At 37.2% G+C, this 65,999-nt stretch overlaps 3 protein-coding genes across 5 annotated transcripts in view; 1 reads left to right on the forward strand and 2 right to left on the reverse strand.

The window, feature by feature from the left end:
* Positions 1 to 1,271, reverse strand: part of LOC109234799 — a 2,384-nt gene extending 1,113 nt beyond the window's left edge. Inside the window, exons 1-3 of the mRNA XM_019400854.1 lie at positions 800 to 1,271; positions 546 to 755; positions 232 to 474 (exon numbers count right to left, since the gene is read on the reverse strand). Of these exons, the coding sequence (XP_019256399.1) occupies positions 232 to 474; positions 546 to 755; positions 800 to 1,271 (925 nt within the window). The remainder of the gene's footprint in view (positions 1 to 231; positions 475 to 545; positions 756 to 799) is intronic.
* Positions 29,685 to 35,860, forward strand: LOC109234317. The gene is made up of 11 exons (XM_019400243.1): positions 29,685 to 29,949; positions 30,871 to 31,408; positions 31,770 to 31,868; positions 32,989 to 33,089; positions 33,180 to 33,251; positions 33,374 to 33,464; positions 33,941 to 34,021; positions 34,709 to 34,771; positions 34,865 to 34,987; positions 35,101 to 35,139; positions 35,231 to 35,860. Exons 2-11 carry the CDS (start codon positions 31,025 to 31,027, stop codon positions 35,357 to 35,359), a joined length of 1,182 nt encoding a protein of 393 aa, XP_019255788.1. The 5' UTR covers positions 29,685 to 29,949; positions 30,871 to 31,024; the 3' UTR covers positions 35,360 to 35,860.
* Positions 53,053 to 58,837, reverse strand: LOC109234318 (putative late blight resistance protein homolog R1A-10). 3 transcript variants are annotated; one of them, XM_019400244.1, is made up of 5 exons: positions 57,990 to 58,837; positions 57,714 to 57,813; positions 56,338 to 56,393; positions 53,602 to 56,263; positions 53,053 to 53,349 (listed from the first exon to the last, which is right to left on the reverse strand). In XM_019400244.1, exons 4-5 carry the CDS (start codon positions 56,244 to 56,246, stop codon positions 53,340 to 53,342), a joined length of 2,655 nt encoding a protein of 884 aa, XP_019255789.1. In that variant the 5' UTR covers positions 56,247 to 56,263; positions 56,338 to 56,393; positions 57,714 to 57,813; positions 57,990 to 58,837; the 3' UTR covers positions 53,053 to 53,339. The 3 variants fall into 3 exon arrangements, with proteins under 3 accessions (XP_019255789.1, XP_019255792.1, XP_019255791.1); XM_019400247.1 differs by having other exon boundaries at positions 53,602 to 54,273; positions 54,421 to 56,263; positions 57,714 to 58,837; XM_019400246.1 differs by lacking the exons at positions 57,714 to 57,813; positions 57,990 to 58,837 and having other exon boundaries at positions 56,338 to 57,009.

Consider the following 65,999-nt stretch of genomic DNA (forward strand, 5'->3'; position numbering starts at 1 on the left):
AACACCCAAGTCCATCTGGTAAAATCATAAACCAATGTAAGAAAGTATTTAATGCCATTGTGAGTAGCAATCTTATAAGGTCCCCCCACACAATCATATGGATGAAATCAAAAGCATGTAAACTTCTACTAGTACTAGTTGGAAAAGGTTCTCTAGTTTGTCTAGCTAGAGGACAAATTTCACATTTAGACAGTGCGTCATTATTTATTCTACCACCATAATGTTGTATACTAGGAATTCTTCTGAGAACTTGAACTGGAACATGTCCTGTTCTTCTGTGCCATATTTCCATGCCTCCTTTACTAGTAGCTGCAAAAACTCTATTCACTGTCTTCCCTAATGCTGTTGATAATATGTACAGACCTTCTTCTTTTCTACCAATCTCCTTCACCCTCCCAGATAAGAGGTCCTGGAACATACAACATTTAGGGGAAAAAGTAACACTGCGTTTGAGATCTTCTGTCACTTTAGAGACTGACATGAGATTGAACTTAAAAGCTGGTACACAAACACATCTTTTAGTACATCACCTCCAGTGAGTTAACACTCCCTCATATGTGAGATTGATGCTGAATCTCCAGTAGGTAACTGCACTTGTCCTGAATTTCCTACTGAAGTTTCATTTTTCAGTAAACTCTTATCACCAATCATGTGGTTAGTAGCACCAGTATCAACTATCCATTTGCAAAGTTCTAAGTTCTCACATAAGGCTACATTACCACAAAAGCACTTACCTGCCATGTTTGCACTAGTTCCTGCAGTAGAACCTCTGTTCAGCAACTGCAACAACTGGTTATACTGTTCTTTAGTGAAAATTGAGCTGGTTCAACATTACTGCTTGGCTGATATATTCTTGTAGTTGGTGAAGCTATCATTCCTTGTTGTCCAGCTCCATCTATCATGACTGCATTTGCTTTGTTCTTCTGCTTGAAATCATATGGATATCCAATAATCTTGTAACAGTTCTCCTTCAAGTGCCCAGTCTTATTACAAAATTCACACCTCATCAATTTGTAACATTCATTTCTAGTATGGCCTTTCAAATGACAAAAATCACATTCTAAGCTATAGTTTATCCTTGGCTTAGATATAGATTGAGCAGTAAACAACGCAGTAGGATCATTATGCCCAGTTTGCCCATAGGTACCACCAGTAAATGATTTCCTTCTTTCTTCCTGAACTACCATAGCATAAGCCTTATCTATAGATGGCAAGCTTGGCATTAATAGAATCTGACACCTTGCTTGCTCAAAGTTATCATTCAATCCCATCAAAAATTGTAGCAGTCGTTGATACTCCAATTGACTCCTTGCATTACTATTGATTTCAAAATTGAACTAAAACTAATTATGCTATGCTATTATTCTGAAACAACTTAACAAATACAGAGTTTAAAAATCTGAAATAGTCCAAATTAATAGTCCAACTGTATCTATTACTCATACGACTCAAAACTACTAACTAACATCAATCACATTTATTCAACTAATCATCTATTGGATTGTAAACGACAAACAGCCTTCAAATGAGCCTAGATTTAGCAGTATTTTCATTTCAACTTCACTTCACGGCTACATCAAGGTGAGTTCATAAACGTGTACCTGGGATTTGAATTGAAATAGAAAAAGGAGAAGTTAGCAGCAGTAATAACTTCAGCAGCAACTCAGAAACCAATTTAAAACCCCAACAACAATCAATGAACGAGTAATAACAGCCCAGCGCAGATTCAGTAGTTCAGAAATGAGTTGAAAAACCAAGCAAACTCAATAAATCAGCCCACAACAACACCAGATAGCCAGAAATACCCAGGGAATCAATATACACAACGAATAACCCTCAATTGACCCTAATTAACTAACCAACAGTGCTCAAATGACTCCAAATACTTTCAGATTTCAAACGTCGAACAGAAACAGAGAATTCGAACTATTTTTGGTTTTGAAATGAACTAGAAGACTGAATTAAGGCTGGAATTTGGAAAATAACCTAAGGAAGGCAATGAAACAGTGTTGTTTTTGGATTTTTTTATTGTATTTTTCTGTTTTTTTTTTTTTGAATGCTGAATTTCAAAACTAGATCTGAGAACTAGGGAGAGCTTTTTGGGGGAAAATTTTTGAGCTCCCCAAAAACTTCTTCTTCAAGGCACTATTCATGCCTTTTTATAGGCCAAAGGAGGGGCAGCCCTCTCATTTTCTGTTTTCCCTATTAGTCCCTGTTTATTTTTCATTTAGTCCTTTGTTTTCTAACTTGTTACTCAAGTTACTGAAATCTAAACTAAAGCCCCTCCCTAGAAGGTTCTAGGTGACTCTAGTATTACCCACAACATTCTTATGCAACTCTAAATACCCAAACTACCCCTAAACTTCCCTGAAATTATTGACTAGCCTAACTGAGGTTCAACCTCTATTATTCCTGAAATTGGTTAACCTTACTAACTGTTTTTAACCCTTCTAATTGGCCATGGTTAATTAACTACCAACCCAGAACCCAATCAGCTATATCCAAACAAGTTTAACAACTTTAAAATATCAATATTACCAAACCATCGATCAAACAAGATTAACCAGTCAACCACTAAACTAACAACTAACACAAAATCAATTATTAGAACCTCAACTAATCCCAAACAAATTACAACCAAACGAGCTGATTATTATCATCAGAAGAAAGCAAATACACCGGCATTAACAGGAAATCTAATTAAACTAACAATTGATTGCTTGAACTAATTAGACTGACATTTAACATTTAAACTAACAGAACAAAACAACAATCAAACCAAAATTAAACTAAACTAAACGAAAATCAAATCAGTACTGAAATTAAACAAAAGCAACACTAATCAGAAAATTAAGAGAGGTATTCATTGTCTCAGTCAGAAGAAGAAGAAGGAACATGAAAAGACGAAAACGAAGACTCACGGCTTGACTCGAACATTCATACCGCTTCTTTGATTCAAAATTTGAGCGGTCTTGGTGATATTTGAAACTTGCCAAGGGTAGATTCTTCACAAGGAGGATGGGGAGACTGTGTACTACCAATTTGGTAAATTCTAGAGAAATTAGGGTTTTCGGCCAACCTTTGATTAATTATTTGAGACATTCTGGGCAGATTTGAGGGAAATTAGCCAGGGATTTGGATAGGGGAAGGGGAGAGGGACCTAGGGTGTTAATTTTGGCTAGTTTGGGAAAAGTGTTGTCCTGGCCGGAAAACTTAGATTGAAGATTCGAACCTTATGACCGGGATTTGAATAAAACTACGTTGGGGGTTGGAAAGAGGAGGGTGAGGGGTTCTATGGTGTATTTTTGGGTGGGAAAGGAGCATTGCCGCCGGCGGAGGCGATTTCCGGCCGGCGGCTCAAGGTGGCGTTACACAGGGTCTGGATTTGGGGGAAATGGAGACGGATGGATACCGGGGGGGGGGGGGAGGCTCTGACCGTTTAATATCAAACGATCCTAGGCTTCCTGGCCGTTGGATCAACTTAACCTAGACGGCTAGGATCTACTAGGATTCAATACGGGGTCGTTTCATTACAGCGAAGGGCAGGCCGGGTTTGGTGAGATGGATTTGGGCCAGGGATGATTTTTGGGCTGGGTAATTCAATTAAATGGCCCAAATTTGGTTTATTATTAAGACCACCTATTTTAATGGCTTTCTCCTTCTTTTTTATTTATTTTTGTTTTCATTTTGGTATTTTTGGATTTTTTTGATTTTATAAAAATGCAAAATAATTAAAGTAAAGACCTAATATATTTTCAAAGTTAAGCTAATTAATTTCTAAAATTGTTTAAAATCCATTTCGTGACAAATTCAACAATTAACAATTAAAGATGCAAAAGTAGACTGTTTTTGTTATTTTCTTCATATTTTGTTCTAAAACCACTTAACCACTAATTGATCCTAAAATATGAAATTAGATCCTAAATGCAAATGTCAAGCTTATTTTTATATTTTCATATGAATAAAAATGCACAAATAAAATGCAAATAATTATTAGAAAATAACACAAAAATTGTAAAAATAAAGAAAAAAAATCCTTTTGTTTGAATTTTTGGGAATAATTCACTTAGGGCAAAAATCACGTGCTCACAGCTGCCCCTCTTTTCCCGGAAACACGAAGAGTTTTCGTGCAAAGATAAGTGAGCGGAAACGAGCGATTTTTGCCCGTTCGAATATTCCGTGTGAAGCATTTTTGAAAGATTTGACCGCACCCTGCTTCTGAGGTTGCCTACATATCCTTGGCTAAAAAGGAATCAGGTCAGTATAGTTCGGGAAGGTTTCGTAGCTGGGACTACCAGGAACTGTGATTTCACTGCTGTTGCTGCTGCTACTGCTCACTGACCTCCTTATTACACCGTGTCAAAATAAAAAGAAGCTAGCCTAAGCTATGATCTATGAATTACAAGAAGGTCCTATCTATGTCTTCAAACTTGCTCTTGTGTTGCCTTGAACTTGTATTCTTCCGATGGAATCCTTGCGTTGTTGCCTTGAATTGTGATCGGAGATGTTTGAAATATATGCCTCTATTCTCCAGGCGGGCTCCTGATTGCTGACGCTTGGAAAGTATTCCCTTGTTCTCCAGGTGGGCTCCTGACTGCAACAGAACAAACAAAGAAAATTTTCTGCCCCAGTTTGGTGGCTGGGTACAGCATGTTATCAAATATTAAAACATGAAAGATAAAATTTGCATTGTACTTCCCTTGTTCTCTAGGTGGGCGCCTGACTTCTGAACTTGAAACGTATTCCCTTGTTCTCCAGGTGGGCGCCTGACTGCTGAGCTTTGAAAAGTATTCCCTTGTTGTCCAGGTGGGCGCCTGACTTCTGAACTTTGAAATGTATTCCCTTGTTCTCCAGGTGGGCGCTTGACTTCAACAAAATACACATAAAACAAAGAAAATTTTCTTCCCCAGTTTGCACTAGGAAGATTTGTGAGTTGTTAGCAAAATATAGATCACCTAAGCTATTGATGCAATGATAAAAGTAAAACTAAAGACTTGATTGGAATGTATGTCTCATGTGAGTAAAACCAAAGACATTTGACTAGCAAATTCATCAGACTAGGTCTTCTATCTTAGGAGAAAGATTCATCAGACTAAGATTTTAGATCCTAGGAGAAAATTCATCAGACTAGGTTGTCTATCTTAGGAGAACAATTCATTAGACTAAGATTTTCTATCTTAGGAGAAAGATTCATCAGACTAAGATTTAGATCCTAGGAGAAAATTCATCAGACTAGGTTGTCTATCTTAGGAGAACAATTCATCAGACTAAGATTTTCTATCTTAGGAGAAAGATTCATCAGACTAAGATTTTGATCCTAGGAGAAGATTCATCAGACTAGGTCTTCTATCTTGGGAGACAGATTCATCAGACTAAGATTTAGATCCCAGGAGAAGGTTCGTCAGACTAGATCTCTTATCTTAGGAGAGCAATGCATCAGAACAAGAATTTGATCCTAGAAGAAAATTCATCAGACTAGGTTATCTATCTTAGGAGAATAATTCATCAGACTAAGATTTTGATCCTAGGAGAAAGTTCATCAGACTAGGTTATCTATCTTAGGAGAACAATTCATCAGACTAAGATTTAGATCCTAGGAGAAAATTCATCAGACTAGGTCCCTTTTTGTTATCTTAGGAGGAAAGTTCATCAGACTAAGATTTCTATTTGGAGAAAAAAATCCATCAGACTAGGACGTTTTATCCTAGGAGGAAAAAATGTGAAAAGCAATGGCAGCATTTTATGCACGCTAACAAGACGGGCAATGGCGAAGATTTGAGAAACTTCCCTTTTGTCGGCTCTCCTCTTCTTCCTTTTCTTTTCTTTCTTTTTCTTTTTTCTTATTGTTGAACCACCTTTCTTGCACTGCGTTATTCCTGTTTCAAACAAAGAAAACTTGTGAGTTTAAAATGTGGTGGTTAGTTTGTGGCCTTGAACTTTGAGGGCGGCTGCTTCTGCATTTGCCAAGATGACTGATTTCCACCCAAAGACCTTGCTTGTTCCCAATATCCTTTACTTGTTTCATTGCATGACTTGGCATTCTCCCAACCCTTATGTCTCATATGAATCCCAGAGCACGTCTATTGCTCCTACTTCGTGTACATGATGTTCTTTCTTGATTTAACCACTGGCCTCGGCCTTGAAGTTTATTGTTCCTTCACCCGCCTTGATAACTGATTCTCACTTGGAGACCTTGCTAACCACTTTCTTTGTTACCCTTGACGCAGAAAATACCTCTGATCCGTTCACCAAACACCCTCCATCTGATATGTACCAAACCTTTCATTTTTTTCGAAAATACCTTTGATCCGTTCACCCTAAACCCTTTCATTTGTTGCGTTGTTTCATGAATTGACAAATACCAAGCCCTTGCATTTCACAAGGATCCAAAATCATGTAGATTGTTGCCAACTCAGTGTGCCTGCTGTTTTTCCTGACTTATGACGATTTGATATGCTGGCCAGATACCGTTTTGTTCAATTGGAAAGCTGGTGGCAGATTTTGAAGTCATTTCTCACTTGTTATGACCAAACAGACTCAGGAAGAGGGAGTAAATAAGACAAAAGAACAGAGTAACGGATAATGGAAAGAGATAACTCGTAACAAGAAAACTACAACGTAGAAGCCTATCAGATGTGGATACCGACTCTGATGACCTTGACATGTACCTGCAGCCTATTCTGTTAAGCAAATCTGATGTTCAGCTCTTGTTGTACCTTTTCGCCGTGAACTGGGCTTCAATGCTCCGCTTATCCGATTTGAATCACAATCCTTTTTCGACTTGTAGTGCCCGAAGGGTTTTCACCATCAAGCCTCTCTCATTTTGGGTCTTTCTCTCATCTCACCTTCGTTTTATGATGCCCGTGAAGGTTTTCACCAATAAGACTCTCTCATTTTTTATTTCTCTCAGCTTTCATCGCCTTGTGGTACCCGTGAGGGCATTTATCATCAAGACTTTCTCATTCTTCAATTTCCTTGTTTGGACCGGAGTGTTGCCCATAATATGGTCCACCTCTACTCTCTTGACTCGGCATCTCTCGAAGATTGATCAGAAGGTCTTTCTTTGGACCGTAATGCAGGCTTTTGGATAGGGTTAGGAAGAAAAGGTATCAAAGGCTCAAAACAATTCAACATGGGCTCAAAATTACAACTTTCGGAATCAGATTTCTCACAACAACCACAACTTCTGCCCCAGTTTCTTTCTTGGGGACTTTTGGATTTTTATTTGGTGTGACTGAACCTCAAAGAGAGGCTGCCTACGTATCCTTTCGGAATCAAGTCAAAAGTAGTTCATGACATTACTTCGTTGTTGCGGTCCTTCCTTTTCTTCCACTTTTCTTTTCTTTCTTTTCATTTCTTTCCTTTTCCTTCTCTTTTCTTTTCTTTTCTTTTTCTTTTCTCTTCCTTTTTTCTTTTCTTTTCTTTTCTCTTCTTTTTTCTTTTCTTTTCTTTTCTTTTCTCTTCCTTTTTCTTTTTCACTGTTTTCTCTTGTTTCTCCACTTACTTTCCCCGCTAAGGCTTAAGAGTTTTATTATTGATTCCGAAAGAGGGGTATGCAAGAAAATAACCAAGGCTCAAAGGGGTAACAAAGGATAAAGTGTTTGGATAGCAGAACAAAATGCCTTCGTCATTCTAATCTCCAAAACATGCCAAGTACAAACTACACAATTAAACAAACATGAGGAAAAGATACGTAACATCTTTTGATTGCACCAGGATTACTAACCATATCCACACATTTGTCAATTACCCAGCACCATTGGACAACAATCTCGGTACCACGAACGGCCCCTGTAGACTTGGGGGCAAACTTGCCTTTGGTTTCAAACCGATGTGGCATGATGCATTTCAACAGTATTTCTTTATGTTCCGTCTGCCCCAGTTTCACACAATTTGGGCTCGAAGTGATCTCAAAATGCCCTTAATTATTTCCCTCGAATGTCCTTACATCTTCAACATTGTTTCATTGCTTCATTACGAAACTGACTTTTAAAAACTAGGCTGAGAATTATGCGTGCATGTCATGTCACCAGAACTAGCATGAAAAGAATTATAAAAGGAGAAGAAAACTAAACAAAATGACTAGAAATGGCAGGAAACAAAGAATTGCATTAGACTGACGGTGAAAGGGTTTAAACAACAGAACAAACAGACAAACCTAGACAGCACTAAACAAGTTATTACGGCAAAATGAAAAGATAGAAGGCTTTGAGTCACAAGACAATATCCGGATTACAACCCTGAAAATAACCCAGACAACAGAAATGACAACAAAATAAACCACCAAAACTCCACTCTAGCTAACCAAGAGTTGGAGCGTCTTTCCAATCACCAAACTCGACACCTTAGCCACTGGATTGCTCATCAAAATTGCTGGGACCGTCACCAATTTCAATATCATTGACTTCATTCAATGAGTTTCCGAGAGGATTCTCATACCCCCTGTCGTCATGGATCTTCCCCACAAAATGTGCATCATTATGTGCAGGCAAAGGATTCTGTGCAATGTTCTGAGTGGCACTGTCCTAGACCGCAATTATTCCTTCCTGAATCATTCTTTCTATCTCTCTTTTCAAATCCCGGCAACTTTCGACATCGTGCCCCTGGGCATTGGACTGGTATCCACACCTTTTAGAAGGGTCAAGCTCCTTGCACGCTTGTCCACATGATTCGAAGGAATGGGTGCTATCAGGTTATATTGCTTTAACTTCTCAAACAAGTCTGCATATGACTCTCCCAAGGGGGTGAAAGTTTCCTGCTTCTGTGCCCTCTCTTGCTTGAAATTTTGGCTGGCCCGAAAACCTGCTCTAGGGCAATTGTTGTAGGCTCTTGGGGGTGGGTAGGTGTTTTCAGTTGGGTAAGCATTTGGTGGGGTGGGTGCGCGCCATTGCGCATGGGTAGGATGTTGGGGGTATGTTTGGGCATGGTGAACAGAGAAGTGGGGATAGTGTTGTGGTGGGCTATATGGAGTGTGATGGGGTCGAGGTTGGTTGTAATATGGTGATGGGCCCCTGGACCAAGCTCTTGATTCAACTACTGCCACATCTTCTTTCTTTTTCTTTCCCACTACCCCTCCAGTGCCGCTCTGGATAGCCTGGGTAGTTGCCTTGATTGCAGAATAGCTCATGATTTTGTTGGATTTAAGCCCCTCCTCCACCATACTTCCCATTTTTACTACCTCGTTGAAAGATTTTCCTACTGCTGACACCAAGTGACCATAGTAGGTGGGCTCCAAAGCCTGTAAGAAGTAATCAACCATCTCGCTTTCTTTCATTGGAGGATCGACTTTTGCCGCCTGTTCTCTCCACCGGAAACCGTACTCTCTGAAGCTTTCCCCGGGCTTCTTCTCAATTTTGGTCAGTGACAGACGGTCCGGGACAATTTCGAGATTATATTGAAAGTGGCCTGCAAACGCTTGGGCCAAATCATCCCACGTGTACCATCGGGCATGATCCTGTCGCGTGTACCATTCCAAGGCCGCACCACTGAGACTTTAACTAAAGTACGCCATCAATAATTCATCCCTTCCCCCAGCTCCTCTCATTTTGCTGCAGAAGCCCCTTAGATGTGCCACCGGATCACCATGTCCATCATATAAGTCAAACTTGGGTAGCTTGAATCCTGCTGGCAACTGGACATCGGGAAACAAGCACAAATCCTTATAGGCCACACTGACTTGGCCACCCAATCCTTGCATGTTCCTGAAGGATTGCTCCAGGCTTTTTACTTTTCGAAACATCTCTTCCTGTTCCGGATTCTTAAGCGGCTTGTCAGTTTCCACCGGGAGCTCAAAGTGAGGGGTGTAGGAATATGGCTCAGTAGCTTTGAAGGTAGGCTCAGGAGGGTAGTACTGGCTGTCGTGAGTTAGAAACAATGGCTCACTGGAAGATCTTTGCAATGTGGTAGGTGGAGGCACCACAAAGACAGGGGTGATTGGTGGAGGAAGGTTTTGTTTGGGTAGTGGAGCTTGGGAAGGATAGGAGGTGGTGCCATAACTCTGTTGGTAGAAAGGGAATGTTGGCGAGGAATTCACAGTAGGAGGCTCCTGGGACTGAGCCAAAGGTGGGATATATGCTGGATTGGCGGGATACACGGGCGCCGGCTGACCCTTAGCCCAGGCCTGATGCATCTCGGCCATCTGCTGCCTCAACTTATACATCTCTTCCCTCATTGCTTTGACATCCACCACGTCTACCTCTTTTGACGGGTCCATGATACTGGTATCTGATTCTTGGCCTGTCATGTTCAGTTTGTTTTTTGACCGGGTGTTGTAGGAGTGGGTTGCCAGGATGCCAACCAACTAAACCACCTGCCTGGGCTCATCATCAACAACAACTTTGTTAGCAGTTAGAACGTTAACATATAGATAACCACACATTTGGGGAATGAATGCACCTAAGCAGTTAACCATTTCTATTATGACTTCGCTTGGTTGCATGCGTCATCCCGGCTTTCATTTTTCTTTATTTGTCATGCCTTTCCTCTCATTCTTCCCTCGTGTTTTCCATTGTTTGTTTCTTGCTTTTCCCTCTTTTCTCTTGCTTTTCTCTCTTATTTTTCCCTCTTTTCTTCTTTTTTTCTTTTGCCTTGGTTTTTCCTTGTTCCTATTCGCTCCTTTCCTCAAAATTGTTTTTTCGCTCTTTTCTTTCCTTTGCTCCCTTTTTATTTTCTCTTGTTTGCTTTTGTTTGGTTTCTTATTTTCTTTTTGTTTTTCTTTCCCTCTTTTGTTTTTCTTTCCTTTCTTGTTTTTCACCTCTTTCCTTTCATTCTTTTCTCATTTTTCCTTTTTTTTCATTTAGTTACGGTCGAATCCTATGGAGATTGCCTACGTATCACGACCCCGCGTGAATCAGACCGAGCGTAGTTCTTGCAAATTGAATGCGAAACTAATGAAACAATTTTGGGGAATTTTTTCTCAGTTTTTCATTAATAACAACTGCGATTACAAAAGCTACCAGACTATTTGTTTTTCTTTTCCTCAAAAGGGGAGTTACAAAAACAGACTCAAAAACAAAAATACAGACTCGATTAACTAGTAATACATCAAAGCTTCAAACCCTGGGGCCCGCGGGGCATCACTCGGCATTGCCACGGGCCTGCGCAAGACTGAGAAGGTTTCAATGTCAACTGGGTCATCCTGGACAAAGAGTTCTGAGGGAAAGAAAGCTGACTTATTGTGACTTAAAAGAAAAGTGGCTAGTTTTCAAAAAAATTTATTTAAGAAAGCAAAGACTTGGTTTTGCAAATACGGCCTCTCAGCACTTCCGGGAGGGAGATTTGAAGGATGTGCCCGCAACCATTTAAAAACGACTCAGGGTGGCTGTTCTTGCAAAAACGGCCTTCCGGCGCCCTTTTGGAGACATTCGGCTTATTTTAAACAAGAATGGCGGCACCCGACTTATTTTGACAAAAAGTCTTGGTATTTTTTGGCTATTTTTGAAAAAAGGTGGTTGGACCCGATGAGGGTTGCCTACGTATCTCACATCCGGTGAGAATCAAACCTGCGTAGTTCGGGCCAAATAGAACTAACTAATTTCGAAAGCTAAACTCTTTTGTTTTTTGTTGGCAAATACACTATTTCTGAAAGCAAGACTCTTTTTATATTCTCTTTTTCAGTGGCAAACAAACTAAAAAAAACTCTTCCTCTTTTTTCTTTCATTTTTCTCAAAAATCCGGCAGAATTTCGGCACTACTTGGACATTGATTTTTCTAATATAGGTAATTAATTCTCTACACTGCTATTTTCTCTTTTCCCCTTTTGTCTTTTATTCAATTTTTCCAGATATTCAAAGGCGGTCAGCATGCGAATCCAAAACAGATAAATGCACAAGTAGGATGCATCAGGGTGGTCCATTATTCCGGGTACACCTGTCCTAGACGGACCCAACCCCTGTGTTGAGTCCCCTAAGTCAAAATGCACATGATGCAGATAAGCGTTCCTACTAGGGATCCGGCATGAGGTCAAGTTATTCTAGGTTCAAAGCCTAGGTATATGTTCTAGACTGTGTACCCGAGCGGACAACTCGAGTCGAGGAGGGGGCTACGTACCGGGGACCCGCGAGATCGTCCGGCTTAGTAACTTGTCCGGCCTCTTTCTTATTTCAAGATATGACACTAACAGAATAGGGAGTCTCAACCAGTAAGCACATCCCCGGAGGTGAGAAGAGAAGGGTTTCGGCACAGTTTATATACAGTTCAGATAATATCAAAGCGGTAAAGCATTTAGCACATTTAGCATGAAACATGTAGGAAAATCAGATAAAGCCAAACATAACAATTATTCTAAGCTCGAATTCTTAAACCCTGAACCTAAGTTCTGGGTTTGTGTCCCCAGCAGAGTCTCCAGAGCTGTCACACCTCCTTTTTTACTACACCCCTAAGGGTATAAAGGAGTTTTTCCACTTAAAGGACAATCGGAACGGGATTTATTATTAAAATTCAGAGTCGCCACTTGGGAGATTAATGGTGTCCCAAGTCACCGGTTGAATCCCGAACCGAGGAAATTATGACTCTGTTTAACAGTCCGCGATCCAGAAATCCGAGTAAGGAATTCTGTTAACTCGGGAGAAGGTGTTAGGCATTCCCGGATTTCGTGGTTCTAGCACGGTCGCTCAACTGTCATATTTGGCTTATTTATTTGATTTTAGTACATGTTTTGACCTATGTGCTTTTAACTTTGAATTGCTTTTGTTATTATTATTTTAAGAGAATTGCAACGCTGTGAAAACACGTCTCAAATCGCGTCACATAAATGCACCCGCGATTTTTGACACATTTCGACTTCATTGAGATTTGGATCTGGGTCACATAAATGTGCACCCGTATTTAAGAAGGTAAGATTATTAAAAGCGCGCCTAAAGCGACTAACGCGTTATTATCTTTGGGGAAGGCCGTGAAATCCGCTAAACGGCCCATCCCGAAGTCTAAGTATTTTAGTATAGCCATTTATTGAAGGCCCCGCAATTTGTTTGTTTTGTTTAGCGGGGCTCGTCTCGTTTTATTATTAAAAGGCAAGCCTAAAGCAATCTCTGATTTTCTATATTAATGTCTCTAATAACAAAGGAAAAGTCCTAATTAATTCGTTATTGGACTGCAATAAACCAAATGCTGATTCTGTATCAAAGCCACCCATTGGGCCTCCAAGATGAGCCCAACGAAGGACACTTGCACCTATGCTATACTAATATGTCGCTAGTCAAGGCCTTGGCCCAAGTCCAAATGTGAAGGACATTAGCACTGGACCTGGGCCCGCGTATCAGACGTATTGAGGCCCAAATGTCCTGGGAATAGGCTATAGAGCCTGAATTTTAAATCAAAAACAGGATTCTGATTCAATTAAACCAAAACTATTGAAATTACTCTACACTATCTAAATGAAACAACTGATTCACGGAATATACATACTGATTTTAAAAGCATATTAGCATCCATAATTGAACATGTATTACACTAAACTACTGATTTCATGCTTGCATTACTATTGATTTCAAAATTGAACTAAAACTAATTATGCTATGCTATTGTTCTGAAACAACTTAACAAATACAGAGTTTAAAAATCCGAAACGGTCCAATTAATAGTCCAACTGTATCTATTACTCATACGACTCAAAACTACTAACTAACATCAATCACATTTATTCAACTAATCATCTATTGGATTGTAAACGACAAACAGCCTTCAAATGAGCCTAGATTTAGCAGTATTTTCATTTCAACTTCACTTCACAGCTACATCAAGGTGAGTTCATAAACGTGTACCTGGGATTTGAATTGAAAGAGAAAAAGGAGAAGTTAGCAGCCGTAACAACTTCAGCAGCAACTCAGAAACCAATTTAAAACCCCAGCAACAATCAATGAACGAGTAATAACAGCCCAGCGCAGATTCAGTAGTTTAGAAATGAGTTGAAAAACCAAGCAAACTCAATAAATCAGCCAACAACAACACCAGATAGCCAGAAATACCCAGGGAATCAATATACACAACGAATAACCCTCAATTGACCCTAATTAACTAACCAACAGTGCTCAAATGACTCCAAATACTTTCAGATTTCAAACGTCGAACAGAAACAGAGAATTCGAACTATTTTTGGTTTTGAAATGAACTAGAAGACTGAATTAAGGCTGGAATTTGGAAAATAACCTAAGGAAGGCAATGAAACAGTGTTGTTTTTGGATTTTTTTATTGTATTTTTCTGTTTGTTTTTGTTTTTTTTTTGAATGCTGAATTTCAAAACTAGATCTGAGAACTAGGGAGAGCTTTTTGGGGGAAAATTTTTGAGCTCCCGAAAAACTTCTTCTTCAAGGCATTATTCATGCCTTTTTATAGGCCAAAGGAGGGGCAGCCCTCTCATTTTCTGTTTTCCCTATTAGTCCCTGTTTATTTTTCATTTAGTCCTTTATTTTCTAACTTGTTACTCAAGTTAGTACACTTATTTTACTGAAATCTAAACTAAAGCCCCTCCCTAGAAGGTTCTAGGTGACTCTAGTATTACCCACAACATTCTTATGCAACTCTAAATGCCCAAACTACCCCTAAACTTCCCTGAAATTATTGACTAGCCTAACTGAGGTTCAACCTCTATTATTCCTGAAATTGGTTAACCTTACTAACTGTTTTTAACCCTTCTAATTGGCCATGGTTAATTAACTACCAACCCAGAACCCAATCAGCTATATCCAAACAAGTTTAACAACTTTAAAACATCAATATTACCAAACCATCGATCAAACAAGATTAACCAATCAACCACTAAACTAACAACTAACATAAAATCAATTATTAGAACCTCAACTAATCCCAAACAAATTACAACCAAACGAGCAGATTATTATCATCAGAAGAAAGCAAATACACCGGCATTAACAGGAAATCTAATTAAACTAACAATTGATTGCTTGAACTAATTAGACTGACATTTAACATTTAAACTAACAGAACAAAACAACAATCAAACCAAAATTAAACTAAACTAAAGAAAATCAAATCAGTACTGAAATTAAACAAAAGCAACACTAATCAGAAAATTAAGAGAGGTATTCATTGTCTCAGTCAGAAGAAGAAGAAGGAACATGAAAAGACGAAAACGAAGACTCACGGCTTGACTCGAACATTCATACCGCTTCTTTGATTCAAAATTTGAGCGGTCTTGGTGATATTTGAAACTCGCCAAGGGTAGATTCTTCACAAGGAGGATGGGGAGACTGTGTACTACCAATTTGGTAAATTCTAGAGAAATTAGGGTTTCCGGCCAACCTTTGATTAATTATTCGAGACATTCTGGGTAGATTTGAGGGAAATTAGCCAGGGATTTGGATAGGGGAAGGGGAGAGGGACCTAGGGTGTTAATTTGGGCGAGTTTGGGAAAAGTGTTGTCCTGGCCGGAAAACTTAGATTGAAGATTCGAACCTTATGACCGGGATTTGAGTGAAACTACGTTGGGGGTTGGAAAGAGGAGGGTGAGGGGGTTCTATGGTGTATTTTGGGTGGGAAAGGAGCATCGCCGCCGGCGGAGGCGATTTCCGGCCGGCGGCTCAAGGTGGCGTTACACAGGTCTGATTTGGGGAAATGGAGACGATGATACGGGGGGGGAGGCTCCAACCGTTTAATATCAAACGATCCTAGGCTTCCTGGCCGTTGGATCAACTTAACCTAGACGGCTAGGATCTACTGGGATTCAATACGGGGTCGTTTCATTACAGCGAAGGGCAGGCCGGGTTTGGTGAGATGGGTTTGGGCCAGGGATGATTTTTGGGCTGGGTAATTCAATTAAATGGCCCAAATTTGGTTTATTACTAAGACCACCTATTTTAATTGCTTTCTCCTTCTTTTTTATTTATTTTTGTTTTCATTTTGGTATTTTTGGATTTTTCTGATTTTATAAAAATGCAAAAAATTATAGTAAAGACCTAATATATTTTCAAAGTTAAACTAATTAATTCCTAAAATAGTTTAAAATCCATTTCATGACAAATTCAACAATTAACAATTAAAGATACAAAAGTAGACTATTTTTGTTATTTTCTTCATATTTTGTTCTAAAACCACTTAACCACTAATTGATCCTAAAATATGAAATTAGATCCTAAATGCAAATGTCAAGCTTATTTTTATATTTTCATATGAATAAAAATGCACAAATAAAATGCAAACAATTATTAGAAAATAACACAAAAATTCACAAAAATTGTAAAAATAAAGAAGAAAAAAAATCCTTTTGTTTGAATTTTTGGGAATAATTCACTTAGGGCAAAATTCACGTGCTCACAGTGAGATACAGTTTATATTTGACTAATTAATTTAAAAAGCACTTCTGAGTAGCAATTAGTATTTGGTCAAGCTTTTAAAAATTTCTTCTATGTATATTTTTCTCAATAGTGCTTTTTAAAAATTGTTTTAGGAGAGATTTTTTTTTTTTTTTTTTTTTTTCCAAAACTGCTTCTGCTTCTACCCAAAAGCATTTTTCCTTCTAAAAGTTTGGCCAAACATTTCAACTTTGGAAAAAAAAAAAGTACTTTTGGCTTTAAAGAAGCTTGGCCAAACATGCTATTCTTCTCTAATCTAAACTTTTATTTTTTTTTCAGTTACATGGATTAAAGAAATAATCTCATTCTAAAATTCTCTAATATTTTATATCGTTTTAGTTGATTTTTTCTCCAGTACATGCAATACTTATTTTTACAATTTTATACTGCAACTTAATATTATTTTATATTGAATCTAATATACGAAAACTTATATTATAAGAATCCGCTCAATGGGGAAAAAACTCCTAAGATTTCATTAATAAAGGATGCACCGTACTCAAATAATAAGGACAAAATCAAAATGAACTTTGAAGTAGTATTTATTTTCTTTTTAAAAGAATTGTCCTTTCAAAGCATAGTTAACCACTCATTTATAAGTATTTCGAGATCTTCTATTCTTCAATTTTTCCCTTCATATTTACCGTTACTCTCTCCTAAATCTGATGTTACAGTAAAAAGATTTTTAGCCCTTTCTATATGTTGCCTTTTCCTTTTCTTCCCAAAGAATAAATAGTAATTTTGCGATTAAAATTATTGATATGACTCGAGCTTTCAACTGGTTAGGTGAAAACGAAAAACGCTTTACCCGTAAAGGATCCTTGTCATATAGTAGCATGTTTGGCCAAGCTTTTCCGGAAGGTAAAAGTGATTTTTTGCTCAAAAAATACTTATTTTAACTTGGGGTTTTTGACCAAGTCTTTTTTGGTTAGAAAAAATATTTTTAGGTAAAAGCAGAAACAATTTTTGATGAATAGAAAAAAGTAACTTCTCTCCAAAACAGAAGTAGTTTTTATATGGGTCAAAATCTGACCACACGTGGATTAGCCTTGACAAGGATGGTAAGAGGATGACTGAGCCGTGGTCGTACCCCCTAGATGTAATAATGATGAATACCTCGGCCACCGCCGAAATCGTGCCCTCAAGAAGCCTGTGTGGCGAAGAAAATGTCACGGCAGTTGAGGGAAACGGCGTGAAGTATAGTCAAGGGAATGAAGGCCCTTTAGTTAAAGACCAATGGACAAAAGGGAATACTGACAATATATATAGGTGGGGAGAAGATAAGAAAAGGGGGGCTTTTTCTCTCTCAGAGGGAGAACGATAGAAGAACACCATGAAAAGGTTCAGATAGGGAAAATAAACCTCTGTAAATATGATTGTCAAATCAATAAATTTAGATCTCATAGTTGTCAATGGCATTCCTTCTTTTCCATCGTTGCTCCTACGATGTGGGATGATATTCCAAAGATGTAAGTTTATTATCACGCTTGATGTCTTTAAAAATCTTGAATCGAGCTACTAGCTCTAATATGCCTCATTTTTACGTGTGTTTGACCTTAAATGTTAGTGTATTGCACTTATTATGTATTTTATGCCTTTCATGAAGTGATTCCGAGTTAAAAAGCTAATCGGAAGCTTAATCGAACAAGTTGGAGCTTTGAAGTTTGAGTAAAAGCCCAAGGGATTAAACCGGGATCGCGTTTGGGGATCGAGAGCCAGGTCTGGATATCAAAAACTGAAGAAAAGAATTACTCTGTAAAAAGTCTAATGTCGCGGCGCGACATTGTAAAATGTTGCCATCTGTCAGAAATCGCTCTCTGAGCTTTCCCACTAGCGCCCTGCATGGTGCGACGCGCGTGTACAAGATTCTGAGAGTATTTTTCCTGTTTCGGCTTGGAAAAAGTAGTTTCGTCTGGGTCCGTTCCTACATGGTATAAATACACCAAAAAGACAGTGTTTCAGACTTTGTATTTGTGTAAATGCTCATGTACTCAGTGACACCCTGGTTTTGGGAACTTCCGTATAGAGTTATGGTATTTTTATCCAGTTTCATGAGAGTTTTACTTATTTAAATCTGTTTTAGTATATTTTAAATTTGAAAGTGTAGGTAATGTTTGAATTGTCGGCTTGCCTAGTACCATGATAGGTGCCATCACGACAGGTTACGTTTTGGGTCCTGACAGGAAGTGCTGGGCAGAAAGGTTATAAGTCAAGGATTTGGCTATTTTCTTAATATTTTGAGTTGTAGACTTCAGGTTTGGGCGATTTTTGAGGGGTTCTTCACGTGTTTGATTGTGATAAGTGTTCTTTATTTGAAATTAATTATATATCATGATTACATAATTATTTTTATTGTTAAATTAGTGAGTTGAATGAAAGAAAATGGGAATTTTTGTAAATCTTTCAAAAATGTAAAGTCAGAAGTTGAAGGACAGTTTAATATCGGAATTGGATAATTTTAGTATAGTTGAGCTCGTATTGGAATAGGTGTTCGGATTTTGTAAATTTTGACAGGTTCCGAGGTGAGGGCCCGTGATTGACTTTTTGGGTTGACTTTTTAGTTTTAATTAAAGATCGAAACTTTATTATCCGGAATTATTTTCTATGGGTTTTATTTATGATATTAAGTTATTTTGGCTAGATTTGAGCCGTACGGAGGTTGTTTCACATGAGAAGATCATTTTAGAGTATCGGTCTAGCTTCTTTGAGGTAAGTAACTTGCCTAACTTTGTGTGGGGGGAACTACCCCTTGGGATTTGAGTCAATTGTGATAATTGTGTCATGTGAAGGCTGTGTACGCGAGGTGACGAGTACGTACTCGGGCTTATTTATAGAAATTTGACCGTTTAGGTCTCTTAGGTCCTTATGTTCATAATTGAAGTTGTCTTATCATGTTAAATCATCCATTTACTAAATTAACCCTTATGTGTCTTATTTGGAGTTGATTGATTCAAGTTCTACCCTTGTTGCCAATAATCTCTTATGCACCTTGATTGAAGTTATGGTTGTTTTTTCCATAATTGTTTAACCTTAATTGAAGTTATTATTGTCTTTCCTGTAGTTTCTTAACCTTAATTGAGGTTTCTGTTACCCTTTCATTGTTGACGTATCCTTATTTGGAATCTTTTGATTCATGTTATCTCTCTTATCGTCGAGTTGTACTTATGTGGAATCATTATTACACATTATCTCTCCCTTTATTGAGCTGTCTTGTTGAAACCATTATTACCTGTGGTATCTTTCATTCGTTCTTCCATTTCTTTGTGTTTTGTAGTTCTTGTGTTGATTTACTTGCCGTACTCTCGTGTTACTGTTGTTGTTGATGTTGTTGATGTATTCAGTGTTGCTGAGTCGAGGGCTATGAGTGGTTGTGGTATTGTAATTGTTTTGAGGAAAAGTTGTGGCATATAGGCACACGTGGTGAAAGACCTTATATTGTGTTGTTATATTTTTAACACATGTGGTATTGTTGAGAGGATTATTGGGGTGCACGCGAGTTGTCCGTGCTATTGTTAATATTGATATTTTCACATGCAGCGTGACAAGACGGGCTATATATGTGGGTTTGCGCATGTGGCGAGATAAGGTGGAAATATTATTATGCGCCTGCGGCGAGACAAGGCGGGCATTTACTTTATTGTTGCGCACGTGGCGAGACAATGTAGGCTATATCGAGGAATGATTTGTTATGACTTGTGATGGCTTGGGGGCATTGTTATTGACAATATTAGTGTAATGGTGTGCCTTCCTTATGTGAGTTATACATTGCACATTTTGTGGTGATTGTTCCTTATGTGCCATTCATTGTCTCTACTCTTACTTATTGACTTGAGTTGTGATTGAACACTTGCACAAGCATACACATAATTAATCACCCACATCAACTTAAGAAGACGAATCCTGATGTTATGAACCATTTACATGTACTCTCGTTTACTTGTCTTCTGTGTGAGAGTTGTTCTATTGGCACGTGAGTTGTCCGTGCATTCAAAGGTCACTGTTATTGTTGGCACGTGAGTTATCCGTACTGGTGTGAGATATTATCACTCCCTTGGCACGTGAGTCATCCATGCGGTTATGAATTGTAATGTGGGCACAAGATACCAAGTGATTAGGGTTTATGAATCGGGACCCGTGAAATGTGGCTATAAGGTGAAGTACCTCGGCAAAGTCCTTGAACATATCTTGTGTGAAAGCGGTTGCTCTTATTGAGTTGTTACTTGTTTTAATTACTTGGTCTCACCGAACTTAAACTCTGTTCAGCTTACTCCTCGGCATTATTACCTGTTTGTTTGTTGTTGCTAATTATTGTTTCTAGTGTTCTATTGCGAGTATTGTTTTTGTTATCTTTACCATGCTTAACTTTATATTAACATTGTTTCCACGTTCGTGCACATTCATACTTGTACAAGTTATTTAATCTAGTAGGTGTCTTGACTGTCCCTCGTCACTACTCCATCGAGGTTAGTCTTGATACTTACTGGGTTGTGACGACCCAAAGGGTCATCACCTGTATTCCTACTCACTCTATATCTCTGAGGCCGTGAAAACCTCACTTGGGGGTTGCCTCGAATTTGTGTGCGCAATCCGGGCGCGTGGCCGGAACGTTTAAATATGAATTTGTGAGAAAGATAATAAAATTTTGATGTTTTAATTGATTAAATTGACTTCGGTCAACGTTTTGGGCAAACGGACCCGGACTCGTGATTCGACAGTCCCGGAGGGTCCGTAGGAAAATATGAGACTTGGGGGTGTGCCCGAAATTAAATTCCGAGGTCCCGAGTCCGAGGAATGAATTTTTACGTGAAATCGTTTTCTGAAATAATTAAAGAATTGAAAAGTGTTATTTGTTTAGTAGACTGTGCTGTTGGGCTCGTATTTTGTTTCCAACGCCCGACACAAGTCTTAGATATGAGTTAAGCAATTGCTGTGAAGTTTGGTTAGATTTGGACGTCATTTGACGTGTCTTGAGCTAGAAGCAGTAAAATTTGATGTTTCATGGAAATTGGAAGGAAATCATGGGTCTTGAGGCCTAATTCGATGTTGTTTTGGCGATTTGATCTCACGGATGAGTCGTAGGATGTTGTTGGAGTTATGTGCATATTTGGTTTGGAGCCCTGAGGGCTCGGGCGAGTTTTGAGTGGGTCCCAGGAGGGTCTTAGACTTAAAAGTATAAGAAATTTGCAGGTCCAGGTGTTGCAGGCCCCAGCGTGGCCGCGGTCATTTCCGCGCGGTCCGCGCTGGAAGCCGCGTGGCCACGGTGCATTTCTGCACGGTCCGCGTGGCTAGGTTCAGAGGGCCAGTGGTCCTAGGTCCCCCAGCGCGGCCGCATGCCATATCAGCGCGGTCCGCGCTAGGAGATTCAGAGAGTGGGAATTTTGGTCCATTCCTCCAGCGCGGCCGCGCACAAAATCAGTGCGGTCCGCGCTGGGTAGGTTCAGAGAGTCATTTTTCTTCCCTTCCTCGGCGCGGCCGTGGGGCATTTTTGTGCGGTCCGCGCCGGGTCTCCAGTGCAGTATATAAAGTCGGGATTTTCAGTCATTTTTCACTTTTTCAAAACCCAAAACATAAGAGGCGATTTTCCAAACGATTCAACTTCTTCAAAACGATTGGTAAGTGATTTCTAACTTATTTTCTTTACTCCTTAACATCTTTAAACATGATTTCAACTTCAAAACAAAGATTTTAATGGGGGAATTTGGGAATTTAGGGTAGAACTAGGGTTCCTAAATTTGGGGGTTTTGGACCTCAATTTGAGGTCCGATTCCAAAATAACTTATATATTTGAGTTCATGGGGGAATGGGTAGTCGGATTTTGGTTCGAACCTCGGGTTTCGACCACGTGGTCCCGGGGGCATTCTGGGAATTTTTGAACAAACTTTGGGAAATTTCATTTTCATGCATTCAAATTGATTCAAGTAGCATTTGTTAATACGTTCAAGTAATTTGTGATTAGATTCGAGCGGTTTGGTGGTGGATTCGAGGGGTAGAGCTATATTAGAGGCTTGAGTTGAGTTTGGAGCATTGGAGGTAAGTGTTTGATCTAACTTTGGCTTGAAGGAATAGGGTTAGAGTGTTATTATTTGCTAATTGTTAAATGATCGAGTACGGTGTATAGGCATGGTGATGAGTATCTTTACACCGGTGTCTAGCATGACCGTGGGTCCTTGTATGTACTTATCCTGATATTGTTATGACTCTTCCATGTTAATTGATGTATTCTATGCAATGTGGAGAGTACGAGGACTAATTACGAATTGAAAATTCTTTGGAGCGTTGGCTCGAATGATACGAAGACTATGGAGTAAGAAATGAAAGAAATAGAAAGTGACATGAATAACCCCTTGCCGGGATGGTTTGAGTACATTGATTATCTCCCTTGCCGGGACATTTCTTATTGTTTGTTTATCCCCTCGCCCCGTTTGGTTGTGATTACTGTTTGGGTGAGGAAGAGTGATAATGCACGAAGGGTCATTCCGTGCTATGCTTTGATTATATTTGCACGAAGGGTCATTCCGTGCCATGTTTGATTTATACTTGCACGAAGGGTCATTCCGTGCCATGTTTTGATTATTTATGCACGAAGGGACATTCCGTGCTCTGATTTGATTATAATTGCACGAAGGATCATTCCGTGCCATGATATGAGAGTTATGTGAGGGAAAGCACGAAGGGTGATGACGTGCACTTTATTTGATTGCTTTTGGTGAGAATGAGAGTAGAAGCACGAGTCGTGCAACTGTTGATTTTCCTGCTCTCATTAATTATTGTTATTGCCCTGTTTCTTACTTAAATTGTTGACTTTATATCCGGACTGTACTCCCCCATAGTATGCTTCCCTCCCTCTTAACTGTTTAATTTCTTTGTTCTTTCCTTTTATTACATATATATATATATATATATATATATATATATATATATATATATATATATATATTGAACTGCACAGATTGGTTTGGTAGTCTTGTCTAGCCTTGTCACTACTTCGCCGAGGTTAGGACAGGCACTCACCAGCACATGGGGTCGGTTGTGCTGATGCTATACTTCTGTGCTCTTTTGCACAGATCACGGTACTGGATCAGCTTTTGGACCACATCAGTAGGACATCGATCGGGAGCTGACTTCAGTCCAGGGACTTACGAGGTAGCCTAGCTGGCGTTCGCAGGTCGGAGTCCATTTCTATGTTTTCAGTTTGCTTTCATTGTACCGAGACAGACATTTAGGCATTTTCTATTCTGACTTGTTTGTAGCACTCTTTAGTAGTTCGTGAGATAGCGACTCCAGTCTTGGGTAGAGAAATATTAAACTTCCGCATTTTGAGTTTTCAGTTATTCATGTTTTAAAAGCCTTCTGCATTTTTTTTAAAGACTCGTTGTTTTATTATTGTTGTGTTGTTATCCGAAAATGTTTAAATGTCTGGCTTGCCTAGCTCCGTTAGTAGGCGCCATCACGATTCCCGATGGTGGGAAATTCGGGTCGTGACATGGGTACTACTATGGTGTACTCATGCTATGCTTTATGCATATTTTTGTGCAAATCCAGGTACTTCGGAGTTAGTTGATCCCTAGTTAGCTGCTTAGGTCTTACTGTGGAGACTCAAGGTATACCTATCATCGTGTTCGCATGTTGTACTGTTTTTTCTTTTCCGGAACAATTGTACTTAGAAGATTTTTTTAATAAACTCAGTAGAGCTTATGACTTGTATTACCGGTTTTGGGTATTATATTGCACTCGGGATTATTGGTTTACTATATAAATTTCATTTTCATGCTTAATAATTGTTTCTGGTTAAATTCTGTCTTTTAGTTCAGTAAGTGTTAGGCTTGCCAGGTATTAGTGACTTGGTGCCATCGCGACATCATACGGAGGGAAATTTGGGTCGTGACAAGATGCCTCCGGCGGAATTGAAATTATATTCATATGTCATGCATTACTTGCGAATGTCAGATCAAGAGGCATGATATTGTTAGCAATAAATACAAGTGGCGTACCAGCAACGATTTTATTATGAGGTCATACAACTCACTTCAGATTGGATATACCTCTTCAAATAACTGAAATAACCATTATAAATATATCAAAGCAGAGCAATAATGCTAAATTTATAAGGAAAACAAAATTGATAATATGAGATGAAGCACTTTTGGCTAACCGTCAAATGATCAAGTCATAAAGGACACCAGAGACCCATTCCAACTTCTATTTTGCCAGCTTTTGCCAATACAAGCCAAAATCATCTAGGGATCTCCAAATCAATATCCGGACACATTCCTAAGTCCAAAATCACCTTATATGGAGCTATCGGAACCATCAAAACTACATTCCGGAGCCATTTACACATAAGTCAACATCCGGTCAACTCTTTCAACTTAGGATTCTAACCTTGGGACTAAGTGTCCCAATTCATTCAGAAACATCCCCGGAATCGAACCGACTCCTCCGGCAAGTCACATAACAACAAATGATCATAGAATAAGCAATAAACGGGGAAACGAGGCTGTAATACTCAAAACGACCGGCCGGGCCATTATAATGTTTTCTTACGTATATTATTGTCACTGTATACATAGTAGATAGTTAAAATTGATATTCCATTGCATAATGGTTGATTTTGAAGAAAAATATGCATGTTATGCTACTGAAAACTTAGATCCGCCGAATAGCTTATGTATTAGTACACATATGATATATAGAAGTTTTGACAATAACGTCATACATGCAGAACTTATGATACTGGTCAATGTGCTTCTAAGTATGTGTTTATCTCCGAATTCACTTTTGTCTTCAAAAACTAAAGAATATCCTTTTAAATTTGTGTGAAAATAATTTTCAGTGTGTTCATGCTTCGTAGTAATAATAAATACAACACAAGAACAAACATACTAAATCTTAGACTATATTTATAACAATATATTTTCTTACACGGATAACTATATGTTGCATTTTCAAGAGAGATATCAATATCGACAACAAGAGTTTTGGTTATGGCGGAGCAACCAAAGCATTAGAAGGAAATAATATATAAATTGATCAGTTGTGTAAGTTCTGATGATATCCTTTTATTTTGAGTTCAAGTTTATGCTAATGTAACAATATTTTTCGTCATTTACATGATTGTTGTATTAATATATACTCCCTCCATTCACTTTTACTTGGCACGTTTTGACTTTTCACGCTCCTTAAGAAATAATAAATGAAGTGCATAATTTATCATGATACCCATATTAATTGATGCATACTTTATTGGATTTGAGAAAATAATTTGAAATGAGTAATAAATATTGTGGGTATAACAGGAAAAAAAAGTTTGTCTTCTCTTGATATGCGTAAAGTGACAAGTAAAAATAAAAATTTATTTATAGTGTACATGCCAAGTAAGTGAACGGAGGGAGTATAAAATTTCTCTCATTAATTAAATTTTATTGCTCCTTCGTATAAATAAATATTTAAACCATCATATGTCATTATTGACGTGCAACGTACGTTTAAAGATACTAATAATAAAAAATAAACAAAATTACAAGAAAATACACTTGACTCCACACCATAACAAAAAATGACCCATATTTTTAAGTTTTACCCGGCTAGCCCATATTGTACATATTTTGAAAGAACTAGCAAATTCAAAATATGTTTCTTACAACCATTACTTCTAAAAGTTATGAAGTTAAATTTATATTCTCACAACTATTGCTTTCACTCTCTTTTCTTCTCACATCTTCTACGTATGCTTCAATGGGCCGTCTGCCATTACTGCTTCTTCCCTGTGTCACCTGGTTGCAATGTAAAAAAATTGAAGATTCAACATTCCAAAATTGAAGGCCATTCAAAGCTTTGCTTTCAAAAATAAGATTTTTTGAGTTTGTTAGTTGTTTGGATTGGATGTTGTTCCCATTGATTGAAAATATCAAAAGGAGTTCAAAATTTAAATTTGAAGTGATTTGGAGTTGATTTGAGTTAAATTTCAGAAAAACCGCAAAGAAGAAGACGAAGTTAGTTTTTTGTATAATTATGTATAATCTTGTATAATAGTGTATATGAGTGTATAAACACATCTTATACACTATTATACATTTTTATACACCTTTATACAAGCGTCTCTAGACGATCTTTTTCCATGATTTTCAGTTACAATTGTTGTTCAAAATCAGTCCAAATCTCCATTAAATGACTTCAAATTTTATATACAACCTCCTTATATTATTTCTAACAATTCTAGACAATACCCACTCCAAATTTCTCACAAAATCAAATTCGGAATCTAAACCCACATATTTAAGCTTGTTAAAAATCTAATTTTCACCATCCAAATGAATTTGGTTTGTTGAACTAATATTTAAGTTACAGTTACTGATTCGAAAATTAACTTAAAAGCTTGAGCATTCTTTTTTAAAAATTAAATAGTAATTTTGAAAATCTATTGGAGTTGGATGTTGAATCTTAGCCTATTATTTTTGGGCTAGTTGGTTGTAAATTGATATATGAGCTATAAAATTAAAAAGTAAAGATCCCAGTTGTTATTACGTGAAATTTTACCTAAAAAATATACCAATATATAATGAGACGGAAATAATAAGTATAAGATGTGTGAATTTAATATAATATCATTACTGTATTTCCACTCTACATCCATAAGATATGAAACAAACGTGCCTGTACACCTCTTACTTGTCGGAAAAAATTGTGGGTAACGAGATTGGACAAAACAAAACGTGACAACTTGACCTCTCGTGGACCTCAGTCCACGCGCTATTCGCTCGTCCACGCGCTATTCGCTCGCGATTGATGGTTCCAATATATTTCTTTTTTCCTTTGCCTTTTTACGAATTTTTTGGCAACTTATAGATTAATTTTCGTCAAATGAAACGTTTTTATTGGTTAAATCTTTTTTTTTTTTAAATCAAAAAAATCTTTGTTGATGTTTCCGAAACTTGTCAAGGAAAGAAAAAATCATAAACACGAAAACAATTTTTCAGAAAAAGTTTGTAACGAGCGAAGGCATGTTAGTTTTAGAGCCCGTTATGTGAGGCCGCTAAAAAATTGCTTATTTTGAGAAATGATTTTGTTTAAAAGTGTTTTTCGAAAAAATACTTTTTACATTATTTGATAAGCAAATTGTGTTTGGCTAATATTTTTAAAAAGTATTCTTGAATATCAAATACGTAAAAGGATAGTAAATGTTCAATTTATAATTAGTATTATTGTTATAGAGAATTAAATTCATAAAATATAGAGTAAAATATATATTAAAATTTTTAATCAATATAAAATATAATTAATCAAAGAAATATTATTGGGTATATGTCATTGCTTATTATTTACCTGACGATTCAAGTATACCAATGTGCATCAGTCAATATAAATTAAAAATTCATCTCATAAAAAAATTAAATTAATAAGATATAATTTTAAAAATATAATTTTTTTGATAAGGATATTTTTGTCTTGAAAAAATTAATCTGCTTCTACTTTTTGAAATTTATTAAAATTTGTAGCTTCTTCCCAAAAGCAAAAAAGTTACTTCTGCTGGTGCTCGTAAACATTTATCTGTCTTGACCAAACACCTTCAGTATTTTCTTTAAAAAACATATTTTTTTTACCCAAAAAATACTTTTGGCTTCCTAAAAGTATGGCCAAACAGGCTGCTAGTATCACAAGTTAATGATTTAGCCACAGAAGCAGATCCAACATTTAAAATTTATGAATTTTTACAATAAAATTATCACAAAGTTACTGGTTTAACGTAAATCCAATTGTTGCATGACGCGATTCCGAATTTTGGTGAACTTTCATTTTCTCTTGAATTATGATCTCCAGAAAATAGTTAATATCTATCTAACTTATTTTGGTAATTTGCCAATTTATAAATATTGGGCATATAATAGATGATGATCAAGCACAACTATTTAGGGAAAAACTGTCAATTTTTTTTTTAAATTCAATGTTCTTTGCTGTCATCATGACTTTCCAAAGATTATTTTTGGTACCTCATTATTTAAAATAATTTTAACAGATTTGGCAACATTATCTGGCCTTTAATTTTCCCCCACATTTGTGGCGCTCTTATTTAATATATTTGTATTTTGATGAATTACTATTTAATTTACTGTTTTGCTAAATGCTAATACATTAGTTGTGTAATCATTCTTATCTACATTTAAATACAATTCAAATTTACCATTTTCACAATTTGCTTTAACTGGATATAATATAAAAAATGATGAATAATTGCCATTGGTAGAGTTTTAGTTATATGATGTAAGCAACTCAATAATGACAGAAGACTAATGATTTAACATGACATTAACGGTGCCATAGCATATTTTTCTCTCTCCAAAATTGAGATAAAAAAGGATAAACAATTCACTTCAGCAAAAATGCTAGTATCTGTTCAATGAATATTCCTCATTATTTTTTTAACATATACAATAACACCCTAAACATGTATTGTGTTAGTTCCTTTTATTTTTTATATTCTTTTGTTTTTTTATATTTCAATCTTTTTTTCTTCTATATTCATTTTTCATCCAATTTCAATGAAATCAATAATTTTTTAATTCTCAAAATTTTACAAGAAAGAAGAAAGGAAAAATAAAAACTTAAAAAAGCTGACTGTTAGACTATTATATTTGTTAATTGCTCACAACTTTGAATTCATTAGTAATTCCAGTAGAAATCGTAATAGTAACAGAAACATAAAAACTGAAAGATGAATGACATGCAATAACAGTAACCATAATCTAAGGCCGGGGGCTAAGACAAACAACAAGAATAGTGTGAGTCCAACATAAACTGTAAGCCATCTAAGACCAATCGTAATCCAACCCCGCCTCACCCCCGGAATGAAGTAAGAAAAACTTTACTACCCCAATCCTACAGAGACTCAATTTATGAAATCTTTATATGTTACAAAAGTAATAATTTGCGTCTACAATTAAAATACTTATTTTATTAACTAATAAGTATTTAATTAATTAATTACATATCAGTCCCAAATAATTAAGACTAACTAGATGAATCATCTGTATTCATATTCAGATAATTCACTAGATAAATTATTTTTTTACTAGATAAGTGAAGTTATTTCACTAAGATTAGTGACCCAAAAATAAACTAAGGTAGGAATATGCTATTTTATAGATGACGATTTCCTCAAAATTCATTAAAAAAAACAAATTCCCAAGAATTGCCGGCTTGAATAGTTCTTAGTATTGGACCTTGGTATGAAACTAACGGTCAAACTCCATACACAAAGGAAAGTCGCACCAAAAAAGATTAAGATAATTATAGAAACCATTACCCCCACAAGCAAATAAAAAAACAACACATATAATGTAATTTTTTCTATATATATAAAACATAATTTTAATTTATAATTATTGTATTGGATACACTGGAGCAGCCCCCCTACTCTCTCTCTCTCTCCGCTGTTTTTCTGTTTGGTTCCACTTGCTTTGTTGTGCTAGCCCTAGATCTCACACGCCAAATATATTACTAATTATTCGTATTAATAATACATACATGCACACAGAAATACAGATCCTTTTTGGCTTGAAAGATTTGGAGTTCTTGCACTCACAATAGCAAGTGGAAAACCAAAAAAAAAAAAAAGAACCTCTCTATTCTCTGCATCATTATTCAGGTAATATTGCGTTCTTGATTTGAATTTGTTCTTTGATTCTATGATGTGGGTTTGTGTTTGTTTGTAATTCTAGACGTACCCTTATGAGTAAAAATTTGAACTTTGATTGAAATTATAGATTCTTGAAAAGATTTGTGATTAATTCTTTGATGGGGTTGTTGCATTTATGGGGATATATGTATTTGTTTGTTTATGTATGATGTATGTGTTTATGGCGATGATAGGAATTTGAAGTTGATTTGTGTGTGTGTATTGGGTATGGGGGGGGAGAATGGATAGATTTGAGGTCTGATAAACGGGTGTGACTTCAATTTAAGGATGTTTGGGGTAACCTAGGAATCTTTGTAATTGTTGTGAAGGTTGTTATTTGCTATGTTATCTTATATGATCTCATTAGACCAATATTTACTCAAATTTTCACGTGTCTTTGCTTTTCTACTTCCTGGGAATTCTGTAAAGTTTGGATCTTTTTTACTGTATTCTGCTAATGCTGAGGTCGAATAAAAAATTCTGCATTAACTTGATCTCTTTGTAGAGCCAGTTGAATAGAAGTCATTTTGTTGGATTTTGTAATTCTTCTCTCTGTTTGATGTGGAAGGCTGATTTCCAAGTTTGGTGCAGCTTATGAATATCTGATTCATTTTTGATAGAAGATGTATGTGTATTTAGACCGTTATCTCTTTTTGGATATGTTAACTGGACTATGACTCTACAATGAGAAGTGTGAATCTTTCCTCGTGTCATCCTAGCACGGGAGGCTTGATCCAATATCATGTAACTGAAAATTAGGAGTTAAAATTCCGAATCAGCATATAGATAAAGAAAGGAATTAAGGATTTTTCTTTACAAGAACATCTGAAGTTAAAGATCTTAATTTAACTCTAACTACTCCTTATTTGTTGATTTTTCATCCTCTTGCAGCTTTGAGTTTGTTCTCATCGATTCAGAAATATTGCTTCTGTTGTTGGGTTGTTCAAAGATAAGACAGTGAGCTACCTTTGGTTATTGGTCTCAGAGATTGGTTAACGGGTCTAGTTTTTCATGCTTTTCGATTGCTGATGTATATAGTTCCTAGATGAAGACATCTCAGGGGTGGCATTTAGGCATGAAGGACATGCAAATATTGTCTGCACCTCGCCATCGTGCTCAGTTAAAGAAACCAACATGGATAATCGTGTTGGTTTCTTTAGTTAGCTTGTTCCTAATTTGTGCTTACGTTTATCCCCCTCAAGGTTCTGGTGCTTGTTATGTATTCTCACTGAATGGTTGCAAGGGGTTTTCCGATTGGCTTCCGCCTGCGCCCGCCAGAGAATTGACAGATGAAGAGCTCGCTTCCCATGTTGTAACTAATGAAATTCTGAACACACCCCCAGTCATGCCAGAAAGCCCCAAAATTGCATTTATGTTCCTGACACCTGGCGCATTGCCATTTGAAAAGCTCTGGGACAGATTTTTTCAGGTTTATTTTTCATATTCTAGATGTTCCAAGCTGTCTTTTTTTTCTCTTTCTTTCTTCTTCTTCATGTTGGTCTGTTGCAACAATTTATTCACATGCCCAGAATCACTAACTTTGGCATCCCTCTTATAAGTTTAAGTAAATTATTCTTGAAAGCATCTTTCCACAAATTATGCAAGGGAATGCTCAACATAATATGGACACATTATCTGGGTACTACATAATATAGGTTAATGTTATCAGATTAACAATCGATACTGGTTTGTGTGAATTTAATGCTTTCTGGGTATCTAATAGATCCTTAACTACATTTAGCATTTCAGCTTTCTCTACTGATGGTTTTATAAATCTATTTCTCTTTCAGGGTCATGAAGGCAAATTTTCTGTCTATGTACATGCATCTAAGGACAAACCAGTACATTTTAGCCGTTACTTTGTCAATCGGGAAATTCGTAGTGACAAGGTTTGTCATTCTGCGTTAAATTAGTACTCTTTTTTTTTTCTTCCATTGCCAATAATGAGATGTACTGGTTTGAGCTGTGGAAACAGCCTCTTGCAGAAATGCAGGGTAAGGCTGCATGCAATAGACCCTTGTGGTCCGGCCCTTCCCCGGACCCCGCGCATAGCTGGAGCTTAGTGCACCGGGCTGCCCTTTGCCAATAATGAGATGCAGTATTTAAAATTTGTTGCTTGAACTTTGTCCATTTTTTTTTTTCTGATACGCAAACCATTATCACTAATGAGATACTGTATCTCATCAACTTCGTCGCTTGTAAGCTTTTTCATGTATTTTTCTGAATGCACTTTGTTCCTGTGAAGCAATTAAAGTCATTGTCTTTTTTTCCTTTGTTGTATTTGACATCTTCTATCATGCTTCTTCCATGGCTATTTGTTTGAGATGACTCCTACACTCAAATTCCAAATAATCGAAAAAAAAGCTGAATAAGAAAAGAGTTCTGTAGGTTGTGCTGCTGGCTTTTTGTGTGATCAGGCTGTTGTTTGCGTGATAAATAATTAATAGTTTAACACAGAGTCTGAGAAGAATGATTGAGAATTGGCAGCAGCATCTAGTTGATATACACCATCGTGCGACGTTGTTTACTCATCAGCTCCGTCTACTTTGTTTGCTTCTTTTAATTTCTTGGAATGGATTACGCTTATCTCCTTTATGAATTCAAATGGATCTAGAACTTTGTGTAGCCTACAGCATCCACTTCCTCGTTTCTTTGCAAGTGGCACACATTGTAAATATGACTCTGGCTATTAACTTTTTTAGTGGCACGGGTTTTGGTTGTGAATAAACCTTGAGAATTAGGTGAGTAGCTCAAATCAGCCATGTTTATTGGGAAATGCAAATTAGTATTGCTTATGATTACTGTATTTTCTGCATCCTTGTCGTACGAAGTACTGCACCCTTGTCATACTCATCCGGCACGGCTGCGTCAAGGCAAATGAAGGGCCCATGTAACATAGCTTATAGGAATAGAAAGATATTTGCAACTATCTTAGTCATTTGAAGTCAGAGGTATTTATTATTTTCATCTATATGACTGAGTTATGGAGTAAACTGTTCTGCACTGCAGGTAGTGTGGGGAAAGATTTCTATGGTTGATGCAGAGAGACGCCTTTTAGCATACGCGCTTAAAGATACTGACAATCAGCACTTTGTATTACTTTCTGACAGGTTACATTTGATGATTTCTCTTGCTTTTTATTTTATTTTTGCAATCATGCCGTTGCGTCATTTCTGATCATGCAGCTTATCAACTTGCAGTTGTATACCGCTGCGTGATTTTGACTATGTTTACAACTACCTGATGTATACAAATATCAGTTTTGTAGACTGGTAAGTCAATTCCTCTGATTCCGTTATAGTTTATATTTCTAATCATCTTTATAATATTCTTTTAAAGAACTGCTCTTTCTTCATCAAAAATAAAAAAGTGCTAAGTTTCTTTCTTCTTTCAGCTTTGAGGATCCTGGACCTCATGGAAGTGGCAGATATTATGAACGTATGTTACCTGAAGTTGAAAAGAAGGATTTTCGAAAGGGTGCACAGGTGCCTTTTACACAACTTTTTGCTGTAAATTCTTCTTTATTTGATTCTCTCTCTCTCTCTCTCTCTCTCTCTCTCTCTCTCTCTCTCTTATTTTTGTTGAGGAATGAGGGGGGAGAAGAATATGCAAATCAGCGCTCACTTTCCTATTTTACCAATCTTATTGTGCATGTTGGAAACTATGCTTGGTGCTCGTCAAGTAAATAATCAGCCTTGGTTAATCTTATATAATACGTTGGTCGTACTGTTTCACGAATTAAAAAGCTTTCCTGTTCATTTATAATTTGTTCAAAAACTGCTGGATATTTTGGTTTTGTAATCTGTAAGTGTTCAATGAGTTGGTTAATTGCAGTATTCCCTAGGTAGAATTCCTTTTCGCCATCTTAAATGGCCAAATATAGAAGTAGCTTAATAGCGCTGATATGCCAATTTGAATACAATTTTCTTGTTCTGATAGGTTACATTCTGAATGTTTACAGTGGTTCACAATGAAGCGGCAGCATGCCCTTGCAGTTATGGCTGACAGTCTCTACTATAGAAAATTCAAGGACTACTGCAAGGTGTGTTTTTTCTTTATCATACTTTGGCTGATTATATGATTACGCTACTAGCTATTTTTTTGACTGTATTTATTCATTGATGTATACGATGTTGAATGCTCTATGCATCGTTTCTTCCCACGCTGTTGATTGTTTTGGAGAAATTAGCATTGAAATTTCTGAAAGTTTATTGGATGTGAGACTTGACATGAATAGAACGTAACAGATGCCAGAGAGAGTATTCATATAACCAGCCCCAACTATAATTGGGACTGAGGTGTAGTTGATAACAAAGGTGGGATTAGTCTGCTTATTGGTTTATATTATATTCATCTTTCGCCAATAGTCCCAACTACCGTTCTCTTTCCTTGGATTTAAAGCATCTGCTTGCCTTTGAATTGAAGCATAAAACTATTGTTCTCTGGCATTATTTCATTGGTCATATTGTTATTTCCACTTAAGCCCTTCTTTTTTAAACTCTTTGTATTGCTGTTTGAAAACTACAACAACATTTGATCCACGGGATCTCTACAGGCACAATAAAACATGCTTGCATCCATATACTTCTTAAAAAATTTGTCTATGTTAACCTTTATGTCCCACTCCCTGCTTTCTTTATTCTTCTGGCTTTTTTTGTTTGTTTGTCTAGATGTGAATTTGGTTAATTTTCATTAATCACTTGAACTTTTGTCTCTAATAATGCAACAGCCAAACATGGAGGGTAATCGGAATTGCTATTCTGATGAGCACTATATACCAACTTTTTTCCATGTGAGTATAGTTTTATTCACCAGCGCGTCTTCTAATCTTCCTGTTTTGATCATTTCCAAACTAACTGGTTTTCTTCTTCTTATAAATTTTCAGATGCTTGACCCAACTGGAATTGCGAATTGGTCAGTAACACATGTTGATTGGTCTGAAGGGAAGTGGCACCCAAAATCATACGTGCGCAAAGATATTACTTCTGATCTTATGAGAAACATAACAGTAAGGCCAACTTCCCTCGACATGTATACATTTATGCCACTGATTCTTTTATCACTTCTAGTCTTCTTTCCAATCATGACATGATTTAACGTTTCTTGTCACTGTTTCTGTAGTCTATTTCAGAGAATGTGCATGTCACAAGCGACGCAAGGGTATGAATAATTGATCTGTCACTTCTCTTGCATTGTGTCACTAGAAAGCTACATTATCTGAAAGAATCCTGTGTTATTTTCCATTTTGCAGAAGGAAGTCCAGATTAGGCCATGCCTATGGAACGGAAACCAACGACCATGTTACTTGTTTGCAAGAAAATTCTTACCTGAAACTCTAGATAACTTGTTGCAGCTTTACCCCAACTATACGTCGATTTAAGTGGGTTGACAATATCCACACTGATTCTTTGGTCGATTCAATCCGACCCCCCTTCATCATCCATTTCTTGTGTATCTTCCAGTGTTGTAAAGCGCCCCCCTCTTTACAGAAAGGTTGAGTTCGAGTGCTGCCCCCAGAAACCAGGCATCTTTTTGAGTGCACGGGTTTTACTGGCAGACGCGGTTAGGGTGACTATATAGAGAGCCGAGGAATGTTGAACCAAGTTGCCCCGAGTCGTCGTGCTTCCTTTTGGGGGTAGGTGATTTCATGTTTAGTTTTTCTTTTTTCTCAGTTTTGGGCTATTTTTGTTATATTGATCTTAGTATTGGGATTAAGAAATTTTTGGGGACTTATTTAACTACAACACTGTATTGTTGACCTTTGTAGAAATTGCAAATATGGCCCTTATTTAAAGAAACTGTTACATTTCAATTTTGGTTAATTTTTGAATCAAATAGAAATTTCAGAATCTGAAATGTGATTTGTTATGGAAATGATAAATCAGGTGTTGTGAACAATTCTTTTTTTTTTTCCTTCCCTTTTGCCTGACCTATTGTTCAGAGTACATCTTTTAAATCTTCCCTTTTGTTTCATTTTCAAGTTTCTCATATATACAATTAACAGGAGATAACAAAAACTTGAGCTTTCGCGCATTTAAGCTCACGTTTAGCCATAGATTTTGTTTTCATTTTTTTTTTGAAAACATTGTTTGTTTATGAATATGATCAGATTTTGAAAATATTTGAAATTATTTTTTTAAGTCCCAAAAACGGATTTTTTTTTCTACTCACAAAACTCAATTTTTTTTTCCAAATAAATACTCCCTCTTTATAAATTGAAGCCGGTCCTAATTATCTTAAAAAGAATTTGAACTTTGGTTGCAGTTGTAAAACGTTGGTCCAACACACACTAATCTGACTCGCTGAAATTTTTAAGATTGCAAATACTAGAAAATTAGAAAAATCCAAGCTAGTGTTAAATTTTCCTTGAGCACAATATAATGAATGATTTATCAAACAGACGGTCACAAACTATTCAAATTATTTGCCTATAACTATAAACATGCATGGGACTGGACGCTACTTCCATTATAGGTCTGCTTTCAAGAATAAATGTGTTTGAATCATAATCTGCATCAGCTATATCACCGATACAATACGAAAATCCAGTATATATTTTGTTGTGAAATCAAAGACACATCTGATCTTTGATCCATTCTTTTGCCACGATCTTCAAGTGTCAGTTTTGGGTCGTAGAAGGCGAGTTGACTGAATGATAATGAATAGTTTTTGTAATTAGCCTCTCATGATGTGTAGTTTAATTTAGTAACAATAGTAATGCTGCAAACAATTCCACCATCTTGAGAAATTTAAAGGGGAAAATTTGACCTTTATCTTTCTTTGTATCCTTTAAAAACTAGAGAGGGGTAACAAGAAATAAGAATTGTTTCTTTTTATAGGTATGTGATTCTTTATAGTCAAATTAGTAAGCATATTTTCTGTGAGTTAACTACCCATTCAACAACTTAAATACATAAGGTTTGAGTTTTTATCAGAGCACACATTTTGTGAGTTCATAGTGTTCATTAGAAGTTGATGAAGTAAACATAGAAACCAGGAGATAAAGAAAAAGGAAAGGGATACCAAAATAGCTAGTTTTGTTTTTGCAGTTATAAACAGATTTATTCTTTTACCTTTCCAATCTTTTGCAACTTAATATATTCATGAGGAAGGGGTAAAAAATATATATCTATTATACTATATGAAATATCTTAATTTATCCTCTATTATACTTCACGACAGTGTTTTAAAAGGTGAGGGCATAAGGCGATGCGTTTTACATATGCCTCAGCGAGGCGTAAGCCCCAGAATCCAAAACTTAATTAATAATTTTTTGAACATAAAATACATTTTTGATGTTAAAAAAAAAGATACAATAATGGGTATTTCGCAGTTTTATACTGCGAATTGGCTTAACGGATTTTTTGCCGTTAAGGCATTTCGCAGTATAAAACTGCGAAATACTAAAAAAATAATTTTTTATGACATTTCGTAGTACAGTACTGCGAAATAGGCTGATTTTAGGCCCCACCAATAATTAACTGACATAACAATAATTCAAATACATAAAACGCAGTATAATACTGCGAATTACTTTGAAAAATTGTACACCCCAAGGTCGGACTTGCCTTATTTATAGGCGCTTCAATTTTATAAAAATTCATTCAACACTTAAACTTCAAACATACGTTTATTCTCTCTTCTCCTTATCAATCAATTTTTTACAATGTCTGAAGTGCCAAAAATAAGGGTTTCACTGTATTGGGGGGGGTGGGGGTGGGGTGGGGGGGGGGTGGAGATTGTGGTGGAGAATAACTCTGTGAGGTATAACTCACCTCCACAGTGTCATGTTAAATTGCCGCTTAATATGGAGTACGATACATTGGTATCGTTGCTACGTAAAAAAATGAGTGAGCGGAGGCGTTCGGTTAGCCTTAAAGTAACCGGTAGATTTCCTTATTCAGTGACTCCGCAGGGGTTTGCTTATTATTCTGAGTTTAACATCGAGGATGATGAAACTCTTAGAGATTTTTTGCGGATTCCGGATGAATACAGGGAATTTATTGTAATAAAATTATTGGAAATGTACGTCAAGGTGGAAGACGTTCCTAGTAATGAGGGCGTGCATAGCAGGGATAACCCCCAGTCATCGGGTGGTTATTCTGGAGCAGCGTTTGCCGGACAGATTGGAGATGAAAGAGCTTGCCTTGATTTAAACTTGTCACCACAGGCGAATGAGCAGCCAGAAAATAATGTTTCCACTTTATATAATCAACAAGACGACTGGTAAACTTCAATTTTACTACGTTTTAGCGATTTTTTTTTTCATGTTTTAATTGGATTTGTACTAACACTCATATTTTTTATAGGGGGTACCGTCCGGATTTGAATTTTACAAGTTATGACCTCGCCCCTAGTTGGAATCTGCGTAGGTCTGGAGTATTGGACCACGATGGTCCATCTGAGAGTTATCACCAACCTGAAAATATCCATCATGAAACGTCAAGACAATACGATTTGTAAGTAAAGTGATATAGCGATATCTAAAGTATTTTTCCTGAGTATTGGGTAACTTAGGTTTTTGTTCGTTTTGTGCAGTGAAAACGAGCTTCTTGAAGCTCCTGGCCTCACACAGTTGCCCATAGACGACGTTTTTACTCGTGATTTGGCAGATGCGCAGAGTCAGGAGGATGATAGTGATTATGACAACAATGCGGATGAGTCTGGGGATGAGACACCCTTCCATGATGAGGGTGATGATGAGGAGGAGGAAATGAATGTTGAACCTGAGTTGACTAGGGAGCATGTTCCTCCACCTCCCGCTAGACCAAGAGTGTATGAGTTCCACGTGCCATTTCATGAGCGAAATATTCCTTACCTTGATAATTTGCCAAGCATGCCTAACGTTGATGCCCTAACAAGGGATGATGATGAATTACGGTCAGTGATGTAGGATGAATCTAGACCAGCTGTTCTTACAAAGGGCATGCATTTCCCCGATAAAGCTCGCCTAGTTAGGGCTGTAAAAATCTACAGTATAAGGGAGTGTCGTGAGATGACGGTAAGTGAGTCAACTACGGAGAAATACAAGGCTGTATGCCGTAGGTGGTTTATGGGTTGTCACTGGATGCTGCGTGCCACAAAGAAGAAATCAGGTTTGTGGAAAGTGGGTAAATTTATTAGCGAGCACAGATGTGAAATGGACACATTCAATGAGAATCACTTCATCTTGATTCCATTTTTGGAAGTGTCCATTAGGTTCAAGATTAAAGAGTGTATTACAGCCGTCCACCAGGAGTATGGTTGTACTATAACCAAAAGAAAGGCATATCTCGGTCGCAAACGTGCCTTTGAACTTATTTATGGCGACTGGGATAAGTCTTTTTCAAATTTGCCCAGGTACATGGCTGCACTGCAACACTTTAACCCCGGGACTGTTGTTGAATGGAGGCGTGAGCGAAGTCCGGACAGACCGGAATATATATTCAACTATGTATTTTGGTCATTTAAACCAGCAATTGATGGTTTTGTGCATTGTCGTCCTGTAATTTCCATAGACGGTACTCATGTCTATGGAAAGTATGATATTAAGCTTTTGATTGCAGTTGCTGTAGATGCCAACGGACAAATATTTTCACTAGCTTTTGCCATTTGTGCCAACGAAAGTGAAGAGACGTGGACGCAGTTCTTGAACCACTTGAAGCAGCACGTTGTCAAACAGCGTTCAGGTATTTGTCTAATATCTGATCGGCATTGTGGTATTTTAAGTTCTGTAAGTCACTTGCCTGAATGGCAGAAACCATATGCATACCACTGTTACTGTGTAAGGCATCTGAAGGCCAATTTCCAGAAGAAATTTCCTGACAAGGCGTTGCATGACTTAATGTGGATGGCTGCAACTGAGCACCAGCAGTGTAAATTCACGAAGCGCATGGAAGCGATCCGGCAGATAGAACCACGAGCCTATACTTGGTTGATGCAACATGACCCTCAAATGTGGACATTGCATGCTGATGGCGGCAGACGATGGGGAGCCATCACTACAAACGTGTCGGAGTCATTCAACGGCTTGTTGAAGTCTGCCCGTGGACTGCCTGTCACTGCCATGGTCCGCATGACTTTCAAACAGAGTGCAGAGAGGTTTGTTGAAAGGCATGCAGCTGCATCGTCATTGATGGACAGGGGTGTTGAATTTATGCCAATACCCATGACAAGATTTGAAAGGTACAGGAGGCGGGCACAGTGGCATTCATTTCTTCAGTATGATCATGAACGGGGTGTTTTTGAAGTTAAGACCGCTATCAACGGACACCGTGGGAATAATCTACAGACGGTAAATGAAAATAGAAGGTTATGTTCATGTGGAAAATAGACCATCTACCACATGTCGTGCCCACATGCATTGAAGTGCTTTCAACAAGTTGGATATGGGGCAACAAACTACATTGATAGGCAATACAGTGTTGCAGCATACGTAGACACGTATAGTGGGAAGTTGCATCCATTAGGTGCTGAGCATTATTGGCCGCCGGAACCTTTTAAGTTGGTATGTAACAAGGACTATTTGCGCAAGCTGAAAGTGCAAAAGAGAACGCGTATACGGAACCAAATGGATGTTGGTGAGTCCGTTTATGCGCGTAAATGTGGCATATGCTCTCAAACTGGACATGACCGTCATAAGTGTCCTTCAGGTGGTGGGCGTGGCGGTGGTAATCCTGGTGCAAGTTCGTCCAATGTACCCAACTATCAAGCATACCCCTAGTCCTTTATTTTGAAAAAGCTGAGAAGCATGTGAAAACCCTGTTTCGTGTCAGGGTCATTTAATATGTTATTCGTAGTATAATACTACGTTTTGTGGATTTGACATCTCCTGCTGAAAAAGCTGAGAAGCACGTGGAAACTCTGTTTTAAGTCATTGAAATTTACTATGTAATTCGAAGTATTATACTACGTTTTTGTTTGAAATCTTGACTATAAATAACGATTGCATGGTACTTATATTCTTTGCTTAACAATAACCAAAGTTTCTCTATAAGAAATGTCTACACAAAACGTTTATGTCCCAAGGTGCTACTGCGAAGAAAAATGCAGTTTGTTCAAATGGTATCCAGAAGGTGCACGCCGCTACTGGGCATGTAAGAACAAGCTCGAGGAGTTACCCGGCAAGCCTATATGTGACTTTGAGGTTTGGATGGACGAACCATGTAAGCAAAAGCGCTACAAAGAAAGAATTTATGAGCTTCATTGTTTATGTCATAGCCAAGCGGAGAGTGAGCGTCGAACCAATGAAGAACTTGAGGCGTTGAAGGCCAAACTCAATGAGGCAGAAGAAGAGAAAAAAAACCTGGAAGAGCAACTCGAGTTTTGTGGAGCGAATTGTAAGACACGATCGTGATTAAATAATAGCTTATTTTTAATAAGCGTAGTAGTGTATTTTCATGTTTCCATTGTCATGTGTTTGTAGCAGTTGTACTGTCATGTATCTTTAGATTTCCCGCTTTTGTGTTTGTGTTTCATTTTCTAATAAAATTCATGTTCAAATTCTGTTTCAATAAAAAATATGTCGAAATATGCAAGTCTAAAGCTGTCATGTGGAAATTTAAAATGTTATGTCGAAAACCATGTGAAAAACCTGTTTCATGTCAGAGAAATTTAATATGTAATTCGCAGTATAATACTACGTTTTGTGGAGTTGTCTAATATGTAATTCGCAGTATTATACTACGTTTTACGGAGTTGTCATTTCGTTCTGAAAAAGCTGAAAAGCATGTTGAATACTGCGAATTTGTGTCAGAGAAATTTAATAAGTAATTCATACTCCAATACTACGTTTTATTGAGTTGTCATTTCGTTCTGAAAAAGCTGAAAAGCATGTGAAAACCCTGTTTCGTGGAGTTGTCATGTCTATGTAATTCGTAGTATAATACTATGTTTTGTGGAGTTGTCATGTTTGTAATTCGCAGTATAATACTACGATCTATTTGATATCTTGCCTATAAATAACAAGCGCGTTCGAGTTATTTTCTACGCTTCAAAAGAACCTATAATCGAGATTTTCCATAAAACCAAACTTCTCTTTAAGAAATGTCTGTACGACCCTTTCGTTGCCCAAAGTGCGAATGTGGAAACAAAAGCATGATGTACGATGAATGGGAAGAAGCTGGACGTCGCTACTGGGCGTGTGTGAACAAGTTTTATAGGCAACCCGACGTACCTATATGCAATTTTAAGGTATGGGTTGATGAACCATGTCAGCAGGAATACTACAAAGACCAGGTGTATCATCTTCAAGATGTGTGTAATGGGCAGTGGGACAGACAGCGCCAATCGAAACAAGAAATTGAAGAGTTGAAGGCGAAGATCAAGGAGGTGGAAGAAGAGAAAAAGAAATTGGAAAGAAAGCTCGAGAGGATTAAGGAGAGAATACTAGGCGGTCGTAACTAAGCGATGACATTTACGTGTTGTGTGTTGTAGTGTATCTTCATGTTTTTGTTGTGTCAAGTGCTTTCATTAGTTGTACTGTTTGTTTATGTGTTAGGTTTGTAAGGTTTGTGTTTGAGTTGTATTGTTTAAGTGAAATTGCTGTTCAAACGCAATTAAAATAAAATTGTTGTCAAAAGATAGTTGTTACTATTATTTACATAAAGCACTATTTACACAAATTTAATACATAAGCAAATCAGTGAGTGCCGCAGCCTGTGTGCTTCAGTGCTGCTGCTGGCCTAAGTCGCATCCCCTGTCGCCCCGGCACACTATCTGGATCATCATCATCAAGCCGCCTCTTTATGTGAGGATGTGCAGCAGCATCAACACCACAACTGGCAGGGTCGGAAGAATAGGCCGTCGGGCCGTGAGTAACCTACAAAACAAGAAGTAATCTTAGCATGTATGAATGTATTATTTTATGAAAATGTATTATTATCTTAACCTACAGAATGTACTATTATTTTAAGTAAGAAAATATTTTCTCACATGGTCTCGTCGACCTCCTGGGTATATGTATCGATGGTGTGCTCATCACCGCATGTAGTGTCCTCAAAGATGGGCTGAGACGAAGACTGCATAAGAAAGTTACAATTAATTAATGGCAGCGATTTAAGGAAAAGAAAACAAATTGAAATATTAAAGTCATACAAACATACCGCATGAACTGCCGGGGACGATGGATAACTTAACCTGCGCCCGCCATCCACGTCCCGGGCCGGCCGATCCTCAGCTGCGGTAGATGGGCATGCGAAGTACTGATCTACATCCCCGTCGAATGTACCCATGATCGACAATGCTCCTGACGGGGTGACCTGCGATGCTGGCAAAGATAGCTGAAGGCTATATGAAGGCATGCTGCTGGAAGGCTCATCTGCATGATGGATATAACCCTGCTGGTCATCTCCAATGCCCCCAACTCCGAACTCCTCGTCATGTGCATCGGCAGGTGGGTCGACAGGTACCTCAACGCCCCCTTGCTGGCCACCTCCTCGCCGTCCCCTGCGACCCCGTGGGGCAGCCCTGCCTGGTGGGGGTCCCCTCGCTGGTGCCCTACCCCTGGCTCGTGGGACTGGCCTACCCCTCTGGTAGGCCCCTGGAGCCACATACTGAGGCTCATGGTCTAACCTCTCGGCATCTCTCGCCTGCAACAATGTCAGACGAGCCATCTGGGCTATCTCCCGGGCATACTCAACCACTTCAGGGATGTTCGAACGCTGCTGCATGTCCTGTCCCGACTGGTAGATGCGATGAAGCCCAATAGCCTGTGAAACATTTCAAATAGTAATTAAATAACTCTATGTCACAATTATAAGATATTAATGAGTCACAAAAACATACCAGTGCCTCATGCCTCCCGGCGTACGGTCTGTAGCGCTCGCCAAGTACATGCACGGGGTTCCCAATCATCAATCGGGTATGGCGGCGGTACCACCCATCATACAGCTGAATAGAGGCCTCCTAGAAAACTGAAGGTGGTAGCGGGATGCGCTCAGCTCGTTCCTCCCAATAATCTATCTGCTGTTGTAGCCACCCAACATACTGTCGGTCCATGTTCGAACGGTCGTCCCGCTGATAGTGAGTCGGCTCCCATCCAGGATCCCTCGGTATAGCCTGAGGACGGCCAAACTGTCGAAGCACACGCTCCGTGGCATGATACTCAACAAAATCCCAGAAGATCAACGGGACGGAGGTGCTCCAAATCAACCGGTCGACTGAGCAACAAGCGGGTAGGTGACCAAGCAACTCGATGCTGTATGGCGTCCAGATGAACTACCAATAGTAACATAAAAATGAGTACGCAAAACACAACTCAATTTAAAACAACCAAGTATAGGTACATATTTACCTGTCCGTCCACCAACATATCTAACACATCCCTAAGAAGGGGGAGATTATGGTGAGCATCCGTCCCTCGGTAGTTCCCACGCCGGAGAATCCACCTGATAGCTAGAGGGAGAAACGGATAATCCTGACCGGGCGGAAGTACTGGTAGAGGTGGCTGCAACGGCATGATCCGCTGCCAAGGCCAAACCTAAGATAAAATGTTGATGTAAATTTATGAGTCATTTCACGATATAGAATTTGGGGTAACAAACAATGTATTCGGAAATTTTTTGCACCTGAAGGAGGGGCAGAAAACCACATATATCAACCGCTGGACCTACGCTCGTGCGGCACTTGCTCCTATAGAGATACGCCAGAACAGTAGCACCCCAGCTGTACTGGGGTAGCTCATCCAGCTGCTCAAGACAATGAAGAAAGCGCATACTCACTTTTTTCCCCGAGGTGTCCGGAAACAAGACACACCCGAAAAGCAGGAGCAACCTCAACCGAGTGTACCGCTGAATCCAAAGATGCTCTGTCTCGTGGGTAATATCTGGGTGCAATACCGTCATCTGATCTCTAATGAATGATAAAGCCACGCGACTGCCACCCCGGTCACCCTGCGGTCTCGAACCAGCCAACTGCCCCATCATGTCCGCCAACTGTGCACGTGTCATCCCTCTCCAGTGGTGGGGCAGTGCGAAGGCGCGCCCTCTACACGCAGTCCGTATAAAACCTGGACATCCTGCAGCGTGATGGTGGCCTCTCCAGTGGGCAAGTGAAATGTATGCGTCTCCGGTCGCCACCGCTCTACCAAGGCCGTGATGAGCGACCAATCAAGCTGCATCCGTCCAAGCTCAAAAATGGTATATAATCCCGTAGTCTGGAGGCTCTCTACTACGCGCTCATGGAAAGGATGCTCGGCAATAAACTCCCACAAATCATCAGGCCTCCTGGGGCGGAGAGCCTGCATCGATAGCTGTCCCTCCCAAACATAGGAGGACCTATGGTCGCCCTGCAGCACTAGTAGCTGATCCTCGGCAGGTCCAGGATGCGCAGGCGGAGGAAACGCCATATCGTCTACTATAATTTAAACAAAATTAATTGTTTGTGTTAGTGTAATAAATTAAATAATTAAGTATGATTTTTTAATTGGAGATAATAGTTATGTATGGGTTCCAGGCTTGATTTTTGACGCCCGGTGCCACCGATAATCCTTAATTATTATGCGTCTCAATTTCAACATTTTTAGAATTTTGTTAACTTAATAAATTAAATTATAAATTTTTGAATTGGAGATAATAGTTATTTATGGGTTCTAGGCTTGATTTTTGAGGCCCGGTACCACCGAATAATCCTTAATTATTATGCGTCTCAATTTTAACATTTTTAGAATTTTGTTAACTTAATAAATTAAATTATAATTTTTTTGTAATAGGAGATAATAGTTATGTATGGGTTCCATGCTTGATTTTTGAGGCCCGGTACCACCAAATAATCCTTAATTATTATGCGTCTCAATTTCAATATTTTTAGAATTTTGTTAGCTACTGAGACTCTACGCTAAAAGGCTCTACATTTTACTACGCTAAAAGGCTCTATATTTTACTTCGCTAAAAGATTCTATATTTTACTACGCTATAAGGCTCTACAATATGAATACAACATTAACAATACAAATAAACAAAATAAATAATATTATTTAACAATACAAATTATTTATCAAATTTTAATACAAATTATATAAGAATACAAATTATTTATCAATTTTAAGCATTTTTGGTCACAAACATAACATAAATTCGGGTATATAAATCAAATATAACACAAACAATCCGGTAGCATTTTTTGTCACAAACATAACATAAATTCGGGTATATAAATCAAATATAACACAAACAATCCGGTAGCATTTTTGGTCACAAACATAACATAAATTCGGGTATCAAATAAATCAATCCGGGTATATAAAAGATACAAAATTAAACACAAACATAACATAAATTCACATGGAAACATGCTAAACAATACTAATATGCATGACTATACGAGTTTCGGCATAAACTAAATTGAAATACCTCGATGTAAATTTTTTGAATATTGTTGAAATTGAATTTTTGCACTAGAAACACGGTATCCAAAGCTTTTTGTTTATATGGGACCTACACGCCTTGCTCTTTATGGGACGGGTGGGCCCGAAATTTTTTTTTTTAAATAAAACGGGGGGTGGGGGGACAGAAAGGAGCTCTTGAGTTTGTTTTTTAATGGAGGGGGGCTGGAATGTCGGGGAAGATGGAAGAAGAAGAGCCTTATTTAATTAAGGCAATTCGCAGTATAGTACTGCGAATTGACTTTATTAAATAAGGCTGGGCCCAACTATTACATTAAACGCTGTGTTTTTGTTAAAAAAACAAAAAAAAACTACTTCGCAGTATGATACTGCGAATTGTTTTAACGGCAAAATTTCCGTTAACCCGATTCGCAGTATAGTACTGCGAAATACTCATTTTTGTGATTTATTTTTTTAAAACATTAAAAACGTACTGTGTGTCTAAAAAACCATTAATTAAGTTTCGGACTCGTAAGCCCCATAGGTATTTAATTTTTAATATTTTATAAAATAATATAATTATACTAAATATTTATATGCAGGTAAAATTGCATAAAAATTGAAAATCTTTTTATATATAAATATGTGCGCGCGCTCCATCCCCAAAAAACTAGTCAAAACAATCTAATACGCTACTTACAAGTACAAGTAACTTAAGTCTAACAAAATAAAATTTTTTACATGGAGGAACAAAAAAGATGACTAACCTGCAATTTGAACTTTGAACTTGTAGCTATAGAGGAGAATGGAGTTCTCTTTGTATTTGTAAAAAAAATTGAATATTCGTTGCGTTTGGGAGATATTACCAGACTAACAGACAAGAAAAAGAATTGGGAAAGATCATGAATTAGGGCTTCAATCAATAAAAAAAAGTCATGAGTTCTAAATTTAATACATTTCAATTCTTTTTTAAAACTTGTGAATAATTACCAAGTTGACTTTTGAGAATTTGGGTATTATATGAAAGACTTATTCAACAAATTTGTTTTAATTTGAAAAAGTCTTTGGGACTTACGCCTCATTAAGAAAAATGCGCCTCAAACGCCCAGGCGTACGCCCCGAATTTCTGGGCGTACGCCCCGAATTGCTGGGCGTACGCCTCTTGAGACTTTCGCCCCCACACCATCGCCTCGGGGCGTTTATGATGCGCCTCACCCCAAGGCTCGCCCCGGTACTTGCTCCGAAAACGCCTTTTAAAACATTGCTTCATGATCATTCATACATTTATCGTTAGCAAGTAATTGTCTAGATTTACCCTTGATCGGGACGAAGCTCATCCTAAAATTTAACAGAGGATAATTATCTAAATCATAGTAAAAAGTAAATGAGTAAATTTGAACTTTAAAAAAAATACTACATTTTGACAGGTGAAATCCGTCCCGTCCATGCTGGAGCTCACAGTCAAGGGCAAATACAAAACAATCGTCAAACTGATGGTGCACCTTCTTAATTTGCACCGCGAGTATACAAGAAACAAAAACAGATCTAATACATCAAATATTGACAGCAAGATTGAACACATGATCAACTACTTTTCTGACTTTCAATTGTAGTTAATATAATATAGGCAAAACGCTTGAGTTCAGCTCCCAAACGATAGCTCGGTGCACAACGTATTTCGATGTTCACACAGTATTTAGGGAAGGGTGGCACTCCAAAGAGTGGGATCAGTGATGTAGGCACAGCCTACCCTGATGCATGCATTAAATATCACTACTAGAAATCCGAAAAAAAGAGACCAACAATTTGCGACCAAAATTGGTCTATCAAGAAAAGCGACCAAAGTTGGTCGCTAAATTGGAGAAAATTATTAAATAATTATTCTAAATTGATTCATCGACTTACAACCTACTCAGATGCATCACTGAATATTAAAAACAAAATGTCTCGATTTATATCAATTAATATGTTAAATTGATTCGTCGACTTACAACCTAGTGATGAATGAATGTAATTCATTAATTCTGTTATAATACAAATAATGAATACTATTATATCAATTAATAGAATAATATTATATTGGTTTATCAATTCATTAATTATTCGTACGTAGTAATGTATAAGATTGATCATCAATTACAATATAGATTATGCGTGTATATGAAATTACTCATATACTTAAATATAACTTAAAAAATTACTTTATATAGATGCTATTATAATCTATTAAAAGTAATTACATAGTTAATAATTATTTATAATAATTGTAGTTAAATAAAATAAATATTTATAGCTAAAAATAATTTTTTTATAGCTTATAATATTTAAAAACCAAAAAAGAAAAAAAAAACAATTTTTTTTTAAATAGCGACCAACGTTGGTCTCTATTTTTGGTCAAACGGTGAAAACTTATTTACAGACCAAAAATAACGACCAAAGTTGGTCGCTTTTCCTAATTCTAGAGACAAAAACGGGCCCCCCCCCCCCATATCTCTTATTTCCTTCCCCAAAATTTCTCCCAACTCTCTCTTTCCCTCCCCTTCTCTATTTCACTCACCCAAATCCCATCCCCCACCCCGCGCCACCACTGCCCCCCTTGCTCGCCGCCGCCTCGCCGCCCACTGCTCGCCGGCCACCACCACTGCCGCCCCTCTCTCTCTCTCTCTCTCTCCTTCTCCACCTAAAAAAAACCAAGGTTAGAATTATAACCTTCAATCTTTGTTATTTCTAGTGTGTGTGTTACAATATTTGATGTATTGTAGTTTATTGTTTCAATTAGTGTTTCAATTCTTTGAACATTGTATTTTATTGAGGATTAGGGTTTAGGTCTTGTTTTAATTAGTTTTGTTAATTAATTTTATTAACTAATTAGTTTAATTAGTGTTGAATTTAGTTTAGTTAGATTTGAATTATACTTTGTATTGTCTTGATAGTTTAGTTCTTTTGATTAGCATTTTAATACTTTTGTCACTCAAATCATTGTCTGAATCCGAAGAAATATCACCAATCCCATTAAGCTTGTACGGATCAGACTTGGAAGAAAGTTGAGAATAAAACTTCCTTTCGTCTTTGTCATCACAGAGTCTTATGATCCCCGTTTTATGGGAACTGCCATGAGCAACGGACAACTTTCCATCACTATCAACCTTGTCACTCTCAATTAAACTTCTTTTCCTCTTGGAAAATGAAGTAGAGAATTCCTCTATAACCACTTCTTTTATCTGCTTAGGAAATGTTAAATTCCTACCTACACCATCACTGTTTGAAACACATGCCATTGCCTTCTCATCATCATTGTCGCGAATATAAACAACAATTGATCAAAGAAACACCCTGTCAGGTACTGTATCCAAGTTATTCACTGTATCCAAGTTCATCCCAAGTAATATTACTACGAGGATAATCACCAAAGCCACCAGACAGCTTTATGATGCCAATGAAGCAAGATGAGCTATTCAATGAGACTCGTATTGTAAAGAAGAAGAAAGAGACTGATCCAGAAAGGTGGGTCGAGGGCCGAGCCTCGACTGTACATGTAAGTTTTTTACTTTTCATTAAGTATTTTGATTTACTTTTCTATAAATTTTGAAATACTAATTCAATGTAATTTTTCTTATAGGGTCACTTCACAGCTGACGTGGAGGAATTCATACACAGTCAGCCACCTAATGGGTCGGGCGAGGCAATCCAACTTTCGAACAAGGATGCTGAAAGAACACTCCTCGAGTACTTTATATACTTTGAACTAGACAATAGAACCGGTTTTCGAATGGGCTTGTAATAAGCGTTAACTTAGTTTTGTTAGCTTAATGTGTTAGTTCTATTGAACTTTATACTTTGTTGGTTTTAATGTTGTTGTTGTTGTTGTGTTATTGTTGGTTTTGTTGTTGGTATTGTTGTTGCTATTGCTTGTAATAGGGAATTTAGTATGCTGACAGGTGGTGTAGCTGCCAAAACAGGCAGTTTCTGCCAAAATTATACCCATCGCTTTTCTGTTTAAAAAAATATTTTCTGGGCAATAACGACCAAGGTTGGTCGCTAATTAACCCAAATTTCCTAAAAAGCGACCAACTTTGGTCGCTATTCTATTTAAATTTTTTTTTGGAAATTAGCGACCAATTTTGGTCAATTATGTTAAAAAAAAATTAAATTCTTGAAATTAGCGACCAATTATGGTCGCTTATGTTTAAAAAATATTAAAAAAATTAAAAAAAAAGCGACCAACTTTGCTCGCTATTTTCCAGATTTTAAAATATAATATTTGGTTTACAGACCAAAATTGGTCGCTATATTTTGAATAATAATAAATAATAAAAAAACGTAATTTAAATATAGAGACCAACTTTGGTCGCTAAATTTATATTAATATTAAAGCGACCAAAGTTGGTCGGTATATTGTTTACCAGAATATTTGGTCCTTTTACCTTAGAGACCAAAGTTGGTCGTTGATCGCTAATTAGCGACCAACTTTGGTCTCTAAGGTAAAGGGACCATCAAAATAGCGACCAAACCAGTTTGGACGCTTTTTGGTCACTTTGTGACTTGTAAGCGACCAATTTTGATCGCTTTTTGTGGTTGCTTTTTTCCGGATTTCTAGTAGTGTTAATATATGATATTGCGTTCAATTTATGTTCTTATATACTAAGTACATATAGCTTTACAATCATCAGAGCCGCATTATTCAAATAATTGGTAATTTATAAATGCAACAAACAGTTAACAAGAACTTTTTTTTGTCAAAAATACAGCTTTAATGCAACCAAAAATCAGTAGAAATAACTCTCTCAGGAAAAAAATAAGAGGATAAAAATCAGAACTCCCATTACTATCAATCTAAGCAAACTAAAAAAATTCTAAAAAAATCAAGCAACTGGATGTGGAATCAAAGGTTCTCAAACCATAGAAACATTATTTGTTGTGAGCAAATCTCAGCAAATAATTACACCCACTATTAATCTGCTCTTTTACCCTACCATTTTTTTTTAATGTGCAACATATTGTAGTACCAAAAAGAAAAAATACAAAAAAAAAAGAAAAATGAATAATGATTCAAGCAAATGACACACTAAGCCACGAAAAATATATATAATCCTGTATCAGGAGTAGCTCCATGATATTTCACTACTTTCTCCTATCCTTCACACTTCTAATTCAGCTTCATCTTGTTTCTTACAAAACCATCAAAGCCATTGTTAGGCCCACGCTCGTATAATCCTATTCTCTTTTGGTCTCCATTCCTATTCGAATTTCAGGCATATGTTCTGTGGGGGTCTAATAATGAGTTTATTTTCTGTGCTGGAGATATGGAAAAGGCCTTATATTTTTTAATTCTGATAGCATACAATATTTTCCCAGCTCATGCATAACATTGTCCATGTTTTCATTACTGTTTTCTGTTTTTCAGGTTAAATGACCGATGTTGCCATGGTTTTTGCATAGCAAGACCAAAGAAGGAATATGCATTGATAGAGATATTTCATAGTCCTGAACAGGTACTTTTGCTATGCAAAAACCATGCCAATATATATGTTTATACTAAGAGTGGCTTATGAGTGCCTTGATATAGACTGGAGTTTGAGTATAAGATGCATTTTCTACTATCTGATAGAAAATTACTGATTTCATCTGACAACATCCTGGTTTCTTTCTTTTGAGAATGCTCAGATTTGGCCGGGAAATTGAATTTCTTGCAAATGCTGTTATTACTTTTTAAGACATTTGTGAAAGGATACAAACTGCGGCAGAAGGATTTACGTCAGTAGTCAGAATCATTTTCAAGATGAAGAAGAGGCTTGCATGGATAACATTAGTGATTGTTTCCACTGCAGGATCGCATAACAACTCTATTAGGCCTCACGGGGGAAGGGCAAATAGACCCATTTTGCCTTCAGGACCAATTTCTCTTGTGCACGAGACCACTACCTTTTACTAGTTCTTTACAAGCCTAACAAAGAGCAATTCAATATAAAGAGAAGGAAATGACTTTCCACAACCAATAACCAATGAGGGACACTTTGTCTTTCACAAAAGACAAACAAGTATAGAAGGAAAAGGGACCATAATGAAATCTTTGGCTTTGCATTATCAAGAATTCAAGATTAATAATACCAACAGCATCTATCAGGGTATATTGATTGCATTGGGTGAAGAGAGGGAGTGTCTTATTCTTCAGTACTTGAGTGCAGTGGAAGTATGATAGGTTGTCATATGCTGCATGCAGTGAAGGCTTGACTTATTAGAATGTTAAGAGGTTCAAACATGTCTTATCTTACGCAGAATTCTTCAGCAAATAAAAGGGTGGGGTTTTTGTTGAGTGGAGATCATCAATTTCATGAATAAACATAGTCAGTGGAGAAATAAAAAAAAGAAAATTTAGGATTCTTCTTCTATTTCTTGGTCCATAGAAAAAAGTTAAAAAAAAAATAAAATAAAAAAAGTAGCTAGTTCCTCGATTCAAACTTCTTACACCTTTCTTCCTTTTTGTGCCCTTCATTAGCTAGAAAATAAAAAGGAACACGAGATCTCTAGGAAATGTTTCAGCTTCTCCTGTGGTACTTCTCAATAAGTTCTTTTAAGTGTTAGATCTTTAAGGCTTTCTTTCAAGATGAACTTAACCGCAAGAAAGCAGTCTGTGTTTCGACCTTAAAAGTCCTATCTCTTGCTTTTTGTTAATTCAGTAGTATCAAAGCATATTGAATGTATAATCTGACTAACATATGACATGGACTCTTCAACAAAGGAAAAAAGGAACTCTTCAAGACTGCAGAGCAGAGTACAGAAGCATCTAATATATATGAACTCATATTGAGAATTATAACAGAGCAAACCATCCAGTCATTAATGTTTAGCCTGCAAGAAAATTAAAAATATATATAAAGAAAATAACAATCAATTCGACCCACGCGAAAGTTAGGTCCTTTAATCATTATAAGGAACTGAAAAGGGACTCCAGTTGCTAATGAACAAGTTACAAGTGATCTCCTCTTGCTTAGCACTGCTAGTCATCACACGCACACCATTTTCTCTTGACTAGCGCGAGCAGCTTTCTTCAAATTGACATTCAATCCCAGCTGCAGCAAGGAAAAGGAACTCATCAGGATTCTTGAACCAGATCAATGATGTCTAAGGCAACACAAGAAAACATAATGTAATAAGTGGGTTGCGGACTTCTTTGACTATATTCTTTAAATTTTTTACACTTCGTAAATTATAAATATATTTCAAGAGGCAATGTAAAATAAGAGAAGAAATGGAGCACATAAAATATACAACGAAATTTAAACTGATTTCCGAGCAATAATTTGAGACTGTTCGAGTCTTACCGACAATTATCAGTGATGATACTAAGGCAATCATTTCCCATGCTCGCTTGCTCTTCTTGAATTTCATTCACAGATTTTGCAGCGGAAATACTGCATTCATGCAACTCTATTGACGCCAAGGTACAAATTTCCCCCAAGTCTTGAGGGATTTCCTCCAGGTAGTAGCATCTCTTCAGAACTAGGCGTTCCAGCCTTGGGAAGTTAGCACTACTAGCTTCCCAGTGCTTCAGATTTATTGCGCTGATTAGGAGGAACTTAAGTTGATTGAAAGCCTCTTCATCATTTAATTTCCATACATCACCATCAAATCCATTGTATTTAATCTTAAGCTCTTGGAGGTTTGGCAACATTACAATGTTTGCCATGTCTTCCCATGGTAAACTAGTATAACTTAAAGTCAACCTCTTCAGACATAAAGGCAAAGCGAACTTACTTGGGATCCGGGGAAGTTGTAGTCCGTCACCATTGAACTTCAACGTTTCAAGTTCTTTTAAGCAGGAAAGACTATTTAGGTACTGGGACATCTTCCTTCCCTCGCATTCCTCCCAATCTCCGTGAACTTTCAGCCTCTTAAGATTTGGAATAGCAGAAAACAATTCAGAAGTACAGCTGGACAAACATAGACAAGAAAGTCGCTCCAGATTTTGTAGCTTGAAACCAGGCTTTACCTCTCTTGACGTAATAGGGAAAGAAAAGAAGTCAGTCACGTGAAGATGCCTTAAATGTTCTATTTGCCAAATTGTTTCAGGTACTCTTGACATATATAATCGTTGGTGATGAAAAATGAAGGTCTGCAGATTATAAAGCTCAGACACTAACCTGTGAATATTATCTTCACAGTATAATTCAAGGTATCTGAGATGTACTAAATTTGTTATCACAACTGGAAAATCTTGAAAGCAACAATTATGGATTGCCAACACTCTTAGCAGTTTGAAGCGCTCCAAAAGAGGAAATCGACTTAATCCATGGAACAAGTGCACTGTTCGAGCGAATGATGAGTCCCAGAAAGCAGCGCCATAAGCATATGAATGGATGGTATAGCGACGAACACGAAGCTTCCTTGCCGAAGGAGTAACCTGCAGGAACTTCTCCTTCTCAGCTTCTCTTAAAATCAAGTCACGAATCAGATCATGGACACCACAAGTTTTCCCCTCACCATTAAATCTCCGCTTTCTAACCATTATCAGATTCCTACTAACAAGATCCTCCAAACAATCTTTTCCCACAAATTCTTCCAATAGAAAACCCTCAGAAACCCATAAGTTGATCAATGTCTCAATGTTAACCTCACTATCTTCTCGGAAAACTCCCATATAAAGGAAACACGGTTTAAGATGATTAGGTAAGTAATTGTAACTCATAGCAAGCACTCCTAGACATATATCTGATTCATTAGAAACAACCTTACTTACACTTTTGGCAACTTCTATCCAACTTTCTCGTGTTCTAGCAATTTTAGAGAGATGCCCTGCAACCACTAGAATAGCTAAAGGTAGTCCTTGGCATTTTTGTGCTACTTGCCTCCCGAGATCCTCTAATTCAGGAGGACAAACCTGTTCTACCCCAAACACCTTTTCATGAAGTAACTTCCAACTTTCATCTGAATTGAAGAGTCTCATCTCATGAGGAGTGCTGTTAGGGTCAGCTTGCATTGCGAGATCTTTAAGCCTACTAGTCAAAATAATTCGACTCCCACAGTTGTCGTCTGGAAAAATTCTTGTCATAAGTTCCCAGACTTCACTACTCCAGATATCGTCCATGACAACAAGATACCTCCGACCCTTTAACTTTTTGTATATCGCTTCCATCAATTCATCATCAGTCGATGTTTTTATCTTATTTGTCAGCTGAGAAAGAAAAGAAACAACACCCAACAACAAAACTCTAACCCGATATTCTTGAGATACTGTCACCCAAATATGGATGTCAAAACGATGCCTGATTTCAGGATCATCGTATGCTTTTTTAGCAAGTGTCGTCTTGCCGATACCACCCATTCCCAATATAGACACAATTTCTCGCGTTGAAGGGGGCCCGGTTAATCTTCTCTTAATTTTCAACAAATCGTCCTCAAGACCTACAACAACATTTTCTAGATTCAGATTTGCAACTTCTCTAGATGAATGACCAAGCAAGGAATCACGCATTTGCAGTTCCTCATTTGTAGGATCACCATATCCTTGAAGTTCATTTGTACCAAAACTACTTCCCGTCACATTCCTCTTCACAACATCAATCTTTTCTATAAGTCGAGACAAGGTATTGCGTAATGCCTTTTTTTCCATTGTTTCATTAAGGACATTATTTTTACCAAACCTGCATCCCATCACCTCCCTCTTTAGTGCATCAAGTGTTCTGAATAAAATCTTGGATAATGCATCTCTTTTCATTGTGTCAAATATCTTTAGTTCAATCACATCTTCTGCTTCCTCCACTGCCTTTCTAATCTCTCTCTCCAACTCTTCAACCTTTCCACAATCTTTACTTCCCTTGCTAGTGTTCTCAAGAAAGTCTTGGAAATATTCAAGACTATCAAGGAGAGAGGCCATCAATGTTCTTGTTTCATCACTTAACAAATTTGGCTTTCGCTGAACGAGTTGCTCCAAAGTTCGTATAAGAGAAATCACAGCAACATAAGCCATCTCTATCAATTAGATTCCTAGATCAAACAAATCATCAATTTAGAGAATAGCAACAGTTAATAAAGAGGTCCAAGCCTTATCGAATGCTTACCTAGATTTTAGCTGCAGCTTCTGTTGAATGCTTCTGCAGTTCGGTTCAAACAATACCTGCAAAAGATCAAAATTAATAAGCTGCAGATGTTTGTTGTTAAAATAAGAATATGAGAATCATAAGACCAGATTCTCCCAAATAGAGAAGATATGAAACTGAAAGGTGAACTATGACTGTTGTTGATACCTGAAAAGAAGCCCAATTACGGTTAGATCAATGTGTTCTCTTGATTTCCAGGTTACTAATTTTATGTATTATAAATTTCATGCAATTATCTTTTAGGTAATTTGATAGTGTAAAAATTCTGAGATGAATTTAAAATGGGGAACATAATAAGGATTCATATATAGTCGACCCCAACTTGATTGGGACTGGGGCGTGATAGTTGTTGTTATTGATAGGGCAGAAATTCTTCATCTTTTACACTATCATGTATAGAAATTAGAGCCCGTTGGATTAGCTGATTAGAAGTAGCTGATAAGCATTAAGTGCTGAAACTAATTTAATAAATAAGTAGTTACGTGTTTGAGTACATGTGTTGAAATTGATGATAAGTTGCTGCAGTATTTAATAAAAAAGTGCTGATAAGCTCTTTTTCTGTTAAAATGACTTAAATAACCTTAGGACTGTTTATACTTATAACGGCGTAATTTCTATAAAATTTTAGATTCCAGATCGATTCAAATACAAAATATTCTATTTGTCATTTTATTTTAAATACAACTGTGCTTAGATAAGAAAATTTTTATGATAAATATAATTTATTTTATGAGGAGCATATAATCATAAGTTATAATAATTAATAAATTGGCAAGAGTTTCTTAGTAAAACATAAAAATAGGACAAAATATTTGAAGAGAAACAAACACGGTCTTCATCACCACAACACTAAGAAAATAATACACCAAATATTTGATATGTCCTCATTTATTACATACAGTTCAAAGATTAATTCACAATCACATAGATATAAATATGCAAAAAAATAGAGAATTTGCTTATCTTAAATAGTCAATGAGATTTGAATTCTTCAAGAGCGGGGGGGGGGGGGTGGGGGGNGAAGAGCCGGGGAGAAGGGGGTTGTTTAGGTTGAAAAAATACTTGGGACTGTGAGTATGTAAAAATCTTGATCAAACTTAAAGTGCTTATAAGCTAAAATAGATAAGCCGAAAAGTGCTTATAAGCTAGTTTGACCAGCTTATAAGCTTAGCCAAACACCCTCGTAAGCTCTAAATAAGTGAAAGGCACCGGTCTTGAATGAAGCACTGTTTTACTTTACTATCTAAATTCATTAACTATAATTTTAGAAAAATGAATTTAGAGAGCAGAAAAAGCAGGAGAGTATTAGTAAGAGTTTTAAGCCTCAAATATATTACCTGGCTTTAATTGGGAAGAAGTACAGTTAAAATCTACTAATTGAGACCAACAAATTATAGCCTGCAGAATCCAAATTTCCACTCTGAATGCACTTTGATGCTGAAAGAGAGGGTTAGAAATCACAAAACTGTACTTTTGCCCAACTAATATAAGATGATGATTAGAGTAGCTACAGTTCAGTTCTTGAATCTTTCAAGAGCAGTGACGAAACTGTCCAAAGGGTAGTCTTTTTCTATTAATAAAGCAGGTGAAGCTGAGAGGATTCGTTGACATACCTGCTTGCTAATCAAGGGTAAATCTGGTAAATCATTCTATGTATCTGCTCTTTAGTGTGGTACTTTGTGCAGCTAAATATTGCATTGCTTGATAGATTGACAAAAGAGGCTGACACTCTTTTGTTGACTACAAAAGAGCAGCCCCACTTGGCAGGCTAGTCGCACCACAAACCTTAATTTTATACTAAAAGATATGAACTATGGCAAAGAAAACTGGAAAAAGAGGCAACAAAGATAACTCGTGCAAAGGAGTAGATGTAGTATCTCTCTTAGGCATTGTATCAAACAGTTGGTATGCAACTTTTGTTTCCGAAAATTTTGCATACATACATTGATATAAGAGATGAATGACATTATGGATTCTGCATAATACCCATATTTAGAATTCCAAAATTAAAAAGCAGTTATTCAAAGGAGACAAAATGGAACTTTATGCTCCTAGCAATTGAATTTGATGATAAATAATTTGTGGTAACTGGAGTCAGTTCCAACTTCTAATAAGCGGGCGGATATCATTAGCATATTGAGGTCACTCAAAAGAACATCCAAAATCGCTGCTGCATCCAAAAATCGTATGATTGAAAGGTACTTAAGATATAGTATGTTTTTAATCGTTCTGTTAACAAACTATATTTGAAATGTTACTTGATTTGCTTCTGTGTGTATTTCGACTGTAGTATCACTATTGTTTGACTAGTTTGTATTGGAAAAGAAATGATCGCAGTTAAAGATGTACATTTTTAGTATGTAGACTACAACAGATTTAGTGTGTAGACATCACAAGACAAAGCGACTCTCCAATAGAAACACGCAACATCTTGCTATAAGGATGATGAAAGCATTTTACTTCTTTTTTACCTTTGTTTTCAATGCATCGACTTCTCATGTGATTTGTCCCTCTGCTATCATAAATAGGCCTTATTTATCCCTCGTTTAAGTTTTCTATCAAATATATCCCTACCGTTATACATTAGGTTTATATTTATCCCTTACACGTTAAAAATACCCTCCCATGTTTTAAAATCCACGTGGCATCCTTTTATTGGACCAAATGACCCGCCCCATTTTTTTTTAATTCAAACCCGCCCCGATCCCAGCAACAAAGCCTTATACGTTTTGAACTTTTCTAGTGGGAATGTAACTAACTCTGCATAAGAGACCCACGACTTCTGTAAATTTGGTGAAGACTGCAGTTGTCTTTAAATGCTATTTGGTGAAGATTGCTTCAAACGATTGAAAATTTAAAAAAAAAATACATAAAATATTATTACAATGTTTTAAACATTAGCCAACAATGAAGTTGTTATTAAAATTCAAAATTACTAATCTTTTAGTAATAAAATATAGAACCTGTAATTCTTAAAATAATGATTGTGAAGAAAATGTTCATTTAAGTAATTTAGCACATCAAAGGGAAAGAGAAATTAAAAAAAATGTGCACTTCCAATTACCAAGAACATAATTCAACGAGACGTCCATCTTTAAATGCTATTTGGTGCCAATTTGATTTAGTACATAGTTATAATTAAAAAAAAAACGTATAATCAAGCAGCCTCCTAGCTATACAGAAAAGGGAAAAGATGTAGAGTAGGACGGTAGCTACACTGTTGCTGGGATCGGGGCGGGTTAGAATTAAAAAAAATGGGTGGGTCAGTTGGTTCAATAAAGGGATGCCATGTGGATTTTAAAAGGTGGGAGGGTATTTTTAACGTGTAAGGGATAAATATGAACTTAATGTATAACAGTAGGGATACTTTTGATTGAAAACTTAAACGAGGGATAAATAAGACCTATTTATGATAGTAGAGGGGCAAATCAGACCCTTATCCGTTTTGTATATTTCAACTGATGATTACTCAAAATGACAGAGCTATTTGGCTAATGTTATTAGTACTCTTTGTCTTTGACGGCATAAAAGGACAATCAGGACACCTCAATGAAATTGGTGGCCTAAAGCCAAACAAGAGACCATAATTTATTTAATAAAATTGTACATATTAATAATTTTTTTTTGTTATTAATATAGTTTATGGACCATCTTGTATGTATTTTGGCCCTTCATTTGGTTACCTGCTAGCTTCCACCATCGAAGATATCTAGTAACTATTCTCACCAAGGTTTCGAATTTTAAGAAAATGTTTTTATAAGTTCCCAACATCTAATGATCGTAACTTTATACTACTAAAGTAGATTTTAAAATAATTTTATACATTTGAAATAGTTCAAGTTTATTTGAATTAAAAAAAATTGACTCGATCTACTTATTATAAGAAATAATTTACTTTAAAAGATATTACAAGAGATTTTATATTTATTTTTTTATTATCAATGTTATCATCAAATTGTTATTTTGCCATATTGTATGTTTATTATGAAAATCAAGTAGTTATCTAAATAAAGATACGCATATTGTAAGCTGAAAAAGATATTGAAGCCACGTCAGCAGAGGTCGTTAGAGTTAGTTCAAAAACAGTTAGCACATTGTCAAGTTAGTTAGAGTAGTTAGCTGAATTCAAAAAACTGAGTTGTAATTTTCAATTCCAATCGGGTAGTATAAATAATTGTACTGAGTTCATTATAGGGAATACGAAAAGTATTAATACAATTTTCTATTTCTAGTTCTTCTTGTTCTTCCAATCTTCTTCTCCTCTATTTCTGGGCTGGAACACTCGAGTATCCTCTGTAGATCTTATGTGCAGCTGCTGAATTCTCGAATTATATTCTTGAATTCAAGTGCGGTTAACAAATCAGTTAACATTGGTATCAAAGCTTTCAGATTCTCGGCACTCATGGCGAAAGGAACTAGGTCTAATGGTGACACTATTAATGAAAATTCATCTTCACACATGGATAAATTGAGAGAGATGATGCAGAAAATGCTAGCCGAGATGGGACTCTTGCTGGTGAAGTAGCTCATTTGAAGGACTAGATCAATCAGTACACGAGCTGAGGGAACAAATTACAATTTCTGGAGAAAAGCAAAAGGGAAAGACTCCATCTAAGAATGACGAAGGAACATCTGGAGGAAGGCAATCAAGAGAAAGATCACAAGGTGAAAGGAGTCCTGATTACACTCACAATTACAATTCAAATCCTACTCGATGGTCAAGCATGGAGTTCTTGCGATTTGCAGGTGAGGATCTAAACTCTTGGCTGTTCAAAATTGAACAATTCTTTTCAATGGAAAGAGTACCCATGGAAGAGAGGATTGGAGTTGCTGCTTTACAGTTAGAAGGAGAGGCAATCCAATGGCACTTGTCCTTCATGAAATACAGACAATATGTCTAACCTGCTACTTGGAATGAATATGTGATGCCCTTTGTTGGAAGATTTGGTACTTATTTTGATGATCCTACGGAGGAAATTAATATGATCAAAGAGTTGGGGAGTGTGAAAGAGTATCAAGCTATCTTTGAAAGGAATTTGACTAGGGCGAACTTATCACAGGAGAATGCTATCAATTGCTTCATTGGGGGGCTCAAACCTGAGCTGAATATTGCAGTCAAAATCAGCAACCTTTCAACTGTATCACAAGTATACAAAGCTGCTAGAATGCAGGAGACATATCTCTCAGCCACCAGATAAACTACTGGCCAGTCCACTTATACTAATCCACCAAAGAAGTACATTGAGCCGAAGGGTTATGACAGAACAATCCTTCCTAATCCTAGCACTAGTAAGGTTCATAAGAGGAGATTGAGTCCAGAGGAAAAGAATGAGAAGAGAGCAAAAGGTTTGTGCTTCTTCTGCGATGAAAAGTACACTGTTGGACATAAATGCAAGAATTTAATCAAAGTCAACTCCCTTCTTCTGGCCCAAACCTTTAACAACTAACCTTGCCTTGTACCTGGGCGCAGAGGTATGGTTATCCTGTTTTACTCTAAATATTCATTTGTTTGATAAAACTTTATTACCTTTCGGCAATTTCACTAACTCATATGTGTTATTCTCATGGAGTGACTTCATCTCATCTTCTATGGATTCTAGCTACTGATCTTGTGAGTATCTTGCATGGCTTTATCATAGCTCTCAGGTTCTCCCGTGTTAGTCAAAAGTACATACTCATCAGGAGGATGGCGCATGAATTTTTGTTTCTCCCTTGTAGATCTTCTAAGAAAGGTTTCAGGAGTATTCGAAGTAGTTACCTGAGCAGGAATTGAACGAAGACAAGTCCGACAACAAATGGATTTTTGTCCTGATTGTTAGTTGTTGTCCTCGAAGGGGAGCCTTGGCGTAACTGGTAAAGTTGCTGTCATGTGACCAGGAAGTCACGGGTTCGAGCCGTGGAAACAGCCTCTTGCAGAAATGCAGGGTAAGGCTGCGTACGATAGACCCTTGTGGTCCGGCCCTTCACCGGACCACACGCATAGCGTGGACTGTCCTTTTTTTGTTAGGTGTTGTCTTGATTTTCTTACCATAATTGGATTTTCCTTTTTGTAGAAGGAAATTATAATCTTCCATATTTGGCTAGTCTTTTTTCTTGTAGGAAAACGTTTGGACTTCTATAAATTGAAGATCCTTCCTTCTCATTCAGTAGCATCCACAATGTAGCTACATGGGGTTTGAGAGTCATGTTTAGGGGGAGAACTTTACGGGACAAGTGTTAGTGTATCACTTGTGTTTGCCTCTTCGTGAGGTTGTTCTCTCGATATTTTGTACTCTCTTTTTATATAGTGGATTGCTCATCTCTGCTGTGGAGTAGGTCAATTGACCGAACCACGTTAAATATTTGTGTCTCTTTTGGTAGATTTCTCTTTTGTTGTGTGGTTTATCATCGTTTAACATTTGTTTTGCTAGCTTCTGCATGACACCTGATTTTTTTCGGTCCTAACAAATCAATCAGGCAGTCACAATCTATCATTGTGAAGGACATCCTCATGGTGTTAAACTCAATGGTAATATAGAAAAATTGTTGGGACCAAACACCAAGTACGCTAAAAGAATAGTTTTGTTTTTCAGACACTTTTACCGACAAGGCGACAAGCAGAAATAATCAGCTTCAGCCTGGTGAATAAATATTTTCGGCAGTAATAATCTCCATATAAGCATTTTCAGCAAAATGAACTGCTACATATAGTTGAAAAGCCTTGAAGATCCCGAGTGACAATACCATTGGAGTAGAATCACCCTGGAGTTTGGCTCCATCACCGAGGATTTATTGGTTAAAACTTAAAAGCATATGTTTGGTCACTAATACTACCAACACAACATGAAAAAGATTTACCTATTTGATGAACAATTGAAATATACTCCCTTGTCTCAATTTATATGTTTTAATTAGGATTTCGAAAGTCAAACTAGTTGATTTTGACCGTAAATTCGGAGATAGAATTTTTAAATTTTCATTAAACAAAAATTATATATTCGGAAACTACGTATAAAGTACTATAATCTTTAAATTTTCATTAAACAAAAATTATATATTCGGAAACTACGTAAAAAGTACTATAAGTCACAGTAATTAACAATTTAAAATATCTAAAAGGCATATAAAAATTGCGATAAAAGAAAAACTCTTTTGACTCTCGAAATCCGAACTCCGTCACATAAATTGGGGTTAATTTCACTAATGGTCACTCAACTATGTTTCAATTTCACTAAAGTCACTCAACTATTTTTGTCACTTAAAAGTAACTAAACTTTCACATTGTCAGTTAAGAGTCATTTTGGCTCAAACCCCTACCATAAATATGACATGGCATAAAATTTAATGAGAAAAATCCAAAAAAAATGCCACATAAGCTTAAATGGTCCACACCCACTTTAGATCCATTTCTCCCTTAATGTGATTTAACCCATAACCCAAATGGGTTTCAATAGGGAAAAAACACACACCCCTTGTGATCACGCCCAACTATGCCTTATAAAAAGGATAATGCGGTCGTTGCAAATATAATCCGGTTTACAAGTCCGGAGTCGAATCCCACAGAGAATTAACCTATCAATTACCTTTGTTGGAATCACTAAATCTTTATAATCAACTTCCCCAAACGTTGTAAACAATAATTGATGGTATTTCTACTAACTAAGATTGAAAGTAAATAAACAGCTGTAAACTAAATATGCTTGGGTTGTAAACAATAATGAGAAGGTTCTAAGGTAGTGATTTCCTCTATTGATGGAATCCCTTCCGGTTATGTTTCATATAGATTCACCAAAATATCTCTATCAATCATGAGCACTCTTTTTACCGTAAATCTCTCCCGAGTAATCGCGATAATTTACTAAACGCACTCTCCCGAGATGCGCTAGCTGACTTTGTTTATTACAGCTCACTTTAGATTACACCCAAGTCTCGTTATCCCTAATCCCGCCTTTAAATCCGCAGTTATAGATCCCTCTTATACTTTGGGAGTGGTGTTGTTCAACAATTACCTAAATATGCACTCTCTCCCGAGTTATGCACACTAAATAGGCACAGCTAATTGAGGATCCGGTCAATTAACTACAATAAACACGTAGTTGAACAAATAGAGATTAACTGGCAAACTATATGACATAATCAAGAAGTTCATCCTTCAATAGGTTCCATCAAAATCTTAGACTAAAGTATTTAGCTACTCATAACAACGTAAAGATAAACTAGGAAAATATTCATCATGGAAAAGTGCAAGAAAAAGAAGAAATAAAGAACTATGATGTTTTTGGGTGATCTATCACACTTGTGTTTCTTGCAAAAGTAATCTCCAAAACAAATCTGCCCTAATGTGGCCAAATTCCTACTTCTTATAAGGGTTTTACACCAAGTTTCCCGACTTGACACTTTAGTCCCTGGCTTTTCCGCATTCTGCCGCGGTCCCACCGCGGTTACGCCAGGACCGCGGCCAAAGAGGTCCTTTGAATCTTTAATAATGTTCTGTCGCGGTCCTACCGCGGTTACGGTCTGACCGCAGCAAGCCAAGTTCAGCTCTGGTTTTGTCTCTTCGCTTGGTGCACTTCGTGGGCATTATTTGATTGGCCTCCTTTTCTCCGTAATTGATCCCCAAACGTGCTCCATCGACTTCTTTCATTGGATATAGCCTGCAAAGCATGAAAAGCACTAATCAGAGCATTTGGTTATCACTTTTTTACCACAAAGCTATACAAAAATGTGGTTCTTTAGGGTCCAATTATAGTCTAATTCACCTATTATCAACACCCCACACTTAAATCTTTGCTCGTCCTCGAGCAAGTTGAACCACCACACTTCTAGGCCTATTCGTTAGATGCATTACCCTTTTTATGTCACACCTGCTATTATGAAAGAACAACCTAAGCAATGCAACAGCCACACCTCAGATGAAGACTCTAATGTCATGCCACACTCATGCTTACTCTATGTACTCTACACAGAAGTGAAAACTTGCTTTTTCTTCTTGAGTTAAATGCCCTCACATCACATTTTTGAGAGAAGTTCCACACACATGAAATCAAATAACAAGGAACTGTAGAATAAACGAATTCACTCACTCTCAGCAAAGAAAATTCATATGCCACACAGATACACCATAAGCTTGCCCTTAGTGTAATACTCTACTAATCGAATTGTTCAGTCTAAGATCAATAGGGCTTCATTTGGTTGTAATGTAGGCTACGGGACGGGTAGGATGCATTTAGATATAAGAGTACACCTCCCTAAGCACTTTAATACATCCATTTTAACATTTAAACCCCATACTTATGTCAAACCAAAATTCCACCTTCACATCAATGTAAATTACCCCATTCTTCTTTAAGCACACTTACGTCAAGAGCCACCACTTATCAAGATTTTTTTTTTCCACAACAATCCAACTATATATTTTTTTTCAATTCAAGTGGCTCTTCCTTTTTCAAAACAGTGCACCTTTCTCCTTATTCAATTAGTTCCACTCAAAAGCCAAACCGACCACCCCACACTTTAACTTTTACAAAGTTCATAACAATTCAAGTGCTCATGAGAGGTGAAAAGGTTCAAGTAGATGGTTGATTCAAACAAATGGGTAAGGCTTGTAATGTGGTTGCCAAAGAAAAAGGATTATAGGCTCAAAG

The sequence above is a fragment of the Nicotiana attenuata genome, chromosome 11 (genome assembly GCF_001879085.1).
Source record: "Nicotiana attenuata strain UT chromosome 11, NIATTr2, whole genome shotgun sequence".
Taxonomy (NCBI): Eukaryota; Viridiplantae; Streptophyta; class Magnoliopsida; order Solanales; family Solanaceae; genus Nicotiana; species Nicotiana attenuata.

What these genes read in the sequence shown, in the direction of transcription:
- LOC109234318 (XM_019400244.1), bottom strand. Translation starts at nt 56,246, where the DNA reads ATGGCTTATGTTGCTGTGATTTCTCTTATACGAACTTTGGAGCAACTC.
- LOC109234317 (XM_019400243.1), top strand. Translation starts at nt 31,025, where the DNA reads ATGAAGACATCTCAGGGGTGGCATTTAGGCATGAAGGACATGCAAATA. An exon ending in GGGAAATTCGTAGTGACAAG is followed by an intron (nt 31,869 to 32,988) that starts GTTTGTCATTCT and finishes TCTGCACTGCAG; the next exon opens with GTAGTGTGGGGAAAGATTTC. An exon ending in ATTTTCGAAAGGGTGCACAG is followed by an intron (nt 33,465 to 33,940) that starts GTGCCTTTTACA and finishes GAATGTTTACAG; the next exon opens with TGGTTCACAATGAAGCGGCA.